This window comes from Apium graveolens, chromosome 6, assembly GCF_009905375.1.
Source record: "Apium graveolens cultivar Ventura chromosome 6, ASM990537v1, whole genome shotgun sequence".
NCBI lineage: Eukaryota > Viridiplantae > Streptophyta > Magnoliopsida > Apiales > Apiaceae > Apium > Apium graveolens.
In genome coordinates this window covers 291,761,235-291,833,323 of record NC_133652.1, presented here as the reverse complement: position 1 = coordinate 291,833,323, position 72,089 = coordinate 291,761,235, and the positions used below count along the sequence as shown (strand labels likewise).

Below are 72,089 nucleotides of genomic sequence, written 5' to 3'. Positions count from 1 at the left end.
AACCTTTGAGTATATAATAGCCCAATACAATTTATAAGGAAAATGGTAAATTCAAAAGCTCATTTATTTAAATTTAAAACAAAAATACTAGATTAGTACTAACCACTAAATTTAACATCAACTTAGATAAAATTTGATGATAAAATCAGCAACCGCTTCACGCATAAACTGAAAATCAGTTTTTTTTCAAAGGAGCAGTTTTTAGGTCAAAAGCAAATTTTAAATTTTACTAAGAAATAATTTTTTAACGGGAAATTCCCTCCACTTTTTAACCGATAGTAAGTAAGTTCAATTAATAAAAATTCGATTAAAAAATACACATAAATTTGACTGCGGTAAATTCAAAAAAAATTTACCAATATCTTTTAAATTTGTCTGATTTAAGTTGAATTTAGTGGCGGTCAAATTTAGCTAAACTAAAAAGCCCTAACTTCTTATAGGGTTTAAAAAAGTACATAATTGAATTAATCATGCATGTGAAGCTCATCAATTATGTTATTAGAAAGCAAATATCATGTTCAATATATAAAATAAACCTTCTGATTATCATATCCTGCATATTCTCGCACGTTCGACATTAATCGTTAAAAACATATATATAATGCATGCATTTTATACAATTTCCGGTGTAACATGCAAAATGACCTACTGATACAAGCAATGAAACTTAATACTAAAGAGAAAATTATAAAGTATTATTCAAGAAGAAGAAGATGAATTGAAGACTCGTTGTTACAGAGAAGTTGCAGAGAAAAAAGAAGAACTAACGCTATGATACAATTTGTGTGTTCTTATATCTGAAAGTGACTCTCTCTTTCATCTAACAAACTTTTCCGCTCTTTTTCTATTCCAGCTGTACATTGACCATTCCAGCTATTCTTTGACTTTGACACATGTCAAATTGTGAGGCATCCTTGTTGTCCTCCTGATCTGAGGTGTCAGTCTGAGTACTAATATACTTAACACCTCCCTCAAGTTAGTAGTTTGAAAAAGATTGCAAACTCCTAACTTGGAAAGAAGATTAGTAAGTTGATAGCTAGGTAATGCCTTAGTAAACAAATCTGCAGGTTGTTCATTAGTTGAAATATGATGAGTAACAATTAAACCTTGCTGCAATTTTTGTCGAACCAGGTGGCAATCGATTTCAATATGCTTTGTCCTTTCATGAAACACAGAGTTGGAAGCAATATGTAAAACAGATTTATTGTCACAGTATAGAGAGACATGTACAAGAGATGGTATGTGTAATTCTTTACACAAAGCAGTAAGCCATGATATCTCACAACAAGCATCTGCCATAGCTCTGTATTCAGTTTCTGCTGAAGATCTGGATATAGTGGGTTGTCTTTTACACTTCCAGGAGATCAATGAATTACCAAGGAGGGCACAAAAACCAGTAATTGACTGTCTTGTCTGTTGACAACTACCCCAGTCTGCATCAGCAAAGACTCTTAAATCAAAAGAAGCAGTACTCGAGAAAAGAATGCCTTGCCCACAAGTGTGTTTGATGTATTTTACCAACTTTAAGGCAGCCAACCAATGTACTTCCTGAGGTTTATTCATAAACTGGGCTAATATAAGAACAGAGTATGATAAGTCAGGCCTAGTTATAGTCAAATAGATCAGTCTACCAATCAATCTTCTATATGCGGAAACATCAGTTAATACAACAGACTCAGATTCAGCAGTAAGACCATGATTTTGATCCATTAGTACTTTTATTGGTTTTGCATCCAAATAACCAACATCTTTAACAATATCCAAAGAGTATTTTCTCCGATTCAGATAAATTCCAGCACTAGATCTTGCAATTTCTATTCCTAGAAAATACTTAAGAGCACCAAGATCTTTGATCTTAAATTGACTGGCCAGAAACACAATTACCTGATCCATGAGCTCAGGTGCATTACCAGTGAGTACCATATCATCAACATAAACTAGCATGACCACAATCTGAGATTCTTTCTTAAACACAAACAAGCCAGAATCACTAAATGTTTGTGTAAAACCAAACTGCAGTAATGCTTCTGACAAAGTTGTATACCACTCTCTCGGTGCCTATCTTAGACCATACAGTGATTTTATTAATTTGCATACTAATCTTTGACCAGAAAATTGAGCTTGAATTGAGTCAGGAATTTTATGACCAGGAGGTATGTCCATATAGACCTCCTCATGAAGAGAACCATGCAAAAAAGTATTAGTTACATCAAGTTGAGTTAGTTTTCAATTATTCATGGCAGCTAAGGCTAGTAAGACTCTGGAAGTAGTCATCTTTGCAACAGGTGCAAATGTATCAAAGAAATCCAAGCCCTCTGTTTTTGTGAAACCCTTTGCTACTAGTCTAACTTTATATCTATCCACTTGACCATCAGGGTGGTACTTGACTTTATATAGCCATTTACAACCAACAACCTTTTTAGAGGGAGGTAAAGATACAATTTTCCAGGTTTGATTGGCCTCAAAAGCCGCAATTTCAATATTCATGGTAGTGCACTACTCAGGGGACTGAACTGCTTGCTTATAGTGTGTAGGTTCAGGAATTTTAGTGATGTTTGCAAGAAATTGTGTATAAGGAAGTTTGAAGTTTGAGTAAGACACATAAGAGAGTTCAGATCTGGCTGAAGGATGTGTTCTGCATGAGAGAAATTAGAAACTAAGTGTGATGGAATACCAGTATAGTCACTATAGTTTGAAGGGAGATGCCTGTGTCTCTGAGGTCTGACAAAAATCTGTGAGTGAGAGGGAACAGAATTCCGAGTTGCAGAAAACTCCACAATAGAATCTGTAGAAATATGAGGTGAGTGTTCTACAGATGGTTCATTAGAATCAGGAGGAGAAGGATGTTCAGGTGGTAGAGTGATAGGATCACTATCATAGGGATACTGAGAAACTGATGGAAATAGTGTAGGTAAAGTTGCAGGTTCTGTAGCAGTAACAGTATCAAAAGGAAATGAGGTCTCAACAAATTTGACATCTCTAGACACAAATACTTGTTTTGTGTCTAAATTCAAAATCTTATATCCTTTCTTAGCATAAGGATATCCTAAGAAAACTCCTTTAATACTTCTAGGTCCAAATTTATCACTATTATGAGGAACAATAGTAGCATAACATAGTCATCCAAAGACTCTTAAAAAAGAATAATCAGGTGGTGTATTGAATAAGATTTCATAGGGAGATACACCATTGAGTAAGGGAGTTGGTGTTCTGTTAATCAAATAACAGGCAGTAAGAACACAATCACCCCACAGACTAATTGGAAGTTTGGCTTGAAATCTGAGCGCTCTTGCTACATTTAACAAGTGTCTATGTCTTCTTTCTACTATACCATTTTGCTGAGGAGAATAAGGACATGATGTTTGATGTACTATACCATTTGATCTAAGCAAGGAATTTACAGATTGATTCACAAACTCGGTGCCATTATCCGACCTTAAGGTTTTGATAGTGACATTAAAATGATTCTGAATGTAAGCAATAAAATCAGTCAAGTGTAAATGTACAGAAGATTTATCACTTAACAAGAATAACCAGGTTGCTCTGGACTTATCATCCACAAGAGTCAAGAAATAGGTACAATTTCCATGAGTTTTAGTTCTATAAGGACCCCATAAGTCCATATGAACTAAGTCAAACAGATGAGAACTACAAGAGACACTAGGAGGAAATGGATTCCTAACTTGTTTTGACAAATGACAGACATCACATTCATGTGATAGTTTAGCCTTACAAGAAAAAGGAAACAGTTGCAAAACTAAAACAGGTACATGACCAGTCCCGGCATGCCAAAGATCTGCATCTGATGAAGAAGAAACAAGCAGAACAGTAGAAAAAGCTGAATGAAAAGAGGAAGTGTTGAGAATATACAGACCATCTGATGAATTCATCAATGAAGGGTCCTGAAGAGAACACACATGGTCATTAAATACCACAGTCATGAATGTTGATTTTAAGAATTTTGAAAAAGACAATAAGTTGTACTGAAAACTAGGTACGCAGAGCACATTATGTAATATGATCTGAGGAGTAAGTACCACAGTACCAATATGTGTAACAGTAGCAGTGTTACCATTGGGAAGATGTAACAGTGACTGACAAGACACAGGATTACTTAATAAATGAAAATGTGGAGTTACATGGTCTGTAGCTCCTGTATCTATGATCCAATTAACAGAGTCAGTAGACTGTAAGGCAACAGGACTAGCAAAGTGCAGAGCAGTACCTGCAAATTTTGTACTGTTCACAGAAGAGGTAGATGCAGCATCTGATGTCAGAGATGTTGATTTCATAGTTTGTTGCAACATCTGAATGATTTGTTTACACTGATTATCAGATTACTGAATAGCATCTGAAGTATTGTCTGAACCATATCTTTTTGAGCCAGATTGATCCAAAGTTGGTGTATTCTGCACCTGTGTAGTAACATTCCTAGCAGATAGAAACTTTGGCTTTGGCTTTGGCTTGGGCTTGCCAAACATTTTATGCCATGTTGGATAACCATGTAGACAATAACACTTGTCTTTGACGTGCCCAATCATGTGACAGTAATCACAATACACAGGGGAAGAATTAGTACTTTTCTTGTAATTCCTGTTAAAACCAGCTGCGTGTTTTACTGACATTGCCATATTTTCAGAATTCAGCTGTTGTTGACCACTAACCTCTCTCTGATTTTCATCCTGTAGTAACATTGCATAACATTGACTTAAAGAAGGGAAAGGCTGCATAAGAAGGATTTGCCCTCTGTTACTTGTGAAGTGATCATTTAGACCCATTAAGAATTGTGTCAGCTATATTGTCTGATCATGAGATTCCAGCTTTGTGTTGATATTACAAGTACAGATTGCACATGTACACCTTGGATTAGCAGCTATGCACTCAAGTTCATCATGTATAGTTTTGAACTTAGTAAAATATGCAGCAATAGACAATGTGCCTTGAGTAAGATGAGAAATCTCCTTTCTAAGACTGAATAGTTTTGGAACATTAGTTTGTGCATAACGCACCTGTAAATCATCTCAAATAGCCTTTGCAGATCTCATGTACACAGTGTTATTTATGATAGTGACAGAAACAGAGTTAAGTATCCAAGAAGTCACCATATTATTACACCTTAGCCAATGAGCATACAACGGAGAGTTAGTAGCAGGCTGAGCATGTGAACCATCAACAAATCCAATTTTCAGCTTTGACGCCAAGGCAATTTCCATAGATCGCTTCCATTGACTATATTTTTGCTCATCTAAGATGACTGTAGTAAGAATGAGTCCTGGATTATCTGAAGGATGCAGATAATAAGGATGATTCACGTCTAAGAGTGTTGAACTGGATGTAGATCCCATGGTAGCAGCGGAATATAAAGCCGCAGTAGTAGTCATGATAGGATTTAGTATGTATGAACAATATACACACAGATGAAATAAAACAAATTATCAAACAGTTGATGTGCACATCACACACATAAATTTGATTTTCTCACTAGAATATGATTGTTTAGACAATCAGTAACAAGAATTGATCACTGAAGTTATTTGCACACATGATTCACAATTAATCAAAGAGATAACAAAAACTGAATTGATGTATAAAATTTGTAAAGTTAATGAGTAATAACAATGCGAAATGAGTAATAACAAGATGATCAGTTGTGTATCTAATGAGAAAAGTGCTGTTAAATCAAACTTATCTTGTATGTTTCACCATTGATGACAAGTAACGAAGATCTTGAAGATTTCACAGTGATGAAGAACAAGTTCTGCTTGTAACGGATCGAAAAACACTTAAGCAAGATTTCACAGGCTCTGATGCCATGATACAAGCAATGAAACTTAATACTAAAGAGAAAATTATCAAGTATTATTCAAGAAGAAGATGAATTGAAGACTCATTGTTACAGAGAAGTTGCAGAGAAAAAAGAAGAACTAACGCTATGATACAACTTGTGTGTTCTTATATCTGAAAGTGACTCTCTCTTTCATCTAACAAACTTTCCCACTCTTTTTCTATTCCAGTTGTACATTGACCCATTCCAGCTGTTCTTTGACTTTGACACATGTCAAGTTGTGAGGCATCCTTGTTATCCTCCTGATCTGATATACTTAACACCTACCGTATATGCTTATATAGTGATTTTATTAGAATATAAAAACATATACGCTATAAAAAATGACATATATAATTTGGACTGTGCTTAATTAGTTAGTAATCAGTAACTAATATATATTTGTAGAATTTGAAAAGATGGGTCTCGGGGTTATTCAAAATTTATTTCAAGCAATTTCAGCTTGGAGCACAAGGAAATTTTAAATAAAAAAAACACATAAATGTCAAATGATACCAAATTTGTATAGGACTCTTTTGGTTAAAATATTAATGTGAAGCAACTCGGTGGAATAATGCTTAAGGTGAAGGTCAGCTTGAAAACAGCTCATGAATCAACTCTATTTGTTTTGTAATTCATTAATAATTCTACATTTCTACTCTAAATAAAAAATTATGGAAAATAAGTTTATCTTGACTTGAAGCGCGATTTGAGGGAGTTTGTTAGGGTTTCAGAATATCCGGTGTCTTGTATTCTGAGATTTGAAGTTCCCTTTTCTGTTTACAATGAGATCACCAGATGACTGTAATTCAACAAATGGGAAATTAAATTATACTGTAGTTGTTAGTATTTTTTTTATTAATATAACTTATAATTTTGACTCACATAATTTATAACCTAACAATTGAGTTAAATATCTGTTCTAAATTATTGTTAATATTTGACATATGATAGTTGATAAGAATAAAATGCATGTATATTTACACACACTACAATAAATATGGCCATTTATGCGATTTTTTTAACTGAAATCGTCGTAATTGAGCCATTTACGACAGAAAAAAATCGTCGTTTCTGATCGAGTAGTAAGTTCATTTTTTCGTCACAAGATAAAATTCCGTCGCAAGTTAGGAAGTAGAGACCCACATACTCAATAAAATAATAAATCTATTTACGACGAAATATTTTGTCGTATGTTATGAACTTAAGACGGAACATATCGTCATATGTTAACTACTTGTACTAAAAAAAAATCTCGCCGGAAAAATGGAAAAATTTCAGATTCTGGTGAGATTTCCATTTTTCGGCAAACCATAACAAGTTCAAATCAGTGTTTTTCAGCTCGTTTATGCACACCAAACAAATCAAAACTACTTATACAGTACATAACTAACATAACATCATATTACCAACAAATCGTTAGTTCTAATATTATACAAACAGGGCCATTTCTAAACCAAACAAAACATCAGAAAATAAAGCTATATTATATGTTCAATTTATAAACGCTAACACAGAAACAAACAATTTATCACGATATCAAAAAACAAAATATGAAACTCGGTTCAAAATATTTATAACGGGGATTTTCACTATACGAGCTCGGCTGGAACGCCTTTAATATATTATTCAGTATTTCATGACCATCATATATTTTTTACAGAGTACATAATTGCATTCACGATATGTTATTAGGAACATGACTGTATAATAATTAGGAGCAAAATTAGCAAAATTTATCAGTATTAGTTTTTTCTAAACTTTTTATACATATTTTACAGTTTATGAAATAAACATTAATACTACTACGTACTACATACCGCTTCTACTGAATTTTAAATTATTTCACTTTTTAGCACACATTTTTAAGTAATCAGATTATATTATTTTCTATTTAAAACTAATATTTTTATTTAAATCCCTTTTCTATTTAATTTAAAACCAAAAATCACTTTTAAACTCAGTGTAGGCGCGGTAAGACAGGGCTCCAATATATGTTTTGTATTTCTTTTGAACTTGGATTTTTCTTTGATATATGTTTAAGTGCACGTCCTATGATTTAAATCGAATAAGTGACTGATAAGTGACAAATTGGTAAATGCTTATAAGTTATACAAGTATTTGGATAATTAAATTTATTAGTCAGATTTTTTTTTATTTAAATGAACTAAAATAAATAATTTTTTAAATATAATTATCTTAATTCTTATATTTCAAATTTGATTAACATTTTAAAAATATATTTTAAAATAAAAATTGAGAAAAAAAATGAAAAAATGAAAAATAAGTTAAGAAAAAGTACGTCGTTACTAACATTCAACTTATCAGCTTATAAATTGTATATTCAACTTATAAGTCGGGTCGCCAAACATTCGTCAATAAGCTGTTATATGTTTATAAGCCAATAAGCTGCTTATAAGGTATCCGATTGGGAAATCTTAAAATAAGTAACTTATAACTTAAAATTAATAAGTGACTTAAAAGTGATAAGTAGATGAATACTTATAAGTTATGTAAGTGTTTGGTTAATTTTACTTATAAGCCAGATTTTTTTTAACTTAAATGAACTAAAATAAATAATTTCTAAATATTATTATCTTAATTCATGACTTTTAAATTAACTTAACATTTAAAAACATACATTTAAAAACTAAAATTAATAAAAAAGTGAAAACTCAAAATAAGTTGAGAAAAAATATGTTGTTACTAACATTCAACTTATTAGCTTATAAATCATAAATTTGAATTATAAATTGTGTCGACAAACAGTTCGAGATAAGTACTTACGAGCTTATCAGAAACTTATAAGCCCGTACACAAGCTGACCCAAGATTTGCCAAATAGACCCTAAATGCTTGGTTGCGACATGTGACGCGGCACGGTTTGTAGCTGTATTGGCCGCGGAGTGGAAGACAAATGCGATTTGCAAGGTGCAAGCAAAGACAGCGGGATGGGGTTGGTAAAGTCAATTCTGACAGGATATATCGAGCAAAGATAAGTCAATATTGACGTAGTCAGGATATATGGAGTAACATGGTACTGCAGTCTGCAATGACCAATCTTTTATTTATTACTTTCTCCATATTTTTCAATTATTTATATTTTTTAGAGAGTATTCGACACGCATTTTAAGGTGCATATAAAGTAAATAAAAATTAAAACATTCAACTTTTATTCAGAAAAAGAAAATTGTAAAAATAAGTTACATAACTATACTTTTTACGCACCTTAAAATACGTGCCGGACACTTACCCAAAAATGTAAACAATTGGAAGAGACTGAGGGAGTACAAGTTTGTTCATCTTTTTTGGCTAAACAAAAAAAAATCAGTTTTTTTCTTTATTTGATAATTGAGAAGTAAATGAGTTACGAGCGTGTCATGTGTGTGACTACGAGGCGACACGGATTCGTAAAAAATAAGCATTAATTCTCGTAAAAAAATTTATTTACGCAATTTTTTAAACACATTTAATTCAAAAGACAATTCCTGAATTCATAAGAAATAATTACTGAAATTAAGAATTCTTGAATTCATAAGAAATAATCATTGAATTTACGAGAAAAATAAGATTTTTTTGAAATTTTTGATTTAATAAATATTTTCTTCATATATTACATCCTAATATTGTTTATACAGTAATAGAAAATTCTAAAATAAAATAAAAATAAATCGGAGCTAAAATAAATAGTAATTAAAAGTAAGGTGATAATGCATGTTTGAGCATGAACATGCAAAATCTACATCTTGATACTCAAAACTACTGTTAGGTCTTTCAAGTTTGAAAGGTCATGCAATCCATTGATGTGTTCATGCCATTATATATTCTTAGCTGCAATTCTTAGCTGCAATTCTTAGCTGCATCATTTTTCTACCCTTCTCGTATTCATCGCATCTTCGATATGTACTGAAAATTTCTCCAACATCCTCAATATAACCTCAATTTTCAAAGTGGGTAATTATAAACAATGTCCTCAAATTTACTTTGAAAATAGGAAGCAGATACGTAATATCATACACACTGATAAATGTTAAATATATTTTAGACGTTATACAATATTTATTAATAAAAAAATTATCAAAATTTTAATTAATATATTTAAATGGTATTAAAAAAATTTAGAAAATGATGTGTGTTATGCTAGTTTGATTTGAAAATAGGAAGCAGATACGTGGTGTGAAGAAAGAAATATTATTTTGTAAAAGAAAGAATAATTTTCGTTTAGGGTTTGAGACGGGCTTTGGAATCTTATCAAAAATATCACACCACAGTTCCAAAACGACCCCATGATTAGACCTGGAAATTCGGATAACCGGTTCGGTTTTGGATCAGATCAATTTCGGATCAGATCTACTTTCGGATTATGATATATTTGAAGACCATTCGGATCGGATCGGATGTGATTCGGTTCGAGTCTAATTCGGATTAATATATCGGATAAAATTCGGATTAAAATCGGACAAATTTGTGTTCGGATTAAATTCGGTTCGGATATTTTGGGATCATAACTTATTTATTTTTTTAATTTTTGAGATTTTAAAAATATATTTTTTATTTAATTTAGTATTTTTAATATAATGTAATATATTTTTACAAAAGAATATGATTAAATAAGTATGTTATCATAAACATAAAATAGTTTAAAGTATAAATTTTGCTTATTTCGGGTCATATTCGGTTCGGGTAATATATTATTCGGTTTTAATCGGTTCCAAGTTATAATCAGATCTTGTATTTCGGATCATTTTCGGTTAAATTTTCGATCGGGTATTTTTCGGATCGGTTTAAATCGGTTTTCGAATAATTATCGGATTGTATAATTCGGAGATCTCGGATCGGATCTCGGTTTCATAAATTTCGGTTCGGTTCTTCGGATCCAGACCCATTTTGCCAGGTCTACCCATGATCATGCCTAATACGGATACAAAAGTTTCGTAGGGGAGAGTGCTCATTTTCTTTGATTGCCATTTTAGTTGTATGAGAAGATCGTTTTAGGAAGAGTTTTGAGACATCATGATTAGATTAAAGAGCATGGTTTCCTATATGGTTTGATATAAAATTAACGATCATTAAGCTTAAGTATCCATATTTAACTACTAAACATAAAATATGTGAAATCAAAAAACAAGATTGTGAAAATAGAACAGGTGTGTCAAATTAAAACTATTATCAGTTTTACATCGTAAATCAAACATCTTTTACGTAATGATATACAACTGCAGGCTTATTTTGCATCTGCCTCCTTAAGTTTTCAAAATAATCCTATAACTAGAAAATAAGAGCTTAACTTTAATTGATTTTAGAACAAACTTTACGAATTTCACCGGCCGTACCAGTTTTCACCCCAATATTAGTCATTTTAATCATGGATTTTCCAAACTCCAAGTTCAATGTCAGTCCAGCCAAGCCTCTAATACCCATAAACCTCTGTGCAAAATTCCTTGTTGTACTGTCCTGCCATAAGCTTTGATCTGACTCCAGAATTCCCCGATTATCGCGCACATTCTTGAAGAACGAACGATCGAAATTGTTGCCACTTCCATAGTCCAAAGCGATTCGTTTGTTTCCATCACCGTTTTGAGGACAGAGAGATTGGAGTGTAGGAAGGAATGAGGGATCAATGGTTGGATCAGCACCTCCGGAGTTGGTGAAGTTGTAGAGTCTGTAGCTTACGAATTGGCAAGCAACTGTTCCAATTGTGTGTCCTCCTACAATATAAATGTTTAAATTGTTTGAGTTAGACTGTACTATAATGGTCTTTTGCAGAATCAGAATATTGCATGCATGTAATATTGCTTACCAACAAGAGTGACAAGATCTTGAGCACTCAGACCAACATCTGCAAATTTCTTTTTTTGGACAGTTACCGAATCTCTGAAACTCGGCAAATTTGATGTATCAGACGCTAATGACACTCGTCCGTCTCTCCTTCCTGTTGGCACTTTATAAGTCAATGCACCGACCTGCATGAAACACATTAGCAAAAGTTAAATAACTACTCTCTCCGTCCCTCTCAATTATTATCGTTTCTAAGAGAGTGTCCAACACGCATTTTAAGATGAATTGAAAGTATAGTTCTATAATTTTTTTTTAATTTTTTTTTCTGAATAAAAGTTTGATCTTATATTGCTTAGCAATATTAATATTACTCGATAAATGTTCAATATGTGTTTGAATTTGAATTCATCTTACTTCGACTGTAGCATCACGAGCAGCAAGAGCCAGAATATCAGCACAAGAAACAACGCCAGGGCATGCTGCCTCTAGCTGTGTCTTAGCGTCTTCAATGACATCATAGCCTCTCAACAGAAGATTTGGTGGAGCAGTTTTCTCAGCATTGCTGCCATCGATAAGAATCGAGGCATCGCAACCATGAACAAAGCAATCATGGAAGACCATTCTAAGCAATCCGGGAGCAACAGCAGAATTGGACTTAACATGTTTCTTAACGGTGGCCTGAACAATCGATTCCGCTTTCGGGCAAGACCTGGAATAAAACCCGACCTTAGTTTGCGCTAAGGCCAAGGGTGTGGCAACTAAGAGAATAAGTACTAGTAGAGAAAACTTGTTAAGAAAAGAATCCATTTGAGATAGCTTGCAATGTGTGTGTGTTAGGTTGATTGTGGGTATTAAAGCAAAGGTGGAAGATGTATTTATAGTGAAATGAAAGTGCTAAAAATGGATAAACGTGTGGAGACTACGAGGGTCAATGTATGGCAATAGAATCAAAAGTTTGTTGTGTGCTGAGTTGGAGTCCACTCTAGGGCTGCCCCATATTGTTTGATTCGAACTATTGAAAATTCAAGACCAACTGAATTCATGTTCACACAGTTGCATTACACAAGATGGCATGGGACTCGATTTTTTTTGCAATTTGTTTTTTTTTTTAAATTTGATATTTAAATTTCCGGGCCAGTTTATCAACAAGTCGAATAATTTTGAAGAATAATATAACAAAATATTTCACCGCCGTTACCCCTATTTAAATCTGTATATATATCTAAAATTAAAAATAAAATATCGGTAAGCGTCTAAAATCCGGCTGATTTCAAAACTAGCTGGCCAACTTAAATTTTTGCATTACACAGTTCTTAACAGTGGTGTTAAACTAGTAGTTTTGGCTTTTATGTAATAAAGTAATGCTCATCTGCTGTAACATAAAGTCGGTTAATAAACTAATATATCTTGTTAAACCAAGTTAAATTTTTCTACAAAGTTGTTTAGAAAAGTAACCCTTTATCTTTTCAATGTTATATTTTTTTATAACTTTTAACTTTCTTTTAACTTCTTACGAAAGTACTCCTCCGTCCCTAAAAACGTTTACTCTTTGTGTTGTACACGTTTGACAATGCATATTTTTGATTTTTAATATATTTAATTTCGTATTAGTATTAAATATAAAAACTTCATTGTATTAAAGTACTCATAAATACGAATCCAACAAAATCACTCATGACTATTTTTGATCTTATAAATTAGACGTAAATTAATTACTAAGGTAGTGAATATTATATATTATTATCTGCTATGATATTTTCTTAATTGAAAATTGACTTTATTTAAAAATGATGGGAACGGCAAAACAAAGTGTGTAACACATCACAGATGTTCTAGTTGGTTTAAAATATGACTTTAGGGACTTATCACTCCAAGATTATAAGTTCGAATTCACTAAAAGACACGGAAGTATATAAATTACAATATTTGATGGGTACCAATATGTTAGTAGTCTTCCGGATTAGTTGAGGTGCGCGAAAGTTGATCCGGACGACAAATTAAAAAAAAAGGATAAAGTGTGAAACGCACATTTAAAAGCAGGGGAATCGCTTGATGTTAAACATTGAACTTTCTGGCAAGGTTAATTCAATTATTTTGAGTATTGAAAACGATGAAGATGTTTTATTTCCTGTTAATGAAAGTAATTATCATATTTTTTAAATCACAAAGTTGGTAGAGAGGGCCGAGGGGGGGTACATGCATGCAGTGCATGAAAAAAGTAAGTGGAAACTGTTGACTCGGGTTTTTTCAAAACAAGAATCCATAGAATGCGTGTGGGGTCGCGAAACGCGAATTGCTTTTTAGGTGGTTTTGGAAACTTCCTAACCACTGTGTCCAGGTTTACTTGGTTTATATGAAGCATCTCACTGCTTACCGGACCAATCTTAGGGCACGTTTTACAAATCTGATAACCCGACTTATTGATTTATAAATCCGTTATAATTTATTGACGAATATTTATCGATCCGATTTAAAAGTTGAATTTACAACTTATAAGTTGATAAGTTGAATGTTAGTAATGACATATTTTTCTTAATTTATTTTTTGTTTTTCGTTTTTTTATGAATTTTAGTTTTATTTTTTTTAAACGTTAATCTAACTTAAAATATAAGAATCAAGATAATTATATTTAAAAATTATTTATTTTAGTTCATTTAAATAAAAAAAATTCTAACTCATAAGTTGAATTATCCAAACACTTGTATAACTTATAAACATTTATCAACTTATCACTTATTAATCACTTATTAATCACTTATTCAGTTTGAGTTATAAGTTACTTATTTTAAAATTTCCCCGATGGACACTTACTTTCCTTTCAATCTGTTTGGCTAAACTTAGAAGTCTACTTATCATTTATAATCTCCTAACAGATTAAAGAGTTTTTGTCGATCTTATTTTTTAGTTCAATTTATAATTTATAAATTGATAGATTTAATGTTAGAAATGACGTCTATTTCCCAATTTATTTTAACTTTTCGCTTTTTATTAACTTTAGTTTTAAAATATATATTTTCAAATGTTAAACAAACTTAAAATTCAATATTTAAAATAATTATATTCAGAAGTTATTTATTTTAGTTCATTTAAGTAATTTTTTATTCATAAGTGAAATTATCCAAACACTTGTCTGCTTATCGCTTATAAGTCACTTATTAATTTTTAAGTCATAATTACTTAATTTACGATCGTCTGCTTATCGTTTATAAGTCATTTATTATTTTATTTTTTTGACAAAATGCGAATTTTTATTACTCCAAACTTTCTTGCAAATTACAGTTTCTAGTATCGATTGGAATAGACCTCCAATCAAGATCACGATCAGGATACATATGTGCAACCCGAGCTAACTCATGAGCTGCCATATTCGCGGATCGTTTAATGAAGTACAACCTGATGTTGTTTGCCTGCTTGAGTAGTAGTCGACAGTCTTCAATTACCCTTCCCAGCCGGGAACACATAGAAGTGTCGCTTCTAATTAGCTGCACCACCACTAGGCAATCAGTTTCCACTGTGACTATATTCCAGTTTCTCTCTTTAGCCCAGCTCAAGGCCTCTCTAACTGCTATAGCTTCGACTAAAGTTGGGTTTAAGATCTCCATAAAGCTTCTGGTTTTCGCTAGTAACAGTCGGCCTTCATGGTTCCGTGCAATGAATCCTATACCAGAAACCCCCTGGTCTTTCAACCCTGCCGCGTCAGCCGTTATCTTTACTTCATTTAGGTGTGGCTTTACCCAGAAAAAGGCACCATCTCCTGCAACAGGAGGATTGACAGGTACCCTAAGTCTCCTATCTTGGGCAAGAGTCCACTGTGAAAGATACTCCCATGCTTTCTTTACAATCTTGATTGACTTCCATCTCTTTCTGTTCCAAACCCAGTCATTTCCGGCCCTTCAAATTGACCAACACAATGTGATCGTTCTAGCTCAGTCCTGCATTGTTTGACTTGCAAGGGTCCTCTCTAGCCATACAGTAAAATTCGGGGTGTCCTCTATGTTGATACTTGGGTCGAATATATGCCAACATGAAGCTGCCACTTTGCATTGAACAAGACTATGCAGAATAGATTTAATCCCTTCATTGAAAACTAAACACGAATTATCTATCTGGACATGTTTGCTCTGCAACATCGTCTTGGTTGGTAAGCAACATGTAGCAGCTCCCCACACCAAATTAACAACTTTAGGAGGAGATTTAGCATTCCAAACTTTTTTCCAAAAGTCAGTGTTTATATTTGTATTCCATGCTCCTTTCATTTCTTGCATAAGCTTGTACGCGGATTTAACTGAATATATACCTGAGTTCTCCAGCTTCCAGCATAATATGTCTGTGTTCAACTCTGTTTTAACCCTCGTATTTTCAATGCAGTGTTGGTCCCGAATGTTAAAAGTATCCCTGATAATGTCCATATTCCACTCTTTAGTACCAGGAAGGAACAATGAGGCAACATTTTGATCCGCTACTGAGACCGAAATAGTGGAGATGTAAGGATTGTCCCTGTCATTTAGCCATGGTTGATCCACAATTTTTATTTTAGTCCCTGTCCCAATTCTCCAATACGAGCCTGCCAAAATAAATTTTCTTGCCTCTAGCACACTGTGCTAAATAAAACTGGGGCTACTTCCTAGTGATGTTGCCATAAAATCTGAGTTCGTATAATACTTTGCCTTGTACACTCGAGCCACCAAGCTATCAGTATTAGTAATGAGGCGCCAACACTGTTTTCCCAACATCGCCAAATTTACATCCTGTAAACATTTGAAACCCAAACCCCCAGCATGTTTATGTCTAGACATCCGTTCCCACGCCATCCAGGTTATTGTAGAATTTTTTTTTCTGATTTGACTTCCAGAAAAACTGAGCCATAGCTTTCTCCATGTCTCGAGTTAGCTCTAACGGTAAAAGAAAAACACTCATGGTATAGGTAGGCAGTGTCAGAGCTACTGTCTTGATTAAGAGTTCTTTAGATGGTCGCGTCACATTCTTCTCCATCCACCCTTGAATACTGGCTGTCACCTTGTCTCTTAAGTACCCAAAAATCATTGATTTATTTCGACCTAAGATATTTGGAAGTCCCAGGTATTTGGAGCTGTCACTTGCTTCCTTAATTTGCATTTCATAGCAAATTGAATCCTTGTTGTACTATAAGACATTTATACTGAAGAATATTGAAGACTTCTCCCTATTTACGTGTTGCCCCGAAGCTTTATCGTACATAGTTAACATCTCTAACACCTTACTTGTGTCTCCTGAATCGGCCTTACAGAACATGTAGCTATCATCAACAAATAGAATGTGGCTGATTCGAGGGGCTCTTCTGCAAATACTCACCCCATGCAACCAACCTTGAGTTTCGTAGTGTTTGATAAGAGCTGATAGGCCTTCAGCACATATAATAAAGAGATAGGGAGACAGGGGATCTCCCTGTCTTAGGACTCTGCTTGGACGGATAAGACCGATTTCAAAATCCCCATGAACAATATTATACTCTACTGTCGACACACATCTTAAAATCAAGTGCGTCCACCAGTCATTAAAACCCATCCTCAACAATACTTCCTTAAGAAATTTCCCCTCTATTCGATCATAGGCTTTGGACATATCTATCTTTAAAGCCATATAACATTCTTTCCCGATTTTTTTCCTCTTTAAGTAATGCATAACCTCAAATGATATCATTATATTATCGGAAATTAACATGCCCGGTAAGAAAGCACTCTGCGAATCTGAGATGACCGAATCCAAAACTTTCTTCAGCCGATTTGCGAGAACCTTTGTTATTATTTTCATCACTACGTTGCACATAGCAATGGGCCTTAGTTCTGTCAAATTTGAAGGGTTCTTTTTCTTGGGGATGAGGACAATATTGGTCATATTAATATTATCAATAAGATTTCCTGTTTCAAAAATTGTCTCACCATTTCAACTACATCTCTGCCAACCACACTCCAATTTTTCTAGAAAAAAGCCGGGGTCATGCCGTCTAGCCCCGGTGCCTTATTTGGATGCATGTTAAAAATCGCCATCTTGACTTCATCTTCAGAGACTCTCTCTAGAAGTATATTATTCTGTTGATCAGAGACAGATTGTGGGATGCACCTCAAGATTTCCTCTACACTAGAATATTCCTCCGTAAACAGCCTTTGATTAGCTCTTGCAAACCACAATTCCAATCCACCCATTCACCATCTTCATTACGTAGTCTCTGAATATAATTATTACGCTTCCTTTTATTGCAGGACGAATGGAAAATTTTTATGTTTTTTTCACCCAGTTGGAGCCAGAGCTGCTTGGACCACTGTCGCCAAAAGATTTCTTTTTGGTCCAGAACTAAAAATAATTGTTGCTTGTCCTTGTCATACTCTGCTACAAAATTAGGATCTCGTTTACCTCTTAAAGACTTTAGCCAGAGCTTACAAATCCCTCATGCGTTTGCTGAAACAACTTGTGATTTCTTTTCCCCATACGTCTAATCCCTCTGCACAACTCTTAACTCTTCTCATCACATTGCTATCTTCCTCTCCTTCCCATTTATCTTTAATAATTTGGAAGCACACCGGCTCAGTTAACCATGATTCTCGAAGCGGAACTAACGTCTCTTATTGACCTTAGCTTGCTCTTCTGGAATTAGCAGTAACGGACTGTGATCAGATGGTGACCCCTCCAGATTATATACTTTAGACATTTCAAACAACCTTAACCACTGAGGATTAGCTAGAACCCTGTCTAACCTTATCTCTATCCAATGATCTATATTCCTTCCTCTTTCCCATATGTATTGATGCCCGATTATATCGAGATCCTGCAGCTCAGTATCCTGTAAACATGCATTAAAACCCTCAACTAAGTGATTAGGATAAAGGTGGCCTCCTTTCTTATCAGCCCGAGACTTAACATTGTTGAAATCGCCAAGAAGGCACCATGGTAAATTTGCATCCCTTGATAGGTTCCTTAACAACTCCCAAGTTTTATGTCTTTGAGCTCTCCCCGACTCGCCATATATCCCTGTCAATCTCCAGCTAAAGAAGTTTGATTTTTTAACAACCACATCAATGTGTGATCGAGACATGCTGAGAAGGTTTACTTTTTCTGCATTTTTTTCCTTGTGGCTCCACTTCTATTAGACCTTCATAACCCAGTTTATGACAAAGCTTATCCATCTTCTCATAGCTACTTATCGTTTCGCAAAGAAAAACAAAATCAGGCTTCTCACTACGGGTTATGCTTTGGAGGAACTGAATTTTTCAGGGGAACCCAGACCCTGGCAGTTCCAAGCTAGAGCATTCATAATGAGAGGCGGGCCTGCATTGCAGAACCCGCCAATAAATCATTTTTTGAGCTGCTTGAACCTTCCTCCTGTAACTTCATTTCTATATCCTGTTGTTGTGTTGAGACAATAGATGCCTTCTATTTTTGTTCTGTTCTCCTGCGCTTGGGGTCCACCAGATTTAAAACCGAAGTAGTTTGATCATTATTTCCAACCTCTAAATCAGTATTTGATTGGTTACTAGGCGTAATAATAGGCTGGATATGCTTTAATAAATTTCCGTCTGTTATGACTGACGACCTCCTTTGATTATGTTTAGTCATTGAGTCAACCCCTACATTGGTGGTATCTTGATTATCTTGTGCATGAATCACGGGACTTTCGTTATCCATACTTCCCTCGCCATTTCCACCGGAATTCTTCGCCTGAAAATTTCCGCCACTTTTGAGCCATCTTGCCCCTATTGTGTGCGTTTTTCTTTTAGAATCTGCACGAACCCAGGCACCATACGGTTTTTCGATACTTTCCATTGGCCCTTCAAAGATTCATTCACAAAACCTTTCCCCATGACCTATTAATGCGCAGATAAAATAGAATGTAGGAATAGACTCATATTTGAACGTCACCCAGCACCAATCCGTCTCTGACTTCTTTACTTTCATTCTTCGTTTAATAGGTATATCTAGAGGTAGCGATACACGGATACGTAGGTACTCCCTCCATACTCCTACAAAGTTGTTTGGATTTCCATCAATGTATCTTCCTATATAGTTACCAATGTCTGTGGCCACACGTTGTGACATGAAGCCTGGCCTCATTTTATGCAACTGAACCCAAAGATCTCCACTGTCCTAGGGTCATCTCCATCTTTTAATCTCTCCATCACCAAATGGAACTTCCCAAACGTCCATGGGCTTCCGTCTATAACTCTCTGAATATCAATTTCATGGTAGAATTGGAACAGGAATCTATTATTCTCCAACTGCTTTATGTACAACCCTCTTCCCAGCCTCCACAAAGACGCCATTTTGTGTTGCATGGCTTGGAAATCGATTGAGGAATCTGTCAAGAAACGTCCTACTAAACACCGCCTAGTGTCAATATCGCCCAGATCCTCCGTTGTATCTTCATAGCTAATTCCTCCTTGTTCCTCATCTTCAATCTGAAATGTTGCAAAGGCTTCCTCCATCTCTTATATATGTGTTTTCTGTCTATTCATCTTGATAAAAGATTGGCTCCGTTATTAAACCTACGACCAGAACAAAGGACTGAAAACTTTAAACAATCGAAGAGAATTTTATCTCAAAGAAATAAACATGTCATAAGACAAGAGTACCTGATTTTTTAGTCATATATTAATTTTGAAGTCATATATAATTACTTAATTTACGAATCCCTAAACGGGCATTACATGATACTGTGGCGCCCTCCAAACCCGGGTCAGAAATTTGGGGTCCACACACACACACGCCTTATTTATAACCTGCTTATAGCAATAATAAAGATAATAATAATATGCAGTGACCCTATTTACCAACTACCACGGATCGCAACAGGTTAAAGTATGCACACAAGCCACACATCTACTTATATTACATACTGTTCAAATCCCAACTATTCCAAACTCAAAACTGAGTATTAAACATTATTACAAACTTTTACAGACTTAAATTATCCCAAAAGAAACCTACTAGCTTAGCTTGATCAACCTGAACCCCTAGCTCTCGCACTGGACTGGGGATCCGCGGTACCAACTGGTTCCTTCTTAACTGGAAAAGAACAGAAACAATATCGCACAAATGAGCTAACTAGCTCAGCAAGTCACAATGACAAAACTGAGAATAATGATCATCAAGTGAACATGTTTATGATATCAAGTGAACAATGGATTATGATTTAGAATTGGATATTATATTTTCAGGTTAAAAACCAAGGTTAGGCTGCTGATCAGTCACGCACTAACCCCGAGCAAAGCACACAACACTGCTCTAACTACTGGATCCAAGGCACACATTGGCCTAACTTGACCATTATATGGTCTGACCACGAATCTGGTCCATAATTTTATAAAAACAATCCAATTCTAACATAATAACAAAATAAGCAATAATAATTAATAACCAGAATCATTAACAACAATGAGTGTTTAACAATGAAAGGGTTCCAATCCTTGTAAGGATCAATAAGGTAATTTCAAAGCTTGGATGCTGGGTAATGAAAGAATTGGATAACAAAGAAATCAATGTTTCAGGGTTTCAAGGATTTGGTCTTTCAAAGCATAAAGTACAAAGATTTAATTGTGTAAGCAATCTGGTTCAGTGTTTAATATTTAGTTTGTATGTATTTGTGGAGTAGGATCGTATACTTGAGGTTCGTGTTTGGGTATACAACAATCAATGGTCTAGAAAGAATCAGGTTACGGCTCAAGATTAATAACTGGAATCAAGGTTTAGGGTACAGTGCTTCAAAGCACTTGCAATATCAATAAGACTATCAAGTACTACAATATCTCGAGAAAGTTCAGAACACTTGCCTGGTATTAGCTTACTACACTGCACTCGCTTCCAATCACAATCGTCTTACTCCTCAACTACCTGTTTCCCTTTCCTACGCCTTTCCTCTTCTGCTCACATATCATAAACATCTATCAATATTCGACTCATAGAGTTCTATTCAACACATACTTCTATCTAACCTTCGTTTTACCCAAATCCGATTAACGGATTGAAAGTTATGCAATAATCAAGTAAACACTGAATATATAGACTGATAGTCAATCAACAAGTCACATATAGCACATAATACATCACGTAATCAATGATATATTATTTATAAAGAAGTCTCGGGTCATAAATAGGCTTTCTGATATTTAAAATGATTTTTAAAACATTTTTCGGAATTAAAACGGGTCGTTGGATCAATTTCGGGTTAATAAACAGGGTTCAGTAGGCCAATTCTGGCTCCGAAACAATTTTATACTAATTATCGAGCTTTGGAAATAATTTAGAATAATATTTTAAAGCTCGAAACTATTTTTCGGAATTTTTAAATCATTTTTAAATAATTAAATCTAATTAAATAATTGATTAAAATCAATTAATAATTAATTAAATCAATTAATCAATTAATTTTTGAATTAATTGACCAATTAATTAATTAAAAATTAACTGAAATTAATTAACTAATTAATTTAGATTTATTTTTGAATTAAAAATAATTTTCAGAATTAAAATAATAATTTTCAGAATTTTCAGAAATTAAAAATGAATTTTTATAATAAAAATAAATAGGAAATATGATTTTTAAACATTTTATAAACAGGAATCCTATTTTTAAAAACTTTGCAAACTACAGGGACTAAACTTCACCATCTTCAAAAATACAGGGACTAAACTGCAATTTTGCAGTTTCAGTCGCCGGAAAATCGGGGGTGGCCGGAGAACTCACCTCCGACATCCTCCCACCACCATCACCTCCAGAATTAAACTACACAACACCAGGAACCTATATCTGCAATCAAAATTCATCAATAACCCCAGACTTGGCCGGAATTTGATTAAGAAACTCGCCGTTTTCCGGCGTGTTCGACGTAAACTTCAAAACACAACTCACTTCTCTACAGACCTCGTTGATTCATGAAACTTGTACGACTAGATTGCAAATTTCACAGAGAATACAATATACTATACCACAACATCAATCTATTTCAGAATAAGAAACCCCCAAATTTCAATTAAGAACATTCATACGGGTTATAAACCCTAATTTTAAAATTCGAAAATCAAACTCAAATTTGAACATGTTAATTGTACTCCAAATCAGATGTATAATATATCAAAATCATCAGGAAAACAAGCTCTACAACATGCAATCATCAAATCATACAAACAATCATCCGAACAAAAATTCATATTTTTAATAAATTTAATTCGAAAATAAATAAATTTCCAGAAAATAAACCTTTGATTCTGCAGTGAAACAAAGCTCAGAATCTGATAGAACACTTCAAATCCTTCGTTTTAGTTACTCAAGCTTTGAAAACAGAGATCGGTAACGCCTTCGTTTTGCTGTTTGATTCTTAGAACAGTTTATATAATTAGGGTTTTTCTCTGAAAATTATAGAATTAACTATCTGCAAATGATTTTGATACGAAATAAAATACGGAAAAAGGCTATTTATATTTACGGAATATTAGTATCCAGTTGGATCATTCCGGATATAAAACGGTACGTTTATTTGTAAAAACTGATCCAAACGGTATCGATTTTCGGGATAATTATCCAATATCAGTACAATTTGTACTGTGGTCTTGGTCTCAGCGCCTGGTTACACGTATTACGAAGTGATAATTGTGATAGTTTAATAAAAAGCTCCCGTTTATCGAAAATACGTGTTTTATTGATTTACCGAAACGAATATTGTATCAAAAATGTTGCGCCGGGACCCGCGCAGGACAAACCGTACGCCGGATCGAAAAAGTTGAAACATGGAATATGCTCGGAATATTACAATTAGGTTATGAAGGAGTTCTCGGAAGAGTTTCGGGTTCCAAAAACGTAACAACGGTTGACGTCGGTTGGTTCCCGTTTTTATAAAATAGATTTTAAATACTCGGAAAAAGATTTTATAAATTTCATATGATCCTTATAAATCCATAAATCAACATAAAAATAATTAGGAAGATATGACAATTATCTATGTTTTATTTTGGACATATAAAAATTAAAATACTCAATTAATATTATTTTTGAATATCCAAGTACAGATAACATTTAACAATTAACTCACAGAATGAATACTGAACTCACATAATAATTATTTAATAGCAAAATAATTACACGATATATCTCGGATATTACAGATACAGTTCAATATTAGATTATAAATTAAATAATTCAATTTATATTTGATTCAAATTTATAAATAAGTCGAACATAAATACAGTTTTAAAGTTGGATTTATGGATAAGCTGAGCACCGATGATATATTTCGTCTAGGGAACAAGTTCGATTTTTGGCAACCTTTGACGTGTCAAACATGTTCATCTTATAAAAATAATTATTTTTAATTTTTTTATTTAAATCACATTTAGTACCATTCAACTCCAATAATTGGCACATTTTGTGAGGTGCCTAGATAATCCCAAATATATAATATAAAAAGATAGATGTAATATAACGAATATGTTAGATATATTTGTGATGTCATGTCTAATAGTGATTTGTGTTTAGTTTTCAGATCTTGACTAACAGGACAAATCAGGACTTAACTGGAAATCAGTTGTTATACTGAATTCAGAACTTAAGATATCAGAACTTAAGTTATCAGAACTTAAGATATCAGAAGATATTTATCAGGAGATAATATCAGGAGTTAAGAAGACTTTCAGATAAGAAAGGCGGCTGATTGAAAGGAAAGAAGATCAAAACTAAAATAAGAAGAGATATGCATGGAGAAGAATTCTATGAAGAATAGAATACTTGGAAGAAAAGATAACTAGTTGATATATTTTAGGATGCAGAATCATATTCGATATCAATTAGAAGATTATCTTGTAACTGTGTAGTATATGAACACAGCATAGGGTTTACACTATAAGTGTTATCTTAATTGAGAATATTATTCATTGTAACCCTAACAGCTCTCGTGATAATTTGTCCATCACTGAGAGAGAACAGTTCTTTGTAACAGAGTTTATTGTGTTGAATAAAATCTGTGTTCTTTTACTTGAGTTCTTATATTCGATTTGATTGTAGTAAACACTGTATTCAACCCCCTTATACAGTGTGTGTGACCTAACAAGTGGTATCAGAGCCTATCTGTTAACACATATACAGTTTAAGATCCAAATACAATCATGTATGAAGAAGCAGAAACTCCAATCAAGCCCACCAATACTGAAGAAACTCCAAAGACTTAAATCCATAGTCAATATGAGACTATTAGGGTTCCCATACTGATACTTTCTGAGTATCCCATATGGAAAGTGAGGATGACTATGTTTCTGGAAGTTACAAATCCAGAATACCTTGACAGAATTAATGAAGGACCACATAAGCCAACCAAGCTCTCTGTTGTGGTTACAGATCAGCCAGCAAAGGTCGTACCAAAGGAGAAAAGTGAGTATACAGCTGAAGATATCTCATCTATTGCCAAGGATGCAAAGGTAAGGCATTTGCTGCATAGTGCCATTGATAATGTCATGTCAAACAGGATAATCAACTGCAAGACTGCAAGGGAGATATGGGATGCTTTAGAGACAAGATGCCAGGGAACTGATGCAATTAAGAAGAACATGAAGATAATACTCACTCAAGAGTATGAACACTTTGACTCAAAACCTGATGAGTCATTAACTGACTTATATGACAGATTTGTCAAACTCTTGAATGATCTGTCACTGTTGGATAAGGAATATGATCTTGAAGATACTAATCTTAAATTCCTTGTAGCTCTTCCTGAAAGTTGGGATTTGAAGGCAACTACTATAAGAGACAACTATACACTTGATGAAACTACTCTTGCTGAAATTTTGGTATGCTCAAGACTCATGAACTTGGGATGGATCAAAGAAGCAAGAGACAAGGGAGAAAGTCAAGGACAGTTGCTCTTAAGGCTGAGGAGGAATTCCCCAAAGTGGTTGCCTCAAAGAAAGGCAAAGTAAAGGCTCTCATCACAAAGTCTGATACAAAGTCATCAAGTTCTGATGATGATGAGTATTCAGAAACTGAAAGTCTATCTGAGATAGATGCTGATGAAGAGATGATGAAATTGTGTGCTCTTATGGTGAAGGGTATCACAAAGATAGCCTACAGGAAATTCAGAAGGGGAAAAAAGTTTTCCAGGAAAAGTGAAAGTTCTGATAAGAAGGGCTTCAGAAAATCTGAAGGCAAAGGAGGAAAGTCTGACATAGGAGATAACTCAAATGTCAAATTCTACAACTATGGTGAGAAAGGCCACATATCTCCTGATTGCAAGAAAGAAAAAAGTGACAAAGGCAAGGCACTTGTCACAAAGAAGAAAAACTGGACATACACTTTAGATTCCGAATATGAGGTGAACTATGCCTTGATGGCAAATGTTGATAGCAGTTCTGATGCTGCTGAGTTAAAGGTACCTCAAACAACTTATTCTTTTCATACTGATAATATTACCGAGTTGAGATCTTATCTTAAAACCATGTTCATTAGCTATAGATATCAGACTTTAACATATGATAGGTTAACTTCTGAAAATCTGGCTTTTAAGAAAAGGAATGATTATTTAGAAAAAGAGTTAGTTATATTCCATCAAACTCAGAAGGATAGAGATGATGCTTTCTATGTTAGAGATGAAGTGTTAAAATTGAATCAATCTCTAAAAACTGAGTTTTAAAAGGAAAGAGAGATTATCAGGACTTGGACTAACTCTGGTAGAGCAACTCAGGATATACTAAGTAGTGGAAACTGGAAAGAGGGCTTAGGTTATGGAGATGATAAAAATGAAAAAGGAACTGAACAAATTAAGCCCACTGTTGTTAAGCAAACTGTTAAGCCAAAGGTAAATCCTGTTAAGTTTATAGGTAAAACTGTAAAATCTGATTCTGAAAAGATGAAAGATACTGAGATAGAAGTTAAGGTAGATTTAACTTCTGATAAATTAAAACAGGATAAGCCAATTGAAGTTAATATAGGCTTAATGACAAAGAAGCAACTTAAGTATAAGCTGAAAGAGATTAAGAATGTAAATAAGGTAAAGCCACCTAGGAAAAATAGGAATGGAAAGGAAGGTGTGAATAAAGGCAATAATTTTATGCATGTTCCTAATGCTCCTAGAAAGAAATGCTATAACTGTGGAAATTCTAACCATCTGGCTTCTTTTTGCAGGAAGAATAAGAATATAAACTCCTTACCTTTTAAGTCAGGAGTTAAGAGTCAGTCTGTTAGGTTTAAGTCACAAAATCCTTGTTTTCATTTTGGTAGTGTATGGCATTCCATTTATACTTGTAAGGAATATCATAGCTTGTACTATAATTATTATCAAATAAAACCTTCTTTAAAGAAAGTTGCTTTAATTCCTTCTAGTGTAAGTTCTGATGCAAAGTCTGATACTATAAATTCTGATAAGAAAAATGTTAACATAAACTCTGATGAAAAATCCGCTACAAATGTTAACAAACTTAATAAAGCCAAATGATCCAAGAAAGTCTGGGTCCTCAAAACTAATCATTAGTGGTCTTTGTGATTGCAGGGCAATAGGAAAAATATCCTAGTTCTGGATAGTGGATGTTCAGGACATATGACTGAAAATAAAGCCCTGCTATCAGACTTTGTAGAGAAAGCTGGCCCAGGAGTTTCTTATGGAGATGGCAACATGGGAAAAACTCTGGGATATGGCAATATCAACCTTGGAAATGTCATCATTGAAAAGTAGCTCTAGTCTCAGGACTTAAACACAATCTGCTCTAGTCTCAGATGCAGATTTTGCAGGGTGCAAAATTGACAGGAAAAGCATAAGTGGAAGCTGCCAATTTCTTGGAGGCAGATTAGTTTCTTGGTTTAACAAGAAACAAAAGTCAATTTCCACATCAACTGCAGAGGCATAGTACATTGCTGCAGGAAGCTGTTGTGCATAGATTCTTTGGATGAAGAATCAATTACTGGATTATGGGTTAGGATTTTCTAAAATCCATATTTACTGTGATAATCAAAGTGCTATTGCTATGACAGGTAATCCAGTTCAACACTCAATGACAAAGCACATCAGCATTAGGTACCATTTCATAAGAGAACATGTGGATGAAGGTACAATGGAATTGCATTTTGTTCCAACAGATCAACAACTAGCAGATATCTTCACAAAACCACTGTGTGAAGCTACTTTTACAAGATTGGTAAATGAACTTGGCATGGTTTTAGGTTCTTTCTCTAAGTCTACTTAGTTTATGTTCTGATACATCAGACTATATGATCAGTATTTACAGATATTACTATCTTTATGTAATCTGTGCTTTAATTGAAATTTACTTAAGTGCTGATTGTTGTCTGATTTGAATTTCTAAACTCTGATAGTGATATGAATGTTTCTGTGACTATTCAATCCAATGAGGATAACTGTGCTAGATGCTGACCTAGTAGTCTCTAATATACTAAAGATCCCATGTTTGAAGTAATTTTTTATGTGGAAATCTTTTAACACAAGCAAATTCTGATATTGAGCTTGGTTAGGTTTACTTTGTGTATCTTATTACTAAGTCAAAAACTAGAATAGTGCTTTTAAACCTTTAAGTTCTGATGTTGGTAAATCTTATGGATGTACTAAGTGCTGATAAACCTCACTTATCAAAAGAAAAAGAAAAGAAATAAATATCAGATACTCCTTTGAGATCTAGAGAAAAATTGTATGTGGAAGGGAAGACCCAAGTTCATTGCTGGTATTAAGTAATATGCATTAGAAAAGCAAAATAAAATTTTCTTGGTGACTTTTCACATTCTCTGATTACTGGAGAAATACTCTGATAATAGCATAAATTTTGATAGCAGTTGTGACTCACTTACACTGAGAATCCACTGTAAAAAAGAATGTTAAAAGATGCATAGAATGAGCACAAAACAGTTGAGATGGACTCATGCATGAACTCATTCTATAGTAGACTTCATAATAATGACAGATTTTGAGCAAAGTTCTTAGTTATGCCTTATTTCTAAGATTATCTGAAGTGAATCAGGATTTACTCTTTGTCTGATATTTAGCTTAAAGCACACACTTACACTCCATATGAATGATAAAAATTACTGTGGTGATACATGTTGTTTTAGATAAACAGTTTAAGTGTCAGTTGCATAAATTCTGAGGACAAGTTCTGATGGAAGTTCTGCTGATTAAGTTCTGTTGAAACCATATCAGTATTTGTGTGAAGAATTACAGAAATAAATATTCACTTTTCGAGTCAAGAAGCCATATTCTGATGACTTTTAAATTCTGATAATAATCAAGTTCTGATGCTGACGTGGCAGTATTTATTTACTTAGTTTACTTTTAAGTCATTACTTAAATGGCTATATTTTCAGAATATTGGTTTATGTGAGATAAAGCAGTAATAATCATTTGTTTAGTGGGAACAGTTTCTTTTTGAAAAACTAAACGTGCAAAGTAATCATTACTTATTTACCGTGCCCATTTACTTTTCTCTTAACTGCTGCATGGCTGACAGGTGTAAGGTCTGTTCCACTTCTCAATAACTGTTGTCACGTGGGTTGTCTAAGTAAAAGAGATAAAAGATTTTCAAATCTTTTATTCACATATCTATTCTATTCAATCTCTCTCTTTTTCTTATTCTCTCACATTTTCTGACTATTTTTTATACAGACATTTCATCAAACACCTTTCCGGCAATCTTATCCCTCACTTATTTCTGATGGCGCCCAAGGATTTAATTGTTGATGGAGCCAAGTTTGTACCAAATAACTATGCTGCAATCCTGAACAAGGCTGAAGCTCCATTAGATCTGCACTTTGTGCAAGATTTCTTAGCCAATAGTGAGATTGGGTACTCTTTGACCCAACCTCAAACTATTTCCAGCAAACAAGTGCTGACATTTTGGCGAACTAGGTTTTTTGATAATGGTGGTGTTACTGGTACTCCAAGCATTATTTTCACATCAGGAGATGTCGAGCATGTTGTTACTCCTGGAGCAGTTCGTAAAGCTCTCCACTTACCTGAAGGTTGTACATTCTCAACAGTGGAGGAGCCGGTTTTACAGCAGCTTATGGCAAGTTTGGGCTATGAGCAAAGTTTGGGAAAGCTGGGTCAACTGAAACGGCCATATATCAGAAATAAATGGAGCTTTTTCTTTGATTGTATCACTAAGGCATTCGCCAATAAATGCTCCAACTTTGATGTTATTCCCATCACGAGTCAGGAAATCGGGTATGCCCTTATTCATCAAACTCATTTTGATTTTGCAAGTGCTGTGCTAGGTTTTATAGGGGATAGGATGACAGAGGATAGGAATGTAGTATATTTTTCTAGATTCTGTCAGCTTATATATAGTTATAGTTGTGATAATGAACCCCAACTAGCCAGTGATTTAATTCCACCCTTTAAGCTTGCAAAAAGGGCCTTTAATGATTTGTTAAATGCCGACAATAAGAAAAAAGTGCTGAGACCCTTACAAATTCCTCAATCAGTAAAACAAATCTTGGTAAATGCTGATCCACAAATATATACATCTATCTATCCTGATGTCCAACCCACCAACTCATCACAACAAACACAACAGCCATCAGAATATACCATCTCTCACCAACCTCAAACTCAACCTTCAGCACAACCAGTGAAGCCTTCATCTTTAAAACCCAAGAGGACTAAGATAGTACCTCAGTCTCAACTGAAGAGAAGGAGAATTATTCTGAGAGATGAGTCAGATAATGAGGAACAAGTTCTTATATCGGAACCTGTAGTTCTAGAAGCTGAGAAGATCTCTTCTTAGAAAGATACTGAAACTGGGAGTTCTAGGCCCCTCAAAAGGCTTAGAAAGCTAAACTCTGATGATGAAGCTCCCAAAATCTCTACTTCAACAAAGAGACTTAAAAAGCAAAGTGCCAGGAGGGCTGTAAGTAAATCATCTCACTCTGAAGAAATCCTGGAAGCATCAGCTAAGGAAGGGGGTCAGGAATCTCTGATCCCAACATAACCTATAGTAATTGAATTACTTCCCACTGCTGAGTCAGCCCACAAGTCTCCTATTCAAGAACAAGAGGATATTCCAGAGAAAGTGCCTACACCTCCCGTGTCTCCTGTAATTGATCCAGTACATGCTGAAGACTCAGGTACAAGTGATGAAATAGATATTGACAACTTAGTTGTGCCTGAGGTTCTGTACTTGGAAGCTACACCTACTCAAGTCACTCCACCAACAACACCAATTTTGGATGCTGATTTTAATGCAGATATTCCAACAACACTAGTTCTGAATCTAGATGATGAAGATCAGATTATAGGTGGGCATCAAAAATTTGATGTTGATCAGAACTTAGTTGCAGATCAGAATTTAGAAGATGATGTTGAAACCTCTATAGCCTCACATACTGTTATTCTATCAGAGGATGCTAATACTGCAGGCTCTGTAAGTTCTGATGCTGACAATGCTGAAATTACTGGTGAAGCTGCTACAAATATAGATGCTGATACAGCTGGTCTTTCTGGACATGCACTTCAACAAGTTCCTTGCAAAGCTAATCTAATCAAACAATTTGTTAGAGAGGATAAACCAGTACCTTGGAGTGAAACTCCTAGAGGAAAGGAGTGGATTAAGGAGTGGAACAAAGTTACTTTTGTTCCTACTGAAAAAATTTCTTGCTGAGCACCTGGCCAAAGCTGATGAAATGCTGATAAATGATGATTTCAAGGCACAGTTGAGAGTTACTGCATTGAGTAAAAGGCACCTTCAGGGTCAACACTCAATAACTCATGACAAGGTGAACAAAATTCAAGAATCACTGATCCAGCAAGATATGAATGTAAAATTGGAAAAGAACAGATTTTTTAAGCCAGCCTTTGACCGAATTGGGTATATTGAAAAGACTCAGAAGAAGCAACAAGATCAGATTTCTGAAATTCTAAAGAATCAAGCTTCTCAGCAAACTCAACTCAATGAGATCCAATCCTCAGTGAAATTGCTTGTCTCTTTTCTTCTACCTGCTGATGCCAAAAAGGGGGAGAAAGTGATTAAGTCCAATTGCAAATCTATTCAACCACTGAAGGGAAAGGATGATGAACATGAAGACCAGGGAAACTCTGAAAGGAGTAGAGGTCAAGGTCAAGGCAGAGATTTTTTATCAAGGAAAGCTAGAACTTCAAGCCAAAGATTAAGTTCTGGTAAACAAGTTCTGACCAAACTTGAAGCTCTGATACAAGGTGGAAGTCAAGAATCTCAACAGTTTATGCAGACACTGAAGCTCAAGGGGAAGAAAACAACTATTTATTATCAAGACCCCAAGCTACAGAAGCTGGATGAAAATATTTCAAAGAGATTATTTCTTAAAGACAATCCAGGTATGAACCTTGAAAGTCTGAAGGAAAAAGAAGCCAGACTTAAAGCAGAAAATGTCAAATCCAAGTCTAAAGCTTCTATTGCTGAAAAAAAACTTCCAAAGCCTAAGGGCATTGTGATAAAAGATAAGACAATTTCTGAGGCAACCAAGGCCAAATCACAGGTGGAGGTAGATCCAAGGTTCAAGGGCAAAGCTAAAGTTGATGATTTTGTAAAAATCTATCTGCCAACCATGGATGAAGAAATGATTGTTGATGAAGATACTAGTCTGATTTTGAAGAAGAAGAAGAATATTCAAACAACCTTTGACAGAGCTCATGTTGTTCAAGATCAGGACTTAGTAAATTCTGATATGACAATGAAGCAAGCAACCTCTGACATAACTCAAGTTGGCTTGATATCAGAAGATAAGAAGAAGGGCACATTAACCTCTGATAGTGCTCATGTTAAATCTACCACAAGTCTACTACCAGGATTCACCAAAGCTCAACAGACTCAACCTTTGAAGACTACATCAAGTGGTTTTGAAGCAAGAGTTGTTCAAGGAAAGGAAGCAAGAGACAAATCAGGATTGGGTAGTTCTAAAGAGAAGATAATACACAACACTACCAATGATCCAACTTTCTTAAGTGAACCAGGAGTAGGTGCAACTCCTGAGAGATTGAATCAACTTGAATCTGTACAAATGGTTTACCATTCTGTGTTGAAAGAAGATGTCATGTTATACTTTATGACATATGGGAGGGTATTCCAGATCAAGAAGAATGCTATTCCATTGAGGTATTTTGAAGAACTGGAACATGTTCTATTTCTACTTCAAGTGAAAAATAGATCAACAGATGGTGTTGCAGGTTATTTAAAATCAAATATTCAAAGACAGAAGAGGCTTTACTCTGTAAAGTCAGACAGCCCATACTGTCCTAAGTACAGATCTCACAGTGGAGATATTGTTGAAATGAAGTCTAATACTGCAAAGATCAATACATTTCTGGGTAATAAGGGACTTGAATTCAATATAGAGTCTGATAAAGCTTATGTCATCAGACTGGATTAGGAGTTAAGAAAATGCAAAATCAATGATCTCAGATATGCTATCTTCCAAACTGGTGAAGATACTGCAGAGCTTAGAGAAGCAAAAAGGAGGATGATTAAGGAACTTGAATATGTTGAGAGAACACTTTTGAAGAACTATCTCAGAACAACTCATGACATCAAAGAGATCAGAAACTGAAGTCAATTCTAAGATCTACAACTGCTTAAATTCTGAATAATATACAGACTGAAGCTGATATCAGACTTTAAGGATGGTAAAGCTGTAAGGACTGTAAGTTGTAGTTATCTAGTCAAATTCTCATGCATTTGTACTTAATATTTTTGACATCATCAAATATCTATTGAACTTGTATATTATGCTAATTTACAAGTTGGGGGAGATTGTTAGATATATTTGTGATGTCATGTCTAATAGTGATTTGTGTTTAGTTTTCAGATCTTGACTAACAGGACAAATCAGGACTTAACTGGAAATCAGTACTTATACTGAAGTCAGAACTTAAGATATCAGAACTTAAGTTATCAGAACTTAAGATATCAGAAGATATTTATCAGGAGATAATATCAGGACTTAAGAAGACTTTCAGATAAGGAAGGCGACTGATTGAAATGAAAGAAGATCAAGATTAAAACAAGAAGAGATATGCATGGAGAAGAATTCTATGAAAAATAGAATACTTGGAAGAAAAGATAGCTAGTTGATATATTTTAGGATACAGAATCATATTCGATATCAATTAGAAGATTATCTTGTAACTGTGTAGTATATAAACACAACATAGGGTTTACACTATTAGTGTTATCTTAATTGAGAATATTATTTATTGTAACCCTAGCAGCTCTCGTGATAATTTGTCCATCACTGAGAGAGAACAGTTCTTTGTAACAGAGTTTATTGTGTTGATAAAATCTGTGTTCTGTTACTTGAGTTCTTATATTCGATTTGATTGTAGTAAATAATATATTCAACCCCCTTCTACAGTGTGTGACTTAACAGAATATGAGCAATATATGTATTGTGTTTTTTATATTTAGAGGAGATGTCAAAAGAATGACAAAAGTTAATAATTTTTCTTGACATCCATCGAAAACCCTTGTGACTCCAATAGTAAGACACCAAATTAGAGTACCCAGCGAGAAAAAAAATCCTTATTTAATAAATTGCTCTTACAAACTTCAATTTTTAAGCAATTGGAGAACCGTTGTTATTAGCTTTTGTTTGGAGAACAATGATTTAACAAACTTCAATTTAAAGCGGGAAAACAAAATTTTCGTTTTATAATAAAACATGTCTTACACAATCTTTATACACAGTGATTTACTTGGTATATTTGGGTCCGTTTAACTTATCTTAAAAATAATTTAAGATTTTAAATTAAATAGTTTTTATAAATTATGTGAAAAGAAAAAAGTTTGAGGTCGGATTTAGTCTTAGACTTCAGATTTCCTTTTAATCCAGTTCCACTGTCAATTTGTTGAGGTTTTAATCAGGTTCAAATATAATTTTTCAAATCCTATCAGAACAATAGCAGGCACTGTTCTTTCGTCTGGAAAACATTATCATATCATTACACAAGTCAAAAAACTTGCATGTTACATCTAGTAGATTAAATTTAAAAGCTCTCTTTAACATTAGCAATAATTGCATGCTTAATATATTACATTAGCCTACATTCAATTAATTTTAGAACAAATTTTGCGAATTTCACCAGTGGTGCCAGTTTTCACTCCAACGTTAGTCATTTTAATCATGGCCTTTCCAAATTCGACGTTCAAAGTCAATCCAGCCAAGCCTCTAATGCCAATAAACCTCTGTGCATAATTTTTTGTTGTGCTGTCTTGCCACAAACTCTGATCAGATTCGAGAATTCCACGGTTGTTTTGTACATTTTTGAAGAAAGACCGATCAAAATTGTCACCACTTCCATAATCTAATGGAATACGTTTATTTCCATCGCCATTTTGGGGGCAAAGAGACTGCAGTGTTGGGAGAAATTTGGGATTAATGGTAGGATCTGCCCCGGAAGTGTTTTTGAAGTTGTAGAGTCTGTAGCTTACGAATTGGCATGCAACTGTTCCAATAGTGTGTCCTCCTGCGATACATGATCAGAATAGTTTATGAATGCAGACAATTATACAAAATTGAAAGGTTTAAAATAAATGCAGTGTTGCTTACCAACAAGAGTGACAAGATCTTGAGCGCTGAGACCAACGTCTGCAAATTTTTTCTTTTGAACTGTGACCGAATCTGTGAAACTTGGCAAATTAGAGGTGTCAGAAGCTAGTGACACTCGTCCGTCTCGCCTTCCTGTTGGCACACGGTATGTTAATGCACCGACCTGCATGCAACATATAAGCAAACAATCAGTAACTAAAGATTAATGGAGTAATTACGGTTCAATTTAGCTGTCAGACTTCGTTTGCTGCATGTAAGATTAATGTTTATTTTGAAAAACATGGAACAATGAACTTACTTCAACTGTGGCATCACGAGCAGCAAGAGCAAGAATATCAGCACAAGACACAACTCCGGGGCATGTTGCCTCGAGTTGTGTTTTGGCATCGTCAATGACTTCATATCCTCTCAATAGAAGATTCGGTCTCGCTGTTCTCTCAGCGTTGCTGCCATTGATAAGAATCGACGCATCACAGCCATGGACAAAACAATCGTGGAACACCATTCTAAGCAATCCCGGAGCAACCGTAGAATCGGATTTAACATGTTTCTTAACGGTCGATTGAACTATCGATTCAGCTCTCGGACATGACTTGGAATAAAACCCGACCTTAGTTTGCGCCAATGCCAAGGGGGTGACAAGTAAAAGAAACACTAGAAGAGAATATTTGTTAAGAAAATAATTCATTTGAGCTTAGTATGTGTTATTGTATGTTGATTGTGGGAATTAAAGCAAAGAAAAATGATGTATTTATATGGATACCTAAGGGCAAAAATAATCCGAGTAACTCAACTGGTTGACACTCAAATTTTATGATTTGTCGGGACTTTAGGAGATCGATCACTCTAAAATCCTAATTTCAAATTTTATGATTTGTCGGGACTTTAGGAGATCGATCACTCTAAAATCCTAATTTCGATTTTAAGTAAATACACGAATTTATGTAAAAGTTCGGTGAAATACTGGGTCAAACCCCTCCAGAAATAATTGAGGTAGGCGAAAGGTGGTCCGGACACCTGACCAAACGTGTGAAGACTGCAAGGGTCAAAAGTTTGTCCAATGGTGAGTTGGAGTCCATCTAGGGCTGCCCTAAATATTAAATTCGTCACCTAATGATAATTTTAAACAAGTACGTACAATGCGTGTTATTGTGTAAACTCAATTACATTACCTAATGAGTTTTACTAATGTCAGGTTCCTTAATCTACTTTGTCATTTACAACGAAAACAGAAGCAATAATGTGTTAAAATTCCATGAAATTGAATTTCCTCGCTATATATATGTCAGAATTAATATTGAAGGTGAGTGTTGTAAAAATTATATAACCAAAGTTAAAGTACTTTTCGCAAAAAAAAAAAATCAATATCGGTCTTTCTTGTTTAAGTGTGAATATTTCCTTACAAAAAAAATTATAAGCAACACAGTCTCACTAGAAAAATATTTTTCAGTGCTGTTGCTGTGTTAGCCTTAACTAGCATAATTCATGCAATTATAATATTTTTAATTATTTTTTTATTTGTAAATGTTGTACAATATCTAACGTATATCAAATATAAGTTGATTGTTTATCAATGTGTATTATTTTTATAAAAGATAATACCAAATTACACAACGTTTCAAATATAACTCATTAGCAATATATATATATATATTCTTATTTGTGTTGTATAATTTGTATTTAATTAATGAATATAAATAGGATAGTCGGTGCACGTTTAAAACGAAACGATTATATTTAATCTGTAGAATGCCTTTAGTATATTTACAAATAAAAAGTTAAAAAATAACATTTATGTTGAATATAAAGTTAACCAAAAATTTTGAATTTTATTTAAATAAACTGTTATACCCAAAATTTGGCATTGGATTAATGCGGGTCAAACGCAGGTTGATTAGAGTCAAACTCGGCGCTGAGTTGTAAAAGAGGTGACGCGGCCAAAAAAGTAGGACGCGTCCACATTGGAAGTGCTTATCAAAGTGGTTCTTTGACAAGGAAGGTGGAAGACGCTCCCATGAATGTAGGACGTGCCCACTTGTTGTGGAAATGTTTATATAGACTAATTTTGCGGAAAGGAGGTTTAGAGGCACCTACCTGGTGTAGAGCGCGTCCAAGGATGAAGGACGCGTCCATATTTGACGATTGTAGTTGTTTGGCTAATAAAGGTTAGAGCACGCGCCTAGAGGGTGAGGACGCGTCTTGTCTTTATGGAATGTTATGAGAAGTATTTGTAGAGAAAATAATACAGGCTTCATGGAGTTCAGGACACGCTCAATGTCTTAGGACGCGTCCTATGTGTGGTTAGTGTATTTTCATAAGGAGAGCTCAGGGCAAAGCATGCATGGAAAGGAGTGATGGATGATTATTTCTACTAACATATTTGTTGCAGGTACTCTTTGAAGAATTCCCTCCTTGAGACGGTCAAGGAGGGGGATGTCCGTGAAAAGCTAGAAGGCCTCCAGGGGTATGCCTGATGATTGAAGGCCTCTTCTTATATTCAACGGGTGTCCTCGTTGGGGATGTGGGGTTAACTTTGGTGTGCGCTTTGGGAACTCTGTTCTTGTATTCAACGGATGTCCTCGTTGGAGAACTTTGGAGTCATCCTGTACTTTGCACCCAAGAGCTTGGGATCACCTGTCCTGCTATCCAGTGGGTTATCCTCATTCAGGGGACAGGGACGCATCCGACATTTGGGGTGAACCGTGGCTATACATGCGTCCGTAAATCAAGGGAGATAGCTGTAGCGGAGTGTTATCCTTGCGTAGGGAGATGCACTGTCCGTGAAGTCCTGCGATTACGGACGAGCCTTGGGTCTTCGCGGTTGGGCCTCATAGTTGGACATTCCTAAAGCTAGCAGAAGATGGATTCTGGATGGGCTTCTACCGGGCCTAGGAATAAGAAGTCTAAGCCCATTAGATTTCTTGTTCCCCAAGAACTACGTCAGGCTTGATCCCTATATAAAGGGTACGTAGGCACATTGAGAGGGGTAAGGATTTGAGAGCTGAAAAGGAGCTACCACTTTCCCTAATCAATTTCAGCCACCAATTAACATACAGCCACCACACACCACTTGATTTTCCAGCGAAAAACCACCGTCATAGATCTTAATTCCGGAGAGAAACCTCAAACTTTGTTATTACCAGATTCCTCCGTCAACAAATTGGCGCTAGAAGGAGGGCCACTGATTAAGATCATAATCTTGGGAGGAAAAGATGTCTTACAATCATGATGGAAGTTCTTATGATGGAAGTGATAGCAGATCTGACGGAGAAGGCGAGGGAGGCTACACTCGCCACAAACCCTACGTACCCTGAAACATGGCAGACCCACCGAGAGCTCCAGATGTTGGAGGAACACCTCCAGTTCTCATCAGCAACGCTGATATCTTGGAGCAGTTGTACCACATAGGGGATACTCTTAACAGTTTTCACTCAAGGCTGAATACGGTGGAGTGTCGCAGAATAAGGAGGGGTCGTCGTTGTCCCCATCGCGGCCACGCCGTGGGGAAGGCGCCCGTAATTGAAGGAGATGCTCAGGCCAGCGGAGAAAACCTGCGATTCACTCCGCGGTGCTTAGAATATTCTGATGATGTAGAACCTATTGTGGAGCTTGTTGATGAGGACATTGACGGTAGAAAAAGGCCTCGTCTTGTCAATCAGGTTGTGCCGCACCCACATAGGTCTGGGCGTATGATGGACGAGCGTCGTCGTGCGGAAAATACTCAGAATCAGGATGAGGAAGGGATAGATTTTTCAACCTTAAAGAAGAGGCTTGGCATTAAGGTTAGAAGACGACGATTTGAGAATGCTGCTGATAGAATGGCAAAAGAAAGGAAGCGCTGGAGAAACGAGGCCCCGTGATACAACGCGTGTGCCCCCTACATACCCAAAGGATGATAGGGTGCGGCACCGCGAGCACGAGCGTTCCCCTCCGCGAGGAAGGTTTGGAAATTACGGCCGAGGTTACCAAAGGAATGGACGAGGAAGGATGAGATACCAGTATGGAAGGGTGCCATATAATGTAAGACGAGAGGGCGCACCCTCAACTGATGAAGCACCGATTGTTGTTCCCGTGGCTTCACACAGTGCTACAGGCAACAGATCCAGAACGCGTCCTCATGACCGGGGCGGCGTCCAAGTTCAAGAAAGGTTGCAGAATAACAATGAGATACCGGGGCGCGGCCAGGAGGAACCTCGTGCGCAAATGAATGTCCAAAATCAAGAGGGCAACATACCACAGTCGCAGCCTCAGGGCGAGGGGCGGCAAGATCCACCGGTACACCCGAGGGGTAACCAATGGGAACAACAGCAAGTTGCGGAGCAACCCCAACAACCCAACGTTCAAACCATTCCTGGAGTAGGGACTATTAATGTGCACGATCTTAAGAGGTTGTTCAATGTTAATCCCTAACAATACAAAAAGAATTATAGAAGGGGGGGGGGTTGAATGTAATTCTGGGTACTTTTGGAGATTAATGAAAAATGGTTCTATCTTAATAATATATAAGTGTTTGATTTGCAAAGTGCAGAATGAAGAATTAGATAAATCAAAACACAAGTAATAAAAACACAAGTCTTTAAAACTTTTTGATGGATTTGAATGTATCCACCGGATATATATATATATATATATATATATATATATATCAAGAGAACCCTGTGAAGCTTGAATAACTCACAGCTGCTTACAAATATGAACAACTAAACTTGCAGAGAAATGCTACAGGATTCAGCTTACAATTGTTTCTCTGAGAATGTATTTGCTTAGTCTTGTTGTTGTTCTACTTGCTACTCTTGGTTTATATATCACCAAGATTACATTGTAATAAGACAAGATAATAAAACAATACATATCAAGTCTGATACCATGCTGTTTCACTACTCTATTCCAGCATCTTTGAATATCTTCATAATAGCATGGAAATGGTAATGCTTCTTTGTTCTCAAAAACCCAGCTAACTAGGCTACCACATTCCTTTTGCAAACACTCGACGCATGTGACTGTGTTGTCACTGTCAACAGATATTTGAATTGATCATCCGTCAGGTACATGCTTGTTATCTGTCGGGTAGCCTTGTTAATCATCTGTCGGGTAGCTTTGTTGATCATCCGTCGGGTAGCAATTTATCACTTGACTCCATTTCATTTGTGCAGAATTACAAGACATCTTATATTTACATTTAATCAACCTATTCTACACATCTACTAGCAGTCTACATGATTCATAAGCTACTACAGAATCTATACAAAGTTGTTTGCAGAAATATGCTACATTACTTATTGTTACATAAGCTACTCACCTGGTGGATATCAATTAGTCATCCGTTGGGACTATATTGAATCATCCGTCAAAACTATAATTGATTATCCGTCGGGTGCTACAAAATTCACTAAGTTAAATCTACTAGGATGTTTTGTTTAGCTTATCATCAAGTACACAACATATTCCTAACAATCTCCCCCAATTTATGTCTACTGGAATTGTAGCCATAAATTAAGAGAAACTTGATGATAACAAAACATTCTAAAGAAATAGATTGATAAATAGTAGATAAAACTGATAAGTGCTGCAAATTTGCTGAAAGTTGAACAATGCAAAATACACAAAGAAATTGCTCACAATTGTTATCAAGATGCTCCTCTAGTCTAAGCAGATAGATCTATTTTCTTGATTTTCTGGATTTCTTCCCAAGCCTTCTGTTGTTTTCTTCAATTTGATTTTGAAGTTGTCTGTGGAATTCAAGTTCATCAGCTTCTGAGAAATCTAGCATTTCTTGCATTTCCAATAGAATCTCATTGCTAGAGATACTCAATTGGTCCTCCAATCTGAAAAATCTTTTAACACCTTTTTCGTCCCTGAACTCCATCAGCCAATAGGGCCTTAGATGCACTCTCTTTCCTGTAAAGGGAATAGACAGAGTTCTTGGAAGTGCATCTTTGGCTCTAATACTCCTTAGCTCCTCTATCTTCTTTAGAACTTGTCTTCTTGCAGTCACATTATAACCAAAGTTCTTTTTGAATGATGAGTAGACCTTTATCAGCACATATTGGCTCTCCTAGGAGAATCATGTGAAGTGGCCATGTGAACTCTCTTCCTCCCTTGTATTTGAATACTAGTCTTTTAGGAAGATGTCTGTAAGCATCAATTCCTCTAACTTCTTCCAATTCATTGAAGTAAAGGTTGATGTCAGAAAACCCTTTGATGTCACAGATGTACAACATGTCTCCCTTGTTTACTGTGGGTTGGGATTTGGTTAAAGCTTTGGATTTGAGAGATACAAGCTTCACTTTCTTGCTAGCTCTAGTCTTTGTCTTCTTTGTCATGAAGATGGGTAAATTTAGCTCAGGAATTGGTAAACTATCCCAGTCTACTGGCTCATCCTTAGGAATAATTGGTTCATCATGAATATTTCTTGTTGGATCAACCACTTTGAATTTTTCAAATACCACTGAGGGTTTTGATGTCTGAGTTGTAGTTGTAGGCTTTTTGGGAAATTGGTCTTCCAATTCCTCATCATTAAAGTTCACTTTCCTTTTGGAATGGAGTTTGTATCTAAATCTTCTTTTCTGCTGTGATTCTTCTTGCATTTTCAGATCCTTAGGCTCAGTAATTACAGTTGGTTGTACAATGAGTTCTGTTGTGGTTTTTACAGCTTGAAGCTTGGCCAATATAGCAGCTTGTTCTTTCTTTTGCTTTTGCTTCTTAGCATCCAAAGTAGCTTGTTTCTTTTCTAGACTGATTCTTTCTTTCTCTTCCTTCTTAGCTTCCACAAATAGTGGGTGTCCAACCACCACACAAATCTCCTTACCATTTCTGTAAATTTTAGCAATTCTCTTTTTAAGCACTGAATCAGTTGGATCCTTGTAGAATGCAATAGACCTAGCCAGCAGCTTCTTCTCATCTAGCCTAGGTGTTTCAAACACTGTATCCATAGGATTCTTGTTTGAAAGCTTAGAGTAGTTCTTTTTGGCCTTCAAAATGAGATATTTCTTTGGAAAATTGATGCAGGAAGTTTGACCCCTTTCCAGATAGTTCATACTCAAATCATTCACAGAAATTTTCATGACTTTAAAGTGATGATTGAAGACTTTGTCTGGCTTCTGAATTGGCCCAAATGTTTGTTGAATATTTGCATCAATTTTCCTCCATTTCTCTCTTATTTCCTTCTCTAGAGCTGTAACATTAAGCATTTTAGGATTTGATTTTCACTCATGCTTTTCAGCTGCTAGATGAATTAGATCAATGCTATTCAGCTGTGGTGGCTTTGTGAAAGCAATTGTTGGCACAATCACTATTCTGACTTGTATGTTTTGCACTTTTTGCTCCCCCTCACTTCCTGACCCCCTTGACTGAATGGAACAATTGAGCTTGCTTTTTCCCCTTTTTGTTATCAGCAAGTTGAGTAGAAGACAGGGTTTGTGCTGCCACTAGCCTTTGAAGCAAGTCTGTTTGTTGTGCCTGATGTAGATGGATGACAGTTAGAGATGCTTTCATTGATATCATTCTTTTCTCCAAGGAATCCACCTTGGATGCAAGATCAAAATTCTTCCTAAGCTGTCTCTTAATGTCAATCATTGTGGCTTCAGGAAGTTTGGCATCCAACCTTTCAGAGACATCCCTTTTCATTTGATCAATCTCATCTTTGATAGAGGTGACATCCTGATAGTGTTGGAAGTCTTGGATTTGTTACAATTGGAGAGAAGCAAGATGTGCTTGCAGAAGCTGCTTGGTGCTGACATTTGTTGTTGATTGAAGATCAGAGTGTGTTTGACTGATAAGTTGGATGAGTGTTGTTTTGAAATGGTGTTCATCACATTTCTTTGAGAAGGCCCATGATGGCATGCCTGATCTGGAACTAAGGCCTACTTCTCCCCCTATGTCCAATGGCCCTTCTTCACTTTCTGTATCCTCATCACCAAAGAAATCTTCTGAACCACCAGTCTCATAGTCAATATCACCAGCTGTAGAAGGCAGAGCTGTGATTGTATCCTTTTCTCTTTGCATAGACTGTGTGGTGTGCACCAAATTTAGCATCTTTTCTGCATTGTCATTGTCTTGTCTAGCTAGAAGTTGATATGCTGGAACAGGGTGAGTAAATGTCTTAGCATCCAAGGAGGTAGAATCTATAACAACTTGACTTTGCTGAGATAGGCGCCCCCTGTTTGCATCCTGGACATTCATTAACTCACTTATAATGACATTCACCCTTATATCTCCTGTACCTGCATTTCTCTCATTATCTCTCTTTTCTTGCATCAAGGTCTCACCTTGGCTCCCCACCCTTACACCCTCACCTTCACCATCTAAGGTGGGACTCCTCTCACTCACTTTTTCCAGTCTTGAAGAAATGGACTGCATTGGATCACTCTTTTTCTCTCCTTTTTCCTGGGAGCAACCCAGACTCTCACTCAATTCACTCCCTTCCCTCAGTCCTAGGAGTGATTGTAATACTACTAAGTCTTTTGCACTTCTAAGAATTGAAGAAACATGAATTTATGTAGAGACACCCGACGGATGAGGAATATCCACCGGGTTAGCAGTTTGACTATCCGACGGATGACTGCTGTTAAGCTTATCCATCGGGATACAATCACTACTCGACGGATGATGAATATCCATCAGGATAAAATAAATAATTGAGTTTGGAGTGGAGACTATTGTAGACTCTGTGCAGATTGATGAAATTTTGGCACAGATGTCTCAACAGTCTCAGAAAGAAATGGCAAGTGAGCCAACAAATCATCTAGAAGATGATGCTCACTTGCATGGAGTTTTGGCTTCTCCAAGAGAGTTAAAGATGGAGAATTTGGAAGTGATGTATTTATCATGTCAACATTCAATGAGTGTGTGGGAAAATTTGGTGTATTGGGTGCTTCAATTATTAGGGATTTTGGCTGTGACTCCACATTTATTGGAGCCACATCAACCTGACTTTGAGAAGGTGCAGTGAATGGGTCTTTAGCACCAGTTTGCACAATGTGTGATCCTTGTGCATCCCCAAGGGTTTTTGTTTTCTTCTTTCTGATATAAGTTTGGGGTGAGCTTGTGTCCCTTACCCTTTTGGCCTGTGCTCTTAGATGAGAGCTTTGTTCAATAGTCATATCCTTTTGGGAGGATGCAACTAGTAATGAGCTTGAATTCTTTTTAAGCACCGCAATTTGTTGAGAAACTATAGTGTGGCTAGGCTGGGAAACACTCACCTCTCCAACCTTATCCTTAGGGCTTCTTTGATTTTCACCCTGTCCCTCACCTTTCTTACCCACCTTCACCCTCCCCTCTTTGGCTTTAGTGGATTTTACAACTGATTTCTTTTGAGAAAATCAGAGGGGGCTTTCTTAGTTTTGGATTTAGAAGCTTTTGGAGGTTTGGTAGCTTGGGTAGGTATCTGTTTGGTCATTGGCACAGATACCATTGCTACACTTGAATGCAAAGAAATGTGTGAGGTTGGAAGAATAGAGACAGTAGAAACTACCTTGCTTACCCGAGGTCCCTCCATTATTGGAAAATAGAATAAGGGTACCTTTTTATTATGATCTGCTCTATTAAGATCTGCAATTATTCTTCTTTCTTGAAACCAACAATTCAGCTTGTTGGTTGGGTTCTCAATCACAATATTCTCAACAAGATGGTTAGCAAGCATCATAAAGAATCTAGCATAGTAGACACTTTTACCTCTCTTATTGATCTCTCCTAACTTATAGCCTAACTCAAACAAAACCAAATCACTGAAATTAAAGTACTTATCAATAACTAGCATGTAAAGCATGTTAAGCATATAAATGTTAATAGAATCAAAGTTGCTAATCTTACCAGAAAACACTTTAGTGACCACATCACACAAATAACTCCATTCTTTCCTAAGACCCAACCTACTAATTTCACTTAATTTAGAAGTAGAGAATGCATAGCCCATGGAATTAAGCATATTAACAATGTCAGTGTCTGTGTGTGATGTAGTTACAGTATTATCAGGAATCTTGAAGCATGCTTTAACAATATCACTATTTACGCAAAATTGCTTACCTTTCAGAGTGAATGTGATGGTCTTGTCTATCGAGTTGTATACTACAGTTGCCCATATCTCTTCAACAAACTCACAGTAAATGATGGGTGATTCCAGCATGACATAGTTGAGTTTGCAGTTCTTCATAAAATCCATCATTTTGTGATAGTCACCAGACAGCTGAATCTCCTCGTTCACCAAGGCTGAGAAGTTGTTTTTCTCATAGATGTAACCGGTTTGAGACATGATTTTCACTACAGGTGCCATTGTTAGAGGTTTAGAATTTGCAGAGAGAGAGTTTGTTTTTGAGAAGAAAGAAATTAGAGCAATTGAATCTTGAGAATGATAAAAGTAATGAATAAAAGTGAATTTGTTTTTATACTATCTCAGAAAATTAACTGACAATAATAATAAAGTAAAATAAAATAACCAATAAGAATTGCCCAAAATAGCCGTTTAAAAATAAATAAACTGTGAAAATCCTGTCACTTATCCGTCGTGTCATGCTTATAGACTGTAAGTATACTCGATGGATAATATTCAGGGAATTAACGACTAGGATTGAGATAATTCGACGGATGAGGATAAATCATTTATCCGTCGAGTTATAGAATATTCCAGAAACATAATTAATTTTATTGACAAATTATATTCCGACGGATGATCAAATTCGATGGATAATGATCATCTGTCGGGATGTAAATTTTGACTTAGCCAAAATTTCATCCAAAACAGAAAAGTCAATTAAATTTCTGGCTACATTTTATAACTTGCACAAATATCTAAAATGATTCATGAAAAATTAAGCATACCTAACTCACTTACCAACCTTGAAAAGGTGGATTCATCAAGTGGCTTGGTAAAGATATCTGCAAGCTGCTTTTCACTTGGAACAAAATGAAGCTCCACAGTACCATTCATCACATGTTCCCTTATGAAGTGGTACGTAATGTCTATGTGCTTTGTCCTTGAATGCTGTACTGGATTTTTAGTGATGGCAATTGCACTTGTGTTATCACAGAAAATGGGAATCCTATTCACTTGTAGACCATAGTCCAACAAATGATTTTTCATCCAAAAAATTTATGCACAGCAACTGCCAACAGCAATATATTCAGCTTCCGCTGTAGAAGTAGAGGCTGCATTTTGCTTTTTACTGAACCAGGACACAAGCTTGTTCCCTAGAAATTGACATACTTTTTCTGTCTATTTTACAACCTGCATAATCCACATCTGAATAACCAGTTAGATTAAAACCAGAATCTCTAGGGTACCAAATGCCAAGTTTTGGTGTTCCCTTGAGATATCTGAAAATTCTCTTTATAGCTACTAAATGAGATTCTCTAGGATCAGCCTGAAATCTAGCACATAAACAAGTAGCAAACATTATATCTGGCCTACTAGCTATTAAGTACAGAAGTGAGCCAACCATGCCTCTATAACTTGAAATATCCACAGACTTTTCAGTAATGTTTAATTCAAGCTTAGTTGTAGTGGCCATGGGAGTTTTTGCAGATGTGCAATCCATTAGATCAAACTTCTTTAAAAGATCATGAATGTATTTAGTTTGACTAATGAATATTCCATCACTAACTTGCTTAACTTGTAAACCAAGAAAGTAAGTTAGTTCTCCCATCATGCTCATTTCATACTTACTTTGCATCAATTTTGCAAACCTTTTGTAAAGTTTTTCATCTGTAGAGCCAAATATAATATCATCTACATAAATTTGCACAAGTATACTAGAGCCATTAACATTTCTAAAGAATAAAGTTTTATCCACAGTACCTCTTGTGAAGTGATTTTCCAAAAAGAACTTTGATAAATTGTCATACCAGGCTCTAGGTGCTTGCTTCAGTCCATAGAGTGCTTTCAAAAGATAGTAGACATGATTTGGGAAATTTGGATCTTCAAAACCAGGAGGCTGACTGACATAGACTTCCTCTTCCAGATCTCCATTTAGAAAAGCACTCTTGACATCCATTTGATAGACCTTGAAATTAGCATGGGCTGCATAGGCTAAGAAAATTCTGATGGCTTCAAGTCTTGCAACAGGAGCAAAAGTTTCATCAAAATCTATTCCTTCTTGTTGACAGTAGCCCTTAGCAACCAATCTAGCTTTGTTCCTGACAACTATGTCATTTTCATCCATCTTGTTTCTGAATACCCATTTGGTGTCAATTGGATTCTTTCCTTTAGGATTGGGTACCAGCTTTCATACTTTATTCCTTTCAAATTGGTTTAGCTCCTCCTGCATAGCTAAAATCCAATCAGGATCCAACAAAGCTTCTTCTCCCTTCTTTGGTTCTTCCTTAGATAGGAAGCTGCTATATAGACATTCTTCTTCAGTTGCTCTCCTTGTTTGAACTCTAGAAGATGCATCACCAATGATGAGCTCAAAGGGGTGATCTTTTGTCCATTTTCTTTGTTGAGGTAGATTAGCTCTAGATGAAGAGGCCTCATTGTTTTCTAGATGTGTAACTGGGTTTTGATTATTAGAAACTCCCCCTGAGTTCATGGATCTTTGATTTGAGAAAGGGGAACTTTCTGTAAGTGATCTATTCTGACTTTCAGCTTCTTTTGATGACCCGACGGATGGTGCATTTTGAGTTCCGACGGATGAAGCTGATTGTCTCCCGACGGATAAGGCAGATTGTCTTCCGACGGATGAAGCATTTTGCAACTCGATAGATGTTGAATTTTGTGCTTCATTGGTGGTAGATTTTTCTGCATTATCCTTTGATATTGTTTCTTGATCACTTTCATCATCACTAATCATCTCTTCATTATCAAATTTGAGACTTTTATGAGAATCTTCATCTTACAGTCCTTCAATCTTTTTATCATCAAACACAACATGTATTGATTCCATAAAAATGTTGGTTCTAAAATTGTAGACTCTATATGCTTTTCCCACAGCATATCCAACAAAAATTCCTTCATCTGCTTTAGCATCAAACTTCCCATGTTGATCAGTCTGATTTCTCAAGATATAACATTTGCAGCCAAATACATGAAGAAAATTTAGAGCTGGCTTCTTGTTCTTGAACAATTGATATGGTGTCATGCACTTTGCTTGATTGACCAGAGATATATTCTGAGTGTAGCAGGCAGTATTTATAGCTTCAGGCCAGAAATATGTTGGTAACTTTGATTCTTCAAGCATTGTCCTTGCAGCTTCAATAAGTGATCTGTTATTTCTTTCCACTACTCCATTTTGTTATGGAGTTCTTGCTGCTGAAAACTCATGCATAATTCCATTCTCTTCACAAAAGGGTTTCATAATAGAGTTCTTGAACTCAGTTCCATTGTCACTCCTGATTCTTCTAACCTCGAAGTCAGGATGATTGTTGACTTGCCTTATGTGATTGATGATGATTTCACTAGCCTCATCTTTAGACTTTAGGAAATATGTCCAAGAGAACTTTGAGAAATCATCTATAATTACTAGGCAAAATCTTTTCCTTGAGATGGACAACACATTGACTAGTCCAAACAAATCCATATTTAGCAGTTGCAAAGGTTCTTCAATTGCTGAATCAAGCTTCTTTCTGAATGATGCTTTAATCTGCTTTCCTTTCTGGAAGGCATCACACAGTCCATCCTTAGAAAACTCCACTTGAGGAATACCTCTAACCAGTTCTTTCTTGACAAGTTCATTCATGGTCTTTAAGTTTAGATGGGATAGCTTCTTGTGCCACAACCAACTTTCATCTTGACTTGCTTTACTGAAAAGACAAGTAACAGATTCTGCATTTGATGAGTTGAAGTCAGCTAGATACACATTTCCTTTTCTCACTCCAGTGAGAACCACTTTGTTGCTCCTTTTGTTAGTCACAACACAGGCTTCTGAATTGAAGGTTACTGAATTGCCTTTATCACAAAGCTGGATGATACTCAAAAAATTGTGCTTGAGACCATCCACTAAGGCAACCTCCTCAATGACTATATTGTCTTTTAAAATCAAGTCATATCCCACAGTATAACCCTTGCTGTCATCTCCAAAAGTAATACTTGGGTCAGCTCTTTCCTTGAACTTTGTGAGCAGGGTAGAATCTCCAGTCATGTGTCTTGAACAACCACTATCCAAATACCACAGATTCTTTCTGTTTCCCTGCACACAACAAAACCAAATCAAGTTAATTTTGGTACCCAAGTTTCCTTGGGTCCTGCCTTGTTAGCTTTCTTCTTTGGTTTCTTAGGTTTAATTTCATTTGACTTGGGGATATCTGATTCATCCTTAGTCATTTGAGTTGGACCTTTGAAACCAGTCATTAAAACAAAATTATCATGCACACTTTGATTGACAGGAAAAGGCATGCTGTTTGCAAACATGTTATTCCAGTAAGGCATGTTAAATGGCATTTGAAGCATACTAAATACAGCATAATAAGGATTAGGTGCAAATGGCATATTAACAAATTGTGCATTCATATTCTGTGTAGACATGGCATTCATAGGCACAGAAGGCATGGCATTCATGTTGGGAAAATGAGAGGGCATAGATATAGGAGTAGGCATGGCAAGTTTGCAATTAACAGACAAATGATTAACACTACCACACTTAACACAGATTTTTCTAGGAGCATATTTATCAGGTGTGTAGTTGTTATGTTTGTTAATCCCTACTTTCCCATTTCTTTTATTTTTCTTTTTAATTTATGTTTTTATCTTTATCTTTTCTAATCTGTCATTCAATTGCTTGATGGACAGATGACCAACATTCATTTTCTTCTCCTTCTTCACTTGACTTGATTCTCCTGGAATAAAGTTTTCGGAGACTGATCCATATTTCTCATTTAGCTTGGCAAGCTTGGCTTTGCTTACAGGTTTGCTCACAGCCGACGAATGAGGATTTATGTCACTCGACAGATAATCCTTTTGGTTATCCGACAGATGACTCTCATCATCCGTCGAGTCCACATCTCTTAGCAATCCTTCAACCAAATTGGATTCCAGCTTCTCCTTACTCTTTTTCCAGGCTGCATCACAAAAGGTCTCGATACCTTGAACTTTGGTGATTTGAGCATGAACATCTCTAGATGATTTCCATGCCTTAATCACCTCATGTTCTCGTTCAAGCTGCTTCTTCAAAATCTCTTCTTTCTTCAAGGACTTAGTTAATTCATCCTTAACAATCTTACACTCAATTATCAATTTTTCAAATTCAATAAACTGAGACTCTAGCACATTATTCTCACTTAAAAATAAATTGTTTTCTTTAATTTTAGCATTTTCTTTAGTGAGTGACTTAATTGTAACACACAAATGATATAATTCAGTAGACATGTCATTGATAGCATCACTACACTCAGCTTTAGATAAATGTGCTAGGTTAGTGGTGATTACCTGATTACTTGAAGAACTTGTTTCTGTTTCATCAGACTTGGCCATAAGGGCTAGATTGACATAGCTGGCATCTTCATCTTCATCCATATGCTGCCCAGTCATTCTCTTGTGTAAGGAAAGCCATTTCCTTTTGTTTGAGAAATTCAAAATACTTCTGTTTATAATCCAAAGGCTCAAACTTCTTTTTTTTGGAATCTGACTTTCTACACTCACTGGCAAAATACCATGTTAAGCCACATTTGAAACACTTGAATTTTGATTTATCCACCATGTTTCTACTTGGCTTAGCTGCTCCAAAGTTCTTCTTGAACTTAAGCTTGGAAAATCTTCTGGAAAGAAATGCAAGATATTCATCAATATCATCCATATCATATTGGCTCAAAGAATCTTCATTCTCAGCTACCAGCCCCTTGCCCTTGTTTTCACAGACCTTTGTAGTAGACTCAGCAGCTTCTACCTTCACCTCTTTCTCTTTCTCCAACTCAGCAACCAGTATTATGGACCCTCCTTCTTCCTTCCTTTCTCCATCCTCTCATCTTGCTCTATTTCAAGCTCATAAGTTTTTAGGATGCCATACAGTCTCTCCAAGGTAAACTCCTTGTAATCCTGAGAATTTCTCAGTGAGACTGTCATTGGTTTCCATTCCTTTGGAAGAGATCTAAGGAACTTGAGATTGGAGTCTTTAGTCTGATAGACTCTTTCATGCAACTTCAGAGCATTTAGTAGTTTTTGAAACCTATTAAATATGTCAGTGAGAGTTTCACTGTCTACACAATGGAAATGCTCATATTGCTGAATTAGCAGCTGCATCTTATTTTCTCTAACTTGCTCAGTACCATCACAGATAATTTGGATGGTGTCCCAAACCTCCTTAGTTGTCTTGCAATTGATGATGTTGTCAAACATGTCACCATCAACTCCATTGAATAAGATATTCATGGTCTTTTTGTCCTCCCGGACTTGCTCAATATCAGGTTCTGACCATTCATGCCTAGGCTTGGGGACTGAAGGCTCATTGCCAGTAGCAGCTCTCATTGGAATGTGAGGACCTCTTTCTATGCAATCAACATAGGCCTCATCTTAAGAAAGAAGATGTAGGTGCATCTTCACCTTCCAGTGATGATAATTGTCTTTATCCAGAAATGGAATTTTGACTCCAACATCCTTCTTGTTCATCTTGCTGTTTTGTTGTGATCTTTAAACTCTTTGTACTTCAAGAGGTTGCTCTGATACCAATTGTTAATCCCTGACAATACAACAAGAATTACAGAATGGGGGGTTGAATGTAATTCTGGCTACTTTTTGAGATTAATGAAAAATGGTTCTATCTTAATAATATATAAGTGTTTGATTTGCAAAGTGCGGAATGAAGAATTAGATAAATCAAAATACAAGTAATAAAAACACAAGTATTTAAAACTTTTTTATGGATTTGAATGTATCCACCATATATATATATATATCAAGAGAACCCTGTGAAGCTTGAATAGCTCACAGCTGCTTACAAATATGAACAACTAAACTTGCAGAGAAATGCTACATGATTCAACTTATAATTGTTTCTCTGAGAATGTATTTGCTTAGTCTTGTTGTTGTTCTACTTGCTACTCTTGGTTTATATATCACCAAGATTACATAGTAATTGTAATAATCCCAAAATTTTGGAATTTTTGTAAACCTTATGAATAGTGATTTTGTTGATTATGCTGAATAAGAAAACTTTTCATGCCACACTTTGTAGAGGTTCTTTTATTGTTATTCTGAGATCTTATTAGTACTATATATGGTATATAAGTGTATCTAAAGATCGTTAGAATCCAAATTCGAAACACTTTGATTTTTCCCGAAAATCCACCAGATACCGAAAGAATTGAGTATAAGGTAACAGGATAAAAAAAAGGATTTAAATTCAAGGAGTATAAGAGAGGATCATAATAGGAATATAATGTATTGAGAAAGGTTAAGGAAACCCAAGTAATAATATCCCGGGTATGATCCCTCAAACGATAAACGATAACGAAAGTTAAGCGAACCGTATAACAGATCAGCGGTCATTAGCCAAGTAATTAGGAGCTAATCAAAGAGGTTAGTGGTGATGATGTCACCACACCAACAAGAAGAGGACACGTGTGGGAAGATGACATAGGAGAATGACATAAGCATGACAAAAAGGAGAAGGTATTATTGGTTGATTTCAAGCCACACAAATTTTACCATGGTTAAAAGGTAATTAAGCAAAACAAAAACAAAACAACCAACAAAACAAATCACAAATCAGAAAAACACATTTTGACTTCACCTTTTCAAGAAGAAGCTCTCGGCCTCTTTTCCATTTCAAAAAAAGAAAAACTCAAATTCAAGTTCCAAGCCTTGTTAATTAGTGAGGTAATTATCCAAGGTTCCTTGTACATAGATATAGACATCCTATGAATCTAAGCTTCAAATTCCTTCACAATCTCTTCTTATAGTTAATGGAAGAAGAGAGTGAATAGTGTTTTTCAAGAACTTGAAATTTTGATCTTGTGTTTTTGTTTAGATAAAGCTTTAGTAAGGATTTTCCAAGGTTGTTTCAAGCTCATTAGTTACTCCTACTCACAAGGAAGGTATAATCTCTTAACCTAGCATAATTATTGAATGTTAAGAAGCTTGTTATGAGTATTATAGTTCATGAGAAACATGGTTATTGAATATTTAGAGATTGGTTGGTTTTGTAATGTTTTTGGAGTAGTAAATCTTGAGTATTAGTTAATGAGCTTAAGTAAGCTCTTAGTTCATGATTGAGAAGTAGTATAAATTGGAAATATTGAGTTGTTGGGGCTGTTGTAATAAAGAATGGATGAAGTTTGGTTGTAGTGGTGATTGTGGGTTGAATTGTGAATTGATTGGAATGGTTTAAATTTGGTAATCGCATAAATATAGCCGTCGTAATGCCCGATTTACTTTAGGCTGCTTTTGTTCTTAACATCAGGACCCGTGAACTCACTTTTAGGTTTTTACCATTGCCATGATTAGATAGTTCATGTTACGAGCTTCGTTTTGATATGTGGTTCGCTTGAATCCGATGTACGGTTTAGGAGAAATGACCATTTTAAGTAACGGCATTTCACGAACGAACCATTACCCCCTCGCCTTACTTTGAAACCTTGGTTAAGGCCCTTAAATGACTAATTGGAGTATGAAACAATTATGTAAAGTGGTTTAGGCAGTTGGTAGGGTACTCACAAAAGAATCGCCTTAAAATTTCTAATGGTTAATTTATTAAAAATGGTGGAGCCGAGGGTACTCGAGCGACTTAAGTGAATCGTTAAGCGCAAAAGCGAACGTTAGGGTCTAATTGGTTAAAGTATAGATTCTTAAGCGACTTTGGTTTAATTCCAACTTATATGTTGCTTATAGGTTACCAGACTCGTCCCAAGCCTTTTATCACCCCCAGTCGCTCAGGCAAGTTTTCTACCCATTATACTATTGTTGTGATGTATATATGTATATGCATTATCTTGTGATAGATGCATGATGGTTAATTAGAAAATCTTGCGATATATTGGAGCATGCTGATATGGTTTATATGCATGTCTATTTCGTAATCTTAATATCTAATTTTTGATTCAAATGCTTATAAGTTGCATAATACCCATGCTAGAGATAAGCAGTAGTTGCGTATACCCTTAGTATAGGGGACCCAAAGGCGAACATTTTCTAAAACCGGGAGTCGATGTTCCCGAGTATATTATATATATATAGATATAGTTTTCAAAATTATTAGTCGAATAAGGTTTATTCGATAACTTTATTTTTATTAATGTATATTACTTTGAATATTCATTCGAGGACTTATGACTCGGTTTATATTATTTAATGAATATTATCTTGAATATTCATTCGAGGACTTATGACTCTTTTTATTCTATTTAATGAATATTATTTTGAATATTCATTCGAGGACTTATGACTCCGCTTATTTACTAAATAATATTCTTTATTTTATTAAAGAATAATGTTTCGATAATCAAACTTATTTTCGATTATTCAAATAAAGATCGTACTTCGTATAAGTATACCTTTGGTTATTTATTATTCATTTCAAGTATGAGTTTTAAAACTTCTACTTCAAATTATTTATATAGAGATTATCCTTATGGGAATATTATTTAAATAATAATATTCAAATATTTTCTTATATATCGGGACTGATTTATTTCATTAAATCAGCATTACTCCAAACATTCTTAAAAATGTTTTCGAGTCTTCAAAATGATTTTAAAAGTTAGAGCGGATCCCAAAACTCATTTTTATATTTAAGATCTTCCTTTCAAAGGGGATTTAAATACTCTCTCAAAACCTGAGGGATCCGGCTCTGTGGTGTATTTTATATTCGCAACGAGGTTGCTGTTTTGGTAAATGAATTGATTACTTACCCAACGTTCGGGAAGTAAGTCCATCTATTGAGTCGGCATAAGCAACATGGGCTCAGTGGGCATCCATGAAAGTGTAAGTGGCTCAGTGGGAGTCCATCAAATGTGTAAGTGGCCGAGTGGCAGTCCAGCATAAGGTCCTATTGCGGCCAGGGTGATGACCAGTGGGGAATTCGTCCATCTACTAGTAGAAAAGGTTACTTATTGGTATCTTTGCCTGATCAGCAAGATATCATGTTTATGCCAAGGTTTTCTCCTTTCCAAATTCATTGGATATTACAACTCTATTTATAATTTTCATAACAGAGGTTTTCAAGGAGTGTATGAAATATATATATATAGGTGTATATATATATCGGGACTTAATGAAGTATCACGTAACTTCATTATTTATAATGATATTTTAAGGATTGAATCTATTCAAATCTTATCTTGTAGTCTCATCTATGTGATGAACTTTTGAAACGGATTATAACTTGAACGGTGGTAGTTCAAGTAGTATTCGGAAAAGATATAAGTATATTGGAGTATCTCGTAACTTCACCTTTTCAACTTATATCTGGTTAATGATTATCTTATACATGACAAAGATTTTCAGAAAAACGTTGAGACAAGGTCAGATATATGAGATCAACTTGCAACGATATTTTTATACAGTTATAAACTGGAACTCTGCATATATTATGCATGGCAGAGGATTTCAAAGATTTTGAAAAGTATATATACATATATACTAAATATTTTGCGACTTGGTCGCATTAAGAGGTCAAACTTGGTCCAATTCTTCTTGACTAAGACTTTCATGAGTGCTAGGAGAATGCTTATATATTGTTAATCATTATACATATTATTTTGGTGGGCTTGTTGCTCACCCTTGCTTTCTTCTTTCATCACACAACAACAGATAGACAAGTTGAACATGACCAAGCTCCCAATTCGTGAGCGGATAGGAAACGTTCCCCAGTTTCCTGTAGGCGTTGATGTCGTTGTAGCTGAGGTATGATCTACCAATAGGCTAGGCTTTCAACTTTTGATGTACCAGACTTATGTATATTTATGAATTATAATAATGGCAAAGAATATGTAAATTATTCAGAAACCCTTTTTAAGGTGTAATGGTTTATAATTATGGAATAAAATGACTTGTGTTATTTTTTGTATTCATCTTTGAGACTATAACTTGTGGTGTGTGTGTATATATTGTGGGGTCACAGTATGCAGTAGTTGGTTGACTATTAAGATTAAGTATTGATAAGGTAAATGGAACTCGTGACAACCCGAATCCCCGACCCCGGATTTGGGGGTGTTACAGTAATAAAACAAGATAATAAAACAAAACCTATCAAGTCTAATACCATGCTGTTTCACTACTCTATTCCAGCATCTTTGAATATCTTCATAATAGCATGGAAATGGTAATGCTTCTTTGTTCTCAAAAACCTAGCTAACTAGGTTGCCACATTCCTTTTGCAAACACTCGACGCATGTGACTGTGTTGTCACTGTCAAAAGATATTTGAATTGATCATCCATCGGGTACATGCTTGTTATTCGTCGGGTAGCCTTGTTAATCATCCGTCGGGTAGCTTTGTTGATCATCCGTCGGGTAGCAATTTATCACTTGACTCCATTTCATTTATACATAATTACAAGACATCTTATATTTACATTTAATCAACCTATTCTGCACATCTACTAGCAGTCTACATGATTCATAAGCTACTACAGAATCTATACAAAGTTGTTTGCAGAAATGTGCTACATTACTTATTGTTACATAAGCTATTCACCCGGTGGATATCAATTAGTCATCCGTCGAGACTATATTGAATCATCCATTGGAACTATAATTGATTATCCGTCGGGTGCTACAAAATTCACTAAGTTAAATCTACTAGGATGTTTTGTTTAGCTTATCATCAAGTACACAACATATTCCTAACAATCTCCCCCAATTTATGTCTACTGGAATTGTAGCCATAAATTAAGAGAAACTTGATGATAACAAAACATTCTAAAGATACATATTGACAAATAGTAGATAAAATTGATAAGTGTTGCAAATTTGCTAAAAGTTGAACAATGCAAAGTACACAAAGAAATTCACTACTAGAAAAAGTAGAATAGACATCGCCTCTTTTACATCGGTTGCTTATTTCAACGATGTAAAAAGTATTTTAGACATCGGTTTTGAGCAAGCGATGTCTTTTGTGCTTATAAACATCAGTTTGTTAGAAGAACTGATGTTAAATGTCTGTTATAAAAATTTCAGCAGCGCGCCTTCCCCATTTCCCCTAGCCAAAATTTCATTCCCTCTTAAATTTCCCCCGTTTTGCCTTAGTTTATTTTCGACTCTTCCCCCTCTTTTCAACTTTATCCTCAAATATACATTTAAAAAAACACAAAATCAAAAATCAAAGCTATCAAAACCCTCTCTAACGGAAGAACATCTCTCTCTCTCTCTCCATCACTCTTACTTCCCCTCTCCACCCATCTTTCTGAACTCTCAACGTAGAACCCTAAATTCAAAACCTAACTTTCCAAATTGAAACCAAGAACTAACAATTAAGATCCCTAATTTTAATTATATCTTTCAATTACATGAACCCTAACTCTTGTTTTCAATAAATCGTTCGATTTATGTTAACTAGGTGCAAATTTGTTGAGGAGGTATAATCCTGGTGTTGATTTTAGTGCAGGGAGAGGAATTATTTATGTTCCTGGCAAAGGTGATCTTTCGGTTTTTGTGAGCTTGAATTTTGTTTTATGTTAATGTTGATAGAATTAAGCATCTGGTTTAGAATTATAGTGCTTTGTTTAAAGATTGATTTGGTAGTAATTAGTCTATATGTATGTCGTATTTTTCCTTAGAAGCTGGTAATTTAGTCTTTATAATTACTGATAGTTTTAAAGATATTTACAAGTGCAACTGAATTCTTGGTAATTATTTTTTTTTGTTTATCTTGAATGTGTATTTCTAAAGTTGTCTTTTCGCTTTTGCAGATCAAAATGAAACTTTTGTACCCTTCAAATCCAGGTAGCTTATCTATATTTCTGATTTAAGAGTGCTATATATTATAACTAGCTTTGTCATGGTGAAGTTTCCGTTAAATTGACATCTGATTCGGTTTTGTTTGTTTTCCTTTTTGCAGCAAAGGAGTTCTAACCCTTATGCTGGCTGATTTAATTTTGTTCATTTACTACATATGAGATTTAAGGTAGCATGGAGTCTTTATGATGTTTGAGCTAATGTTTGATTTTACGGAACCAGGGCTTTCCACCGGAGGCATAGCTGGCATTGTTGTAGTAGTAGCAGTTGGATTGCTATTACTTGTAGGTTATTTCGGATTTTACAGGAAGAAAAAAGCTGAAAAAATCAGACTTTCAACAGCAAGTGAAGATCCTTCTACACATGGTATTCTCAAGTTTTTTGTTCTCTTTTTTCCACTTGTGTTTGTCTATTAACATTAAATTACGGGTTACCAAATGGATGTGAATTCACCTAATATATAATATTATCTTAAAGAATTTAGACAATGAAGATTGTTAATGAACTGATTACCAGAAATAAAGAAGTTCTTAGGCACACGTGGGCTCCATCCCCGTTATGTATCACCGGGTTCCCTTGACCACCATGGTATATTTATCTATGAAAGAAACAATAGATCACTCTAGTGTCTTCCTTGAAAATGGAACACTTTGAGGAAGTAGGGTCACATCAATCTCAATGTCTCTGCTCTCTAGTAACAAATAGGATGCAATACACGATTAGGTATTTTCACTACATGGATGAGAGGTCTTGAAGACACTAGATGTGGCTTTGGTTGTGGAACGTATTCTTTTGCATCTGTTAGGGATTACTAGTGGAGCAGTGCTGTGTTTATAAGATTTCTGAGGATCTTATGTTCTTTATTCTTCAAGTAGATTCCAAATTTAGTGATAACTTAGTACAGTTCCATTGGATTAACATATGGTTAACTTTTAATTTTTGTTGCTAATTTGTGATTAAGTTTTCTATATATAAATTTGATGGTTTTCCGCATCTTAGACTTATATTTATCACAAATCAAGTGTTTTACCAACTCTCTTGACTAATCTTTTCATTTTACTCAATTCCTCTATGTGTGTATTTGTTTAAGAGTATTTTTGAACTTCTTGCTGATTTCTTTTCATATCCAGTTATTTTCCTATGATGCAGATTTTTCATTGTATTTACATCCTTGTAAGTGCAATTGTCTAGTACTGTACAAATAGCTGTAGTCTAATTTACCTTCTTCTGACTGTAGCTCCAGGTGGAACTTTGCTTAAAGGTGAAGAGAACTCAGTTGGGGCTTCTACACGCCTGATAGGAATAAGTGTAGATAAGTCGGTGGAGTTCTCATTGGAAGAGCTAGCAAAGCTACAAATGACTTCAACATTAGTTATAAGATTGGTCAAGCTGGCTTTGGTGCTGTTTACTACGCTGAACTCAGAGGCGAGGTTTGTGAACTTCGGCAGTGATTTATGTATGATAAAAATTAATGATGTACTACTTATTTAGACTTTTATTATTCATTATTTGTCATAATCAAGTTCTAATAATAATAATTCTATATATATATCTTCCGACATGATCTACTCCATATGTCTTCCCAAATGATCTGCCACATATGTCTACTCTACCTAAATAATAAGTGCAATTCGTAGCTTATGAATTTTTTTTAAACTGGCAGCTAATATATTTTTTTAGATCTTCTCTTGACATTTAGTAATGTGATATATAAGTTTGCCCTGCTTGTTCCTTGTAAGTAGATTTAAAATATATAGGGTCATGTTTAAGGGGTGCTGATCATTATATTGGAAATGTGTCATGCTCTATGATTATATATCTATGTATAATGGTATAATTTATCTATAGATTTCTAAAATCTATATTCCATAGACAAGTGTGTTTATCTTGAGCTAGGGAAGGCTGCTAAGCTGGCTAAAGCGGGTATGATATTGTGTTCTACGCCTTGTTTCTGTGAAGTTGATATATAGGCAGATTTAAGCACTAAGATATAGTTCTTTTGACACCGCTATGAATTAATAGATTTCGAAATATGAGTTGCTTTCCTTCCACCAGATTACTCCCACTTTTTACTATAAGATCTGTTTTTAGCTTTAACACCTGACTGACATAGATGAATAATTAATACTTCATATTTCATGGGCGCAAATTTGCATTACAGGAAGCTCATGAAATATTTGGAAATGTGGATGATCTATTAAAGCGTCGCAAGCAAGGATTGACAGAGATGAGTGGATTTGATGATCCACCTGGAAGAAGAAATGAATTAAGGAATATAGGGGGATTTGACCCAACCATTCTCTCAGAGAAGTATATGACAGAGAAGGATAATAATATTCGTAACATAGATTTTCTGAAAAGGTTGCAGGTAAATGTTGACTTGGGTATCTGGTTGTATTTTGTCATTTCTGGAAATTTCTTTTTTGTTAACATCTGTTCCTTGTACTTGGGTATCTTGATTTGCAATCAGCTTAGAAATATGATTCATTTGTATCGAAGAATTGTTGAAACTAGTGAGCTGCCCATAGTCAAAGAAGATGTGATGAGATTCTAGGATTTTATCCATATCCAAAAATTAGATGTAAGTTATCTCTTCTATAATAATTTTGATTATTTTCTTGAACTTTATATCCACTAACAAATCTGTTATATAATCTTGCTATAGGTCTCTTTTATTGCTATGTACAGAAATGATGAATGCCCGAGTCTGTTTAAGGATCCAGAGCAGCTTGAAGCTGACGGGCTTCAAAATAGCTATGACAAAAAACCAGCATTAATGTGGCACAAGGTACACGGATTTAGTTATTGTCCGAACTTTCTGTTTTATTGCTCTTCTTTACGATTAGAACAGTCCTATATAATTTAGTCATATACATTCCATACTCTGAGTTTTGGTTGATTGACAAATTGCAGCTTTTTGGTGGGAGTGCATTGACGTTGCAATCTGGGGCTAGCTTTTGAGGAGATATCAACATCTTTCTTCTTGGCAATCCTGGAACCAGCAAGTCACAGTTGTTGACTTACACATATAAGCTATCTCCTTGCGGAATTCACACAAGTGGACGAGGGAGCTCCGTTGTTGGATTCACTGCCTATGTAGCCAAAGATCCAGAATCTGGTGATACAGTATATTTGCAAACAGTATGCTACATAAATATGTGTAGTACTTGATGTTTGGATTAGATGAAAGTGTTGTGCCTGATATTTGGATATTGTTATTTGATATATAAAGAATTGGTATTATGCAGTAATTGGTTTTGTTAGTTTATTGGTTTGGCAAATTTTTGGCATCTACATTTATAAAATATACATTAACGAAACAGGTAATCAGACATCATTACAATGGAAAATGATGTTAATTTAACACTTTAACAACTGTTATAAAATAAAAAACTGATGTCTATCAAAACTTAATACATCAGTTTTAGTGGAACATTGACATCAGTAATATCGAATAAAACCGATGTTAAATACTACAATAAAAAAATCTTAAAACAGAAAACCGATGTTATTAAACTTTATAGACATCGGTTTGTCACCAATAGATATCGGTTTGAAATAAAGAACCGATGTTAAAAGTTATGTTTACATCGGTTTATCTTGAAAACCGTTGTTATTGGTATTAGTAACATCAGTTTAATGGGTAAATGAAAATATTTTACTTATCTCACATATGTTTAAATTGATAAAAATATCATATTATGATAATATATTAAGATTATATATACATTAGAAATTTAACATATTTAAAAATTGATGTTATTTGTCTTCTTTAACATCAGTTTAAAACCGATGTTAAATGGGGGGTCTTTAACATCACCCACGAAGACATCGGATTTTTTTGTTCATAGACATCGATTTTTAGCCGATGTCTATTCTACTTTTTCTAGTAGTGATTGCTCACAATTGTTAACAAGATGCTCCTCTAGTCTGAGCAGATAGATCTAGTTTCTTGATTGTCTGGATTTCTTCCCAAGCCTTCTGTTGTTTTCTTCAATTTGATTTTGAAGTTGTCTGTGGAATTCAAGTTCATCAGCTTCTGAGAGATCTAGCATTTCTTGCATTTCCAATAGAGTCTCATTGCTAGAGATACTCAATTGGTCCTCCAATCTGAAAAATCTTCTAACACCTTTTTCATCCCTGAACTCCATCATCCAATAGGGCCTCAGATGCACTCTCTTTCCTGTAAAGGGAATAGACAGAGTTCTTGGAAGTGTATCTTTGGCTCTAATACTCCTTAGCTCCTCAATCTTCTTTAGAACTTGTCTTCTTGCAGTCACATTGTAACCAAAGTTCTTTTTGAATGATGAGTAGACCTTTATCAACACATATTGGCTTTCTAGGAGAATCCTGTGAAGTGACCATGTGAACTCTCTTCCTCCCTTGTATTTGAATACTAGTCTTTCAGGAAGATGTCTGTAAGCATCAATTCCTCTAACTTCTTCCAATTCATTTAAGTAAAGATTGATGTCAAAAAACTCCTTAATGTCACAGATGTACAACATGTCTCCCTTGATTACTGTGGGTTGGGATTTGGTTAAAGCTTTGGATTTGAGAGATACAGGCTTCACTTTCTTGCTAACTCTAGTCTTTGTCTTCTTTGTCTTGAAGATGGGTAAATTTAGCTCAGGTGTAACACCCCCAAATCCGGGGTCGGGGATCCGGGTTGTCACGAGTTCCATTTCCCTTAATAACACTCAATCTTAATAAACAATCAACTACTCTGTACTGTGACCCCACAATAAACACACACCACAAGTTATAGTCTCAGAGATGAATATCCAAAAATAACACGAGTCATTTTATTCCAAAATTATACGCCAATACACATTAAAAGGGTTTCTGAATAGATTTACATTTCTTTGCCATTATTATAATTGATAAAGATACATAAGTCTGGTACATCAAAAGTTGAAAGCCTAGCCTATTGGTAGTTCCTACCTCAGCTACAATGACATCAACGCCTATAGGAAACTGCGGAACGTTTCCTATCCGCTCGCGAATTGGGAGTTTGGTCATGTTCATCTTTTCTATCTGTTATTGTGTGATGAAAGAAGAAAGCAAGGGTGAGCAACAAGCCCACCAAAATAATATGTAGAATAATTAACAATATATGAGCATTCTCATAGTACTCGTGAAAGTCTTGGTCAAAAGAAATGAACCAAGTTTGATCTCTTATGCGACCAAGTCGCAAAATATTCAATATATATACATATATACTTTTCACAATCTTTAAAATTCTCTGACCTGTATAATATACACAGAGTTCCAGTTTATAACTGTATAAAAATATCGTTGCAAGGTGATCTCATATATCTAACCTTATCTCAACGTTTTTTCTGAAAATCTTTGTCATGCATAAGATAATCAATAACCAGATATAAGTTGAAAAGAGGAAGTTAAAAGATACCCCAATATACTTATATCTTTCCCAAATACTACTTGAACTACCACCGTTCAAGTTATAATCAGTTTCAAAAGTTCATCACAATGATGAGACTACAAGATAAGACTTGAATAGATTCAATCTTTGAAATATCATTTGAAAGAAATGAAGTTACGAGATACTTCATTAAGTCCCGATATATATATATATATATATATATATATATATATATATACCTATATATATATATACATTTCATACACTCCTTGAAAACCTCTGTTATGAAAATTATAAACAGAGTTGCAATATCCAATGAATTTGGAAAAGCAGAATTTTGGCATAAACCTGATATCTTGCTGATCAGGCAAAGATACCAATAAGTAACCTTTTCTACTAGTAGATGGATGAATCCCCCACCGGTCATCACCCTGGCCACATAAGGACCTTGTGTTGGACCGCCACCCGGCCTCTTACGCGTTGATGGACTGCCACCCAGCCACTTACACTTTGATAGACCGTACCCCGGCCTGTCGCTTATGCCGACTCAATTAGATGGACTTACTTCCCGAACGTTGGGCAAGTAATCAAATTGTTTTCTCAAAACAGCAACCACGTTGCGAATGTAAAATACACCACAGAGCCAGATCCCCCAGGTTTTGAGCGAGTATTTAAATCCCCTTCGAAAGGAGGATCTTAAATATAAAAGAATGAATTTTGGGATCCGCCCTAACTTTTAGAAATCATTTTGAAGACTCGAAAACATTTTTAAGAATGTTTGGAGTACTGCTGATTTATTAAAATAAATCAGTCCCGATATATTAGAAATATCTGAATATTATTATTTAAATAATATTCTCATAAAGATAATCCTTATAAAAATAATCGAAGTAGAATTTTAAAACTCATACTTAAAATGAATATTAAATAACCAAAGATATACTTATACGAAAGTACTATCTTTATTTGAATAATCGAAAATAAGTTTAATTATCGAAACTTTATTCTTTAATAAAATAAAGAATATTATTAAATAATAAGCGGAGTCATAATACCTCGAATGAATATTATAAATAATATTCATTAAATAAAATAAATGGAGTCATACATCCTCAAATGAATATCTAATTAATAATCATTAAATAGAATAAACAGAGTCATAAGTCCTCGAATGAATATTCAAATAATATTCATTAAATAAAATAAAGTTATCGAATAAACCTTATTCGATCAATAGTTTTGAAAACTATATCCATATATATATAAATATATATATAATATACTCGGGAACATCGACTCCCGGTTTAGAAATATGTTCACCTTTGGGTCCCCTATACTAAGGGTATACGCAACTACTGCTTATCTCTAGCATAGATATTATGCAACTATAAGCATTGAAATCAACAGATAGATAACCAGATTATGAAACAGACATGCATATATACCATATCAGCATGCTCCAATATATCGCAAAATTTGCTAATAACAATCATGCACTTATCACAAGAGAATGCATATACATATATTTACATCACAACAACAGTATAACGGGTAGAAAACTTGCCTGAGCGGCTGGGGGTTATAAATGGCTTGGGACGAGTCTGGTAACCGATAAACAACATATAAGTTGGAATTAAACCAAAGTCGCTTAAGAATCTAGACTTTAACCAATTAGACTCTAACGCTTGCTTCTGCGCTTAACGATTCACTTACGTCGCTCGAGTACCCTCGGCTCCACCATTTTTAATAAATTAACCATTAAGAATTTTAAAGCGATTCTTTCGCGAGTACCTTACCAACTTCCTAATCCACTTAACATAATTGTTTCATACCCCAATTAGTCATTTAAAGTCCTTAACCAAGGTTTCAAAGTAAGGCGAGGGGTAATGGTTTGGTCGCGAAACACCGTTACTTAAAACAGTCGTTTCTCCTAAACCGTACATCGGATTCAAATGAACCACATATCAAAACGAAGCTCGTAACATGAAATATCTAATCATGGCAATGGTCAAAACCTAACAGTGAGTTCACGGGTCCTGATTGTTATGAACAAAAGCAGTCTAAAGTAAATCAGACATTACGACGGCTATGTTTACGCGATTTTCCAAATTTATACCATTCCAAATCAACCACCAATCAATCCCAATTCATTCATACAACCAAAATCCATCCATATCACACTACAACAGCCCCAACACCTCAAGTTCTCCAATTTATGTTATTCTCAACATGAATTTAAAACTATACTTAAGTCCTTTACTAATCAACAAGATTCAACATTCAATTCACTACAACTCCAACCCAAACTCTAAACCTACAAGCATCAAGCTACTCTTTTACCATAACCATAAAAACCATCCTAATATACAAAGTAAAGCTAGGGTTTGGAGATGTTATACCTTCCTTGAAGTGATTGGAGTAGCTAGGAAGCCTTAAGAAGCCTTGAGATGTCTTAGGGATGCTTGGATCTTAAAGGAAAAACAAGAAAAATCAAGTTAAAAATTTTGAAATCACTATTCATTATCTTCTTCATTGATTTCTTGGAGAATATTGTGAATGATTTGGAGGCTTAAACTTATAGGATAACTATATCTATGTATAAGGAGTACTAGATAATTATCTTACCAATTAAGGAAACTTGGAACTTGGATTTTGAAATTCTTCTTCTTGAAATGGAGAGAAAAGCAGAGAGCAATGGTTGAAGAAATGAAATGATTTTTTGTTTGTGATTTGTTTAGCTTAGCTTGGTTGTTTTTGATTAGATTTTGGTTAATTACCTTATTAACCTTGAACTTTGTGTGGTTATCATTCATCCACACCTCCTTCCCCCCTATGTCATGCTTATATCACCTTGTGATGTCATCATCCCTTACTTGCCCTCTTCTTATTGGTTGGATGACCTCATCATCTCTAACCTCCTTGATTAACTTTTAATTATTTGGCTAATGACCGCTGATCTGTTATACGGTTCGCTTAACTTTCGTTTTCGTTTATCGTTTGAGGGATCGTACCCGGGATCTTATTACTTAGGTTTCCTTAACCTTTCTCAAAACATTATATTCCTTTTTATGATCCCCTCTTAAAATCCTTGAATTTAAATCCTATTTATCCTGTTACCTTATACTCACTTCTTTCTGTATCTGGTGGATTTTCGGGAAAAATCAAAGTGTTCGAATTTGGATTCTGACGATCTTTACATACACTTATATCCCATATAAAGTACTAATAAGATCTCAGAATAACAATAGAAGAACCCCTACATAGTGTGGCATGAAAAGTTTTCTTATTCAGCAAAATCACTATTCATAAGGGTTTCAAAAATTCCAAAATTTGGGGTTATTACAGTCTCCCCTCCTTAAAAGGATTCCGTCCCGGAATCAGATAGAAAATGAATAGGGATACTCTCTTAACATTGCACTTTCTAACTCTCGAGTAAATTTTACCACATTGTGGTTCTTCCATCAAACTCTGAATAGTTTGATAACCCTTCTCCTAAGCACTTGTTCCTTTTCACTCTATAACCCTTCCTGGTTGCTCCATATAGGTTACGTCGGGTTGCATGTCTATGCGCTCATATGCCCCTATTTATCTGGCATCTGAATTACACTTCCTTAACATTGATACGTTGAACACGTTATGAACTTGCTACAGGTTCGGGGGTAGGGCTAGCTCGTATGCTAACTTCCCAGTATGTTTAGTATATCCAAGGGTCCGACAAATTGTGGACTTAGCTTTCCTTTCTTTCCGAACCTCATCAATCCTTTCCAAGGGTTTCCAAGGGGATACCTTTAAAAACACTAGGTCCCCTACTTCCTATTCTTTGTCCTTTCGTGTCAAATCAACATACTTCTTATGTCCATCTTGGGCTACTACCAGCCGTCCTCTGATTAGATCTATTATATCCTTGGTCCTTTGGACTACTGCAGGTCCGAGCATCTTGCGCTCTACAACTTCACCCTAACATAAGGGAGATCGACATTGTCTTCCCTCAAGGATCTCATAAGGCGACAACTCGATAATGACATATGATCTATTGTCGTAAGAAAACTCAATCCGTGTTAAGTGATCATTCCAAATTCTTTCAAGTCTATTGTACAGACTCTCATCATAGCTTCTAGCATTAGAGCTTTTGCTTCTCAATACCCATTCTTTTCCAGTTCGTAATCGCTACTACCTTCCGTTCCTAATATTATACTGGTTATACTTTTTCTCGTTAGCATTCTATAACCTTTTAATAACCATGTCCACCTTAGTATCACAAATGTGTTTCCATTCCGAATACCACCATAACTTTACTACTCCTTTTTCAGCTGTTTCTATTTTCCAAAATTTGATCAATCATATAGAAGTAAAGGAATTTGTTGAAAGATCACTATAATCATGAACACTTGTTCTATGGCATAGTTAGTACAGAAGGTGGCCAGCCTTTAGTACTTGACAAGCAATTAAACAACAGATGGTATCCTACTAGGCTTCTATCACACAGATAGATAGTCATTCGGCAATACCTCCCCTTCTGGAAGGGTTGTTCTTCTCAGCTTATATGAAATGAAAAGAAGAGAAAAGAACGAATTGAAGAGAATTGTGTATATGAGAAAAAAAATATACTGCCACAAAATATCTGGCTTGAAACCTACCTCTGAACTATAGAGGTTTATCATAGGAGAACAAAACATATGTATATATATATCAAGTATTATCGCATCGCATTTCACATGCTTAAATATTTACTATTCCATCCATCATTCTATGGACCCATGCTCTTCCTCGAGCTTATACACAATCACCTTTGAAACTCCCTCGATATCGAAAATCGAATCTGGGATCTCATTCTAGACATCATCGTTACTAGAATTCTATGCTTGCATCGCAACCTTCCTCGTATAGTCATACGACCCTCTATTGATAAGGAGGAATAAATATTCAATAGGTAAATAGTCTACTTAATTAGTCTATCCAATGATAACTTATACATCACCACGACCCGATTAGTGGTACTCAATCTCAACATTCATTACAATACAACTCTCACAGTTGTCATTGTCTCATTATTCATAGACTCATTGGAGCATTACTATGGCCCACCACTGACTTACTATAGTCATTCGCTTTCCATGAAGTCTTAATAGCTAACCATACGGAGTCCATACATATCGTATCGAATTCTTCTAAGGAGGTAACATGATCACCGTTCATGATTCATGAAGAACACTCCTGATCCTGACGTACATTCATGACATGAAGCAGATAAAATTGCAGAAGAGTTTCAATGAAGGCAACGATAGCAGGTTAATACCATTCTTAATCGTATGTCTTTATTGGAAGACATGCATCTCAAAGGTTCATTTAGTCATTTCGTAACACTTCTGTAACATGGTCCTGGCTTATCTCAAGATAGTACCTTCTAAGATAGATAGCCCGCTCATGGCGATTATACGAATTAAACCTTTACCAAACTACTATTACAGTTGGGTATTGCACAGTCATCAGAAGGAATGTCAATCTTCCAAACCATAATACAACCTTCATAGCTTTAACCATCATCACTGTATTCCTTTGGCACAAGCGCCTATAATTATCCTCTTACCTTTAAAGTGTCGGCCACCTTTTTGGCCTTTCCTGATAGTAAAATTTCCTTTCAGTCAATGTCATTTTAACCACCTCCAAATAAATTTTCTACCTCATTTCAATCACAGCTTATGTGAAGATGTTTTCCTTAAAATCTGATGAGTAAAAAAATATCACCATTTTTCCATAAGTTATTTCCTCAGTCTTTAGAGGTTAATAACTGTCACGACTGACTCTCAATCATACTTAGAACATCTTTTATATTAAGTCCTAATTGCCCTGAACAATTTCGACCATTACTGGTTCGATCCATACTTTCTCGTGGTTTAACACGTGCCCCACTTGGCATCATTATAATTATGTCACATTTCCTTTATCAATATTTCTATTCTTGAGAATTTTGAATATTACCTTTCTCCTTGTAAAACCTCTAAGGTTATCCTTGAATCGTTCCTCCTGTATTCCCTAGATACAGGGCATATCAAGATACCATTTATTAATACCAGAATCATTGTCTATATACTTCTGAAAAAAATTTCTCCACTGATTCTTAAAGGTTGTTATTACCTTAATCCTTTCCAATTCATACTGTCAAAACTCATACTATCCCTATTAAGGGTGAAATGCCAACCTTTATGCATTCCCCTAGGATTCGTTTTAAGTTACCGATGTTCTATCCTTAATTCCACCTTTAAAAAGGTACATGCATCCTTCCATGGATAATTCAAGTCATATATCCCTGATAAGGGTGTCTTATTCAATCATTCCCACCTCGATAGTATATGCCTAATTTCACAATAACATCTGTATTCAAAATGAGGTCAATCAATATGGCCTCCAAAAGATATCAACGGTTATCCACTTTTCTTGCCTAATTTGGCAACGATAACAAGGATGTTCTGGAAGATATTGGTCGTGTTCAACGTGAACATCTTCTTAATAATTCCTTATTTACTTTTGTTATTTATCTCAACAATCACCTCAATGTTGGGATATCTTTCATACCCGGCGTCTCCCTTTCTGGGTATCGAGCCACCGGTCTTACACTTCACATTCTTGAAGGTCACTTCATTCATCCAATTTTCCTAATTTCTTACTTCCTTGTCTCCTCAGTCTATCCGCGTCTCATTATTTATCCTTCGAATTATCTCAAGGTTTCCTCGAATCCTTCCAACTTAGAGGGGATAAAATATATGTATCTCTTATGCCTTCAACCATTAATTTTAACTCATGGTGAATCACCCTCATCCTGACGAATGCATACTTTTCTATTTCTATTGCTACGAGTCTTTAGGGTTTCCTCATACCCAACTCCCTTATCATACCTCAAACTCTATTGCCTTTATATTCCTTTCCACTTCAGTTTCTTTTTATTTTCCTTTCTCTTATCATTATTTCATGAACCAACACAACATAAGCATTGATTTCAAACATCCCGTCATTCTGGATTCGTGTCCTCAGAACGAATCTTGATAACTTTTACAACTTAGATTCATAATTCATCATACTCGTCTGCCTTTGTTCTGCCTCTAAAGCTTTTACACTATCTCCATAACCTTGGGAAGTACTTTCCTGAAAACAATTGACTGAACTTAAATCAGTTTATTATAATCTCTTGCTCCGTGCCTTCCTTGGCCTTTCACCAGCGGGTGGCCTCTCTCTTAGGAGGGTAAGTGACAAAAATAGTCTTTTGTGATTCGTCCATCATTTAGAATCTCAAATGATTTCTATATTTCCTTTAGCCAGGCTCTCGCCTCTACTAGGTTTGCTTGTTCCTTAGAACTCTGAGAGCTTAGCGACTTAAAGGTCCTGAAAGAATTTCTCACCGCACTGTCTCCTCAGGGTGGTGGTTGGGGATAATAGTCTAAGTTCTTTTTAGACAGGTCCATGAATTGCCGTATAGGAGTACCGTCTCGGGTCTCCTTTCCTTACTCGACTTTCTGTTTCCTTAGTATAAAAGGTTTCATCCTTCTCCCATACTTGGGGTTATCTTATACGTTAAAATCCTTGTTTTCCACTTCATTATGTTATGGGCTCCTTATTTCTTAATGGCAACCTCCCTGACTATCACATTCGGGGTTTGCCCTAAATCTTATTCCTCGAGCTATGGATTTCATCTAAGATCCAGTCCTTACGCTCTTAAACGTTTGGAAGCCAAATTCTGTAGGAATACCTCGTTATTCCCTTATCATCTTTCTTGGTATTAATCTCTTCTCCAGTTATTGACTCTCTGCCTTCATTCATCACTTTTTCTTGGCACAATATGATCTTTTTCGATAATTCGGGCTATATTACAATCTCAAACAACGTTTCAGTACCGGCTCCGGTTACCTTCACTTCTATTTCCATTTTCTCAAAATCTCTCATAAACTCTCCCAAAGACATTATCATCTTGAGTTTCTCCTTTTTACTAAGGGCATCAGCCACCACATTGGCTTTCCCCGAATGATAAAGAATCTCCCAATCAATATTCTTGATTAGCTCTAACCGCCTCCTCTGGCGTATATTGAGCTCTTTCTACGTGAAAATGCACTAGAGCACTTATGGCTTAGGTAAATCTCGCACTTCTCTCCATACAAGTAGTGCCTCCAATCTTTAGGGCAAAACTATTGCCACGAGCCCAAGCTCATGGGTGAGGATATCGAATTTTTATATTCCCTTAATTGTCTTGACGCGTACGCGATTACCTTGTTGTGCTGTATAAGAAGCACCCTAATTCCTTATGCGAAGCGTTACTACACATCACAAAATCTCCTTTTCCATCCGGCAACGCCATCATAGGGGCCATCACCAATCTTTGCTTCAGTTCTTGAAAGTTGTTCTCGTATTTCTCTGTCCATTCGAACTTCTCAGTCTTACGAGTAAGCCGCGTTAAAGGGGGCTACTATCTTTACAAACTTGAATGAACCTCCGGTAGTGACCGACCAATCCTACCTCTGGTAGTCGACCTAACCATGGTCATCAATTCCTCAGTGGTCCTTTATTCATTCTTGTCAGGATCCTCCACGAAATCCTCCTCAGCCACAATCCCTTCTAGGACAACATCCTCAACCGCTACATCCTCAATATGAACATCATCTGGTCCTGCGTTAGGACGCTCTATCGGATCCACAATCCGATCTCCAATTAGTAATAAAACATCATCACACTGTTGCTCCTCATCCTCAGGGTTCGGAGTCCCGCTACCATATACGA

The 72,089-nt window shown here is 35.4% G+C and overlaps 3 protein-coding genes across 3 annotated transcripts; all 3 read right to left on the bottom strand.

The window, feature by feature from the left end:
- Positions 1 to 10,953: 10,953 nt before the first annotated feature.
- Positions 10,954 to 12,459, bottom strand: LOC141668245 (peroxidase N1-like). Its single transcript, XM_074475031.1, has 3 exons — positions 12,016 to 12,459; positions 11,624 to 11,786; positions 10,954 to 11,531 (listed from the first exon to the last, which is right to left on the bottom strand). The coding sequence occupies exons 1-3, from the start codon at positions 12,406 to 12,408 to the stop codon at positions 11,113 to 11,115; spliced, it is 975 nt and encodes a 324-aa protein (XP_074331132.1). The 5' UTR covers positions 12,409 to 12,459; the 3' UTR covers positions 10,954 to 11,112.
- A 5,731-nt stretch (positions 12,460 to 18,190) lies between these two features.
- Positions 18,191 to 18,670, bottom strand: LOC141666219 (uncharacterized). The gene has a single exon (XM_074472213.1). The coding sequence runs from the start codon at positions 18,668 to 18,670 to the stop codon at positions 18,191 to 18,193; it is 480 nt and encodes a 159-aa protein (XP_074328314.1).
- Positions 18,671 to 34,528: 15,858 nt separating this feature from the next.
- Positions 34,529 to 35,844, bottom strand: LOC141667671 (cationic peroxidase 2-like). The gene is made up of 3 exons (XM_074474245.1): positions 35,430 to 35,844; positions 35,132 to 35,294; positions 34,529 to 35,048 (listed from the first exon to the last, which is right to left on the bottom strand). Exons 1-3 carry the CDS (start codon positions 35,817 to 35,819, stop codon positions 34,630 to 34,632), a joined length of 972 nt encoding a protein of 323 aa, XP_074330346.1. The 5' UTR covers positions 35,820 to 35,844; the 3' UTR covers positions 34,529 to 34,629.
- Positions 35,845 to 72,089: the final 36,245 nt, after the last annotated feature.

Excerpts from the sequence above, each read along its gene's own strand:
- LOC141666219 (XM_074472213.1), bottom strand. The coding sequence starts at position 18,670 with ATGTCTCGATCACACATTGATGTGGTTGTTAAAAAATCAAACTTCTTT.
- LOC141668245 (XM_074475031.1), bottom strand. The coding sequence starts at position 12,408 with ATGGATTCTTTTCTTAACAAGTTTTCTCTACTAGTACTTATTCTCTTA. Across the intron at positions 11,787-12,015 it reads CTCGTGATGCTACAGTCGAA|GTCGGTGCATTGACTTATAA; the intron begins GTAAGATGAATT and ends TGTTTCATGCAG. Across the intron at positions 11,532-11,623 it reads AGATCTTGTCACTCTTGTTG|GAGGACACACAATTGGAACA; the intron begins GTAAGCAATATT and ends TTTATATTGTAG.
- LOC141667671 (XM_074474245.1), bottom strand. The coding sequence starts at position 35,819 with ATGAATTATTTTCTTAACAAATATTCTCTTCTAGTGTTTCTTTTACTT. Across the intron at positions 35,295-35,429 it reads CTCGTGATGCCACAGTTGAA|GTCGGTGCATTAACATACCG; the intron begins GTAAGTTCATTG and ends TGTTGCATGCAG. Across the intron at positions 35,049-35,131 it reads AGATCTTGTCACTCTTGTTG|GAGGACACACTATTGGAACA; the intron begins GTAAGCAACACT and ends CATGTATCGCAG.